The 72,089-nt window shown below is 44.7% G+C and overlaps 3 protein-coding genes and 1 pseudogene across 3 annotated transcripts; 2 read left to right on the forward strand and 2 right to left on the reverse strand.

The window, feature by feature from the left end:
- Positions 1-19,087: 19,087 nt before the first annotated feature.
- LOC127308204 (uncharacterized) lies at positions 19,088-20,757 on the forward strand. The gene has a single exon (XM_051338958.2). The coding sequence runs from the start codon at positions 19,170-19,172 to the stop codon at positions 20,322-20,324; it is 1,155 nt and encodes a 384-aa protein (XP_051194918.1). The 5' UTR covers positions 19,088-19,169; the 3' UTR covers positions 20,325-20,757.
- A 5,947-nt stretch (positions 20,758-26,704) lies between these two features.
- On the forward strand, positions 26,705-28,554 carry LOC127308206 (lycopene beta cyclase, chloroplastic). Its single transcript, XM_051338960.2, has one exon. The coding sequence runs from the start codon at positions 26,837-26,839 to the stop codon at positions 28,301-28,303; it is 1,467 nt and encodes a 488-aa protein (XP_051194920.1). The 5' UTR covers positions 26,705-26,836; the 3' UTR covers positions 28,304-28,554.
- Positions 28,555-28,623: 69 nt separating this feature from the next.
- LOC127308205 (protein STRUBBELIG-RECEPTOR FAMILY 8) lies at positions 28,624-34,482 on the reverse strand. The gene is made up of 16 exons (XM_051338959.2): positions 34,036-34,482; positions 33,796-33,928; positions 33,286-33,357; positions 33,140-33,205; positions 32,995-33,066; positions 32,761-32,832; positions 32,149-32,220; positions 31,991-32,056; positions 31,844-31,909; positions 31,435-31,760; positions 30,704-30,951; positions 30,159-30,430; positions 29,925-30,060; positions 29,676-29,815; positions 29,438-29,594; positions 28,624-29,109 (listed from the first exon to the last, which is right to left on the reverse strand). Exons 1-16 carry the CDS (start codon positions 34,121-34,123, stop codon positions 28,951-28,953), a joined length of 2,145 nt encoding a protein of 714 aa, XP_051194919.1. The 5' UTR covers positions 34,124-34,482; the 3' UTR covers positions 28,624-28,950.
- Positions 34,483-62,368: 27,886 nt separating this feature from the next.
- LOC127309694 (uncharacterized) lies at positions 62,369-63,312 on the reverse strand (annotated as a pseudogene).
- Between the last annotated feature and the right edge of the window lie 8,777 nt (positions 63,313-72,089).

Below are 72,089 nucleotides of genomic sequence, written 5' to 3' on the forward strand. Positions count from 1 at the left end.
AGTTTAAAAGTGAAACAAGAAATGCTTGATTTTGATGAGTTCATCCTTAACTTAAAAGGTGACACTATAAAGCATGTTTCAAATCTCATGATTCGTCTAACACAACTAAATGATACTCTTGAGAAAAAATGTCAAATAGAGAGAGAAGACTCTCTTGAAATACATGCTCTTAAAAATGATGTTGAGGAAAGTCAAGAATCCATAGCTTCTCTTGAAGACAGGCTAGAAACTCTTGAAGAACCTCAAGATAAAATTAACAAGCTCACTAAAGCTAGAGATCTTGCTAGGGCTAAGACTAAATTGCTTAAAAAGGAAAATGCCAAATTTGGTGTTGATCATGAGAAACTTGTGAAGGATCTAGCTGAACTAGACAAGGCCCACAAAGCCTTGAAGAGTGAATACTCTCTCCTCTCCAAGTCTAATGAGCAACTTCAAATTAGGCTTGCTTCATATTACATACCTAGTACCTCTTCCCCTTAATGTGATCATGCAAATATTATTGAGGAAAATGCTAGGTTGAAGGATGAACTTGCTAAGGCCTCCTCTCCCCAAAGTAAACTTTCTTTGGATGATATTTTGAGTAAGCAAAGGTCAAACAATGGGAAGGAGGGCCTTGGTTATAATGCCAAGGCAAAGAAGGCAAACAAACAAAAGGCCAAGCCCGCACTAGAAAAGAAGAAGGCTATCACTAATGGTGGAGCCCCTAAGGGCAAAACCATTAATGATGATGATGCGGGAATTGCTAACCCTCACTATGTTCTATTTAAAGATTATTATGGTGATGTTTATGCTAAATATGTTGGCCCATATGATGGTTATGTTGCTTGGTCTATTTGGGTCCCAAAGACCCTTGTTGCTAACAAAATAGGACCCATTGAGAAATGGGTACCTAAATCCAAGAATTGATCTCATGTAGGACTATGCCGCCGGAGGTTCAAAATGGGTACTTGATAGTGGATGTACAAGTCATATGACCGGCGGCAAGAACCTCGTCAAGGAGTTGAGGCCCAACATAAATAATATCACCGTCTCCTTTCGCGATAATTCTACATCCGAGGTATTGGGTTTTGGCAAGGTTGTGGTTGCACACAACGTTACTCTTGTGGATGTCATGCTCGTCAAAACCCTTGGTTACAATTTGCTTTCCGTTTCCGCCCTTGGCAAGATGGGTTTCGCCGTCTTTATTGATAATGATATTGTGGTCCTCTTGTGGAGCAAGACTCTAAAAGTCGCTTTCGTTGGGTATCGCAAACATAGCTTGTATGTGGTGGACTTCTCGGGGGCCACCACATCAAGTGCGATGTGCCTATTCGGAAAGGCAGATGTGGGTTGGTTGTGGCATCGCCGCTTGGCCCATGTCAACATGAGAACTTTGCAAAGTTTTCACAAGGGGAACCATATTGTGGGACTAATGGAAAATGTTTCTTTTGCCAAAGATCGTGTTTGTAGGGCTTGTGTTGAAGGCAAAATGCATGACTCTCCGCACCCAAGCAAAACTATCATCTCTTCCAAGAGGATCTTGGAGCTCCTTCATGTGGATCTCTTTGGTCCTACCACTCATGAAAGTCTTGCTGCGAAGAAATATTGCTTGGTAATTGTTGATGACTATTCAAGATACACTTGGGTATTCTTTCTCAAGAAGAAGCATGAGACTCAACAAATCTTCATTGACTTTGCTACCGAGGTGCAACGCTAACACAATCTCCTCATTATGACAATAAGAAGTGACAACGGCTCCGAGTTCAAGAACTACGCACTCAATGATTTTCTTAGTGATGAGGGGATAAGACATCAATATTCCGCTGCATACACCCCTCAACAAAATGGTGTTGCGGAGAGGAAGAACCGGACTCTCTTGGATATGGCAAGGTCTATGATGGCGGAATACAAATCCCACTATAATTTTTGGGCCGAAGATATCTCCACCGCTTGCCATTCTTCTAACCGGCTCTATCTCCGCAAGGGCTTGAACAAGACTCCATATGAAATACTCACTGGCAACAACCCTAATATATCATACTTCAAGGTGTTCGGTTGTAAGTGTTTCTATAAAATCAAAGGAGTTCGTTTATCTAAATTTGCTCCTAAAGCTTTGGAGGGTATATTTGTTGGTTACGGTGCCGAATCTCACACTTATAGAGTCTTTGATATATCTTCCAAGATTATCATCGAATCTTGTAGTGTGAAGTTCGAAGAAAATGATGGCTCCCAAGTGGGGCAAGTTGATGTATGTGCAGGTGATGAAATACCTCAAGATGCCATAGAAGAATGGGTGTGGGATTTTTCCGCCCCATTGAGGGACACGGTGTGGCGTCTCAGGAAGGACTATGCTCTACCACGATGGAGCCCTCATCTTCTCAACATCAACAAACCCCATCTCTTGAAGCAAATGATGCACCAACCCAAGAACAAGAACAACCCCCCTCTTGTGTGCAAGATCAAGGACAAGATCAACCAAAGGTTCATGATGGCTCCGATGAGGATCCATTCAATTCTTGTCATTCACCGAATAATGTCCAAGATCAAGCACATGAAGTTGAGCAATCTCAAGAAATTGAGGAAGCTCAAGTTGAAGGTCAAGACGGGGACCCAAATGATCAAGTTGATCAAGTGATGCCTCCAAGGCCAAGAAGAACCAAGGAGGAGATCGAGGCCCATCGTCTAGCAAGAAGAGAAAGGAACCTTGAAATTCGTGAACACACTCATGACAAGGTCCTTGGTGATTTAAGGGCAAGTGTTACCACAAGAAGGCAATTGGCTAACTTTAGCAATCATCATGCTTATATATCCTTAGTGGAACCCAAGAAAGTGTTTGAAGCCCTTGAAGATTCAGATTGGTTGGAAGCTATGCACGATGAACTCAACAACTTCAAGTGCAATAAAGTATGGACTTTAGTAGAGAAGCCAAAAGGGTGCCGCAATGTTATAGGCACTAAATGGATTTTCAAGAACAAGCAAGATGAGTTTGGAAATGTTGTGAGGAACAAGGCAAGATTGGTGGCTCAAGGTTTCTATCAAGTTGAAGGGATTGACTTTGGAGAAACTTATGCTCCCGTGGCTCGCCTTGAGTCCATCCGTATCCTTCTTGCTTATGCATCGCATCATAACTTTAAGTTACAACAAATGGATGTGAAAAGTGCAATTCTTAATGGTCCTTTGCATGAAGAGGTTTATGTTAAGCAACCCCCGGGTTTGAGGATCTCAACTTTCCTAACCATGTCTATAAGCTTGATAAAGCACTTTATGGTCTCAAACAAGCTCCTAGGGTTGGTACGAGCACCTTAAAGAATTGTTGATAGACCGTGGGTTTGATGTTGGGCTAATCGATCCCACTCTTTTTACTAAGAGGGTCAATGGGGAGCTTTTCGTTTGCCAATTATATGTTGATGATATTATCTTTGGCTCTACTAACAAAGCTTTCAATGATGAATTTTCAAAGCTTATGACCGATAGGTTTGAGATGTCTATGATGGGAGAGATGAAGTTCTTCCTTGGTTTTGAGATCAAGCAATTGAGAGAAGGAACCTTCATCAATCAAGCAAAATATCTCCAAGACATGCTCAAGAGGTTCAAGATGACCTAGATGAAGGGTGTAGCCACTCCAATGGTTACTAAATGTCATCTTGCACTTGATCCCAATGGTAAAGAGGTGGATCAAAAGGTATATCGCTCCATGATTGGATCCTTGCTTTACCTTTGTGCATCTAGACCGGACATAGTGTTGAGTGTTGGTGTGTGTGGAAGGTATCAAGCTTCTCCTAAGGAGAGTCACATGATGGCTTTCAAAAGAATCTTTCGATATTTAGTTGATACCCCAAGATATGGTATTTGGTACCCTAAAGGCTCAAGTTTTATTCTCAATGGATACACCGATGCGGATTGTGCGGGAGACAAGGATGATAGGAAATCTACCTCCGGGGCTTGCCAATTCCTTGGTAGGTCCTTGGTGTGTTGGTCTTCTAAGAAGCAAAATTGTATATCTCTCTCCACCGCCGAAGCCGAATATGTTGCCGCCGCAAGTGGATGCACTCAATTTTTATGGATGAGGCAAACTTTAAAGGAATACGATGTCATTTGTGACAAAGTGCCTCTATTATGTGACAATGAAAGTGCCATCAAGATTGCCTATAATCCGGTGCAACATTCAAGAACGAAGCATATTGAGATCCGGAATCATTTCATTAGGGATCAGGTTGCCCGTGGTGATATTGAGCTTATCTATGTTCCTACCAAAAATCAACTTGCTGATATATTCGCGAAGCCTCTTGATGAAGCAAGATTTTGCTATTAGAGGAACTAGCAGAGTGGCCCGCGCACATGCGCAGGCGAGGTCTTAATTTCTCTTTTTTTATTTATGTTTTCATATTTGAAGTTGTAAAATTTATTTTAATAAATTTATTAATTATGATGATAATATTTTAAAACTTAATATATTATCCTCTATATGATAGATATAGCCAATTCTAGAGACTCACAGAGAATAAAATGGAAAGTATTATTCTTGTGTTTCGGAATATTTGTAGGAAGTAAAATTACAGAAATTTTTAACGCATTGACTTGTGATTATGTTTATTATTATAATATATTTTCATGCATAATACAAAATGTGGTAGCCACCAAATAATAGTTGCATATGTAAATTTGAGCGAGCCCAAGTATAAATGAAGTAAATAATTGTATAATTTTTCACGCTGAAATATTTCCTGTGATATGATGTACGGAATTTACAATTAAGATACAAAATTGAATTATTTCTAGAAATGAATTTCATATTTCTTAGTTAGGTAGGAAAAGCCTCGGCCGACGGTTGTCTTTGGTTTCACACTACTATTTTTGCAATTTTTTTCGCATGTTTTGGCTGAAAACAGTGGCCCTTTTAGTAAATATATGTTAATAATTAATTGCTCCATTATATGCCAAATATAATCTGTGTAGCATAGACTAATCGATCAACTCAAATTTTTGAAAGTTGAAGACTACCTAAAACATCAGCGACATTCGATCAATGTTCTTAATTCTGACTAAATGTTCTAAAGGTTTAATAGACATGAAGTACCTGTTCAGCAATGCCTTTGATAACCTATAATCATTTACCAACAGATTCAGAGCAAGATATAGCCATCCCTTTTATCATTGGAATTGAAAAACGAAAGTTAAATTCAGTTATTCTGAGGCGTAGTTGACAACAAATATATGAGTACTTCAATCTACAAATATATATGTTTTTATCGATATTTCTATCTCATCTTGATTCTTCATGCTCTTGCAGCAAACAGGAAAATCATGTGCATGCGGATCTTGTCTTTTATCTAAACACCAACCTGTAACCAAACCATCATGATAGATATACCTTTTTTAAAAAATAATCGTATACGCAGCTAGTCCTCGTTGCAACACTCTAATTGTAGTTATGCCTAAAAATTTGAATTTCATCAGTGCAACGCTGCAATAGCTTGTAAAAAATCAGGTGTATGCAACAACTGGGAGCTGAACTGCGGACTCACCATCTAGCAACGACGCCCAGTGAGCCGCGAACATGACAGTAAAAAGAAGCATAGTCTAGTGATCTACTCATGCCTTCATATATGTAGCTGAGAATACCGGCCCACGGCGAGAAGTCACACCATAAGGCTGGTGCCAATGCATAGCCTCACTCTCACCCGCCACATCAGCTTTTTTCCTCACTCTCACCCCACTCTCATCCCACGGTGCCAGTGCACGGGCTATAGTGCCAGCTCTCACTTCTCTCTCCTCTACATCAGCTTTTCTCTCTCCTCGACATCAGCATTTCTTTTTCAGATTACAACATTAAAAATAATGCAAGGAAATTATTTTATTGAACTAAAATTGTTACCGATTACATCATTAAAAAAATTACATAAAAATTTGAAAAGATTACATAAAAATTTGAAAAAATTACATAATCTAGGCATTAGCCCACACATGCTCAATCAAATCATGCTGGAGCTGTGTATACATCGGTGAGTCCCTCATTTCGTTGTCCATCTGAATCCTGGCTGCTAGGCTTGGTGGTGCATGGTTGTGTATTGCAGGGCCAACATTGGAATCAGCTGTCTCATAGATGTTCTCCAAATTTGTACCACGCTCATCGTCGATGATCATGTTGTGCAGAATGACACATGCACGCATGATCAACCCAAGAGTACGCCTCGAGTAGGAGCGTCCCGGAACTGCTAGAATGTTGAACCTAGCCTTCAGCACTCCAAAGGCACACTCGACATCTTTGCGCCAAGCTGATTGAGCAGCAGTGAACACTCGCTGCTTTTCACTTTGTGGAAGAGTAACACCTTTCATGAACACCGGCCAGGAGGGGTAGATGTCGTCGGCAAGGTAGTAACCATAGTTGTACTCGTGTCCATTCACCGTGAAGTTCACTACGGGTGCTTCTCCCCTAAGCACATCAGTGAACAACGGCGACTGGTTGAGTACATTGAGGTCGTTGTTGGACCCGGCCACTCCAAAAAAGGCATGCCAGATCCAACGATCATACGACGCAAAGGCTTCTAAGATTATGGTAGGGTGTTTGATATCTCCCCTTGTGAATTGACCAGCATGAGCCACTGGGCAGTTCCTCCACTGCCAATGCATGCAATCGATGCTCCCTAACATGCCCGGAAAGCCACGCTCCTCGGCTTTCGCTAACAGACGCTGAGTATCCTCGACAGTTGGTCGACGGCAAAACGTCTCCCCGTAACAGGCAATGATGCCTTCACAGAATCTATCTATACAATCTGATGAAGTTTGTCTAGCTAACTTAAGCCACTCATCTATCGTATCTGCAGCGGCTCCATAAGCTAACAGACGCAAAGCCGCAGTACACTTTTGTAGGGGAGAAAACCAGCACGGTTGAGAGCATCAACTCTTTGGGTGAAATACGGAGAGTATTCACCCAATCTATCCACAATGCGCAGAAAAAGGGATCGCCTCATCCGATACCTTCGCCGAAAGAAGCTCGGAGGATAATTGCAGTCGTCGGCGAAGTAGTCCTCGAAGAGCCGATCGTGGGGTTTTTTGAACCAGCAACGGCTACCCCAACGGCTAGCTAACGTGGACGAATCATATCGCGCCACGTCAGCTAGCCGTTACGCCCTCTCGCCCCTCTCCCGCCCGCCTCTCGCCCCTCTCGCCCCCACTCTCGCCTCCTTCTCCATGCCAACGCTGCCGCCCCACTCACGCCCGCCTCTCGCCTCCCTCTCGCCCCCAACGCAGGCGGTAGCCGGGCAGGAGGGGGCGATACCGCCGGGCGCCCGCGCCGCCGCCTTCCTCTCTCGTCTCGCCCCTCTCCCGCCTCTCTCTCACCCCGCCTCGGGCGATACCGCCCCCACTCCCGCCCCCAATGGCACCAGCCTAACGCGGAATAGGATCGATCGAGTGGAGATGAGAAGTGATCCACGGCTGTCCATGAGGTCGCGATGACAAGATGCCGAAGTGCTCAATGCCGAGACACACACGTACACACCCATAACCTTGACACACACAAAATAGATATATTACTTTTACCTAGGGAAACTTGCTCAAGCTGGCCTCGCTCGTCTAGAGTTGCATCTAGTAGCACCAGACCAGTTACCTATATCTAGCTAGCTGGCTTTTCTTCAGGCGATCTTTGAAAGGTGTATGCATCAGGTCAAATTGATTAGCAATTAACTTCAGTCGGTGTGGAGCAAATTAATTAGCAATTGCAAGTTCAATCGGTGTGACTTTTACCGGGTGATTTTGACGTGTCTAACAAAGTAAAGTCGAACCTCCACAATATTGAGATCAATTTTCTCGTGACATTTGCAAAAGTAAAAAATAAAAAAATAATTGTGCAAACTGTGGATGGGGAGTCACATGTCTACAAAGACAACTTTTAGGACAACAGCTTCTGTGTTTACCCTTAGATTTTTTTTTCTTATATGTAGTTGATTAGGTAATGCAGGATTCTAGATAGTAGTACCTACGAACTTAGCCAAAGCAGATTAAAATTGGTCGGATCAAACTTACCGATCAGATCAAACTTACCAGTTTGGTTCCTCTAGGCGAGATGCCGCCTTTTCTTTTCTGAATTAGTGTATAATGTCTTGATCGGTCCCGGCTCCTAATTACCTCATGATCTGGTAGCTCCTAATGTGATCTTTTCCTGGTGACTTCGAGCCCATTGATACCACCTTTTATCCTCCCGCAAAAAGCCCTTAATTTCATATCAACCAAGTATAATTTTCAAAAATACTTCTTTTGACAGCAGATAATTTGTGATAGTACTTAATCTACATGATAATGAGTGGATAAAATACCATGTCTAATCCATGCCAAATGCAATTGTTGAGGAGTATACTGGTAATGCATAAACGAAATCGATCCAGTTCATGGCATATGTGTTAATACTTGATACCACAATCCCCCAAAGTAAACGCTTTCAAGAAAACTATTACATCATTACTGCTATTTAATAACGATCAAATGAAGGCCGAGTTTTGAAAAAAGTCTAACCTGGTTGATTCTAAAACCGACCATGTTGACATGGTGGTTGATGCCGTCGAACGACTCTATTTGCTGCATGCCGTGACGCTCTCGTACAAACAGACACCGTCGAACGACTGTATTTCCTGCCTGCCGTGCCGCTTTCGTACAAACATACCACAATCCCCCAAAGTAAATACTTTCAAGAAAACTGTTACATCATTGCTGCTATTTAATAACGATCAAATCAAGGCCAAGTGTTGAAAAAAGTCTGACCTGGTGGATCCTAAAACCGGCCATGTCGACATGGTGATTGATGCCATCGAACGATTGTATTTCCTGCCTGCCGTGCCGCTCTCGTACAAACAGACGCCGTCGAACGACTGTATTTTCTGCCTGCCGTGGCACTCTTATACAAACAGAGGACTGTACACAGCAATTGCGGCACAAACATACCACAATCCCCCAAAGTAAATACTTTCAAGAAAACTGTTACATCATTGCTGCTATTTAATAACGATCAAATCAAGGCCGAGTGTTGAAAAAAGTCTGACCTGGTTGATCCTAAAACCGGCCATGTTGACATGGTGGTTGATGCCGTCGAACGACTGTATTTCATGCCTGCCGTGCTGCTCTCGTACAAACAGATGACTGCACGTCGATACACAGCAACTGCGGCACCATCTGTATCAGTCTTATTCTAGCAGGCAATACGTACACCAAATCAGCAAGAAAGTTTAATGGCTGGTAGATCTGACAGGAAATACGTACAGCAAGCTGCCTTTGACAATCATCCAATCACATAAAGGCAATGGTACTGCGAGAAGTTTGCAAAAAAATTCCCGCTGTATGTCCAAGTCTGAACGCCATAGCAGAACACGATAAAACAAACCACAGAGGTGACGCTACACTCGGCCGCACATGGATGAGGGGATTGCTTCTCTAGTTTTTCTACTTCTGACTTAAGGACGGCATGATGCAGCTGGCCGGAACTGCGTGGCCGGCGGCGCAGTAAAATCTTCTTTCCCCGTGTACGTCTAATAGCCAAGAAGACCTAATTTGATGGCAAGCCCAAACGTTGAAACGTTATTGCATTATAATGGCAGTGGTGGATAATTTTTACTCCAATCTAATCTAATGGTCAATAACTTTTGGTGTACAAAATTAACGGTCCGATTTTTCTGATTATTGTGAGATTTTCTAGTATTTCTCTTTTTTCTGGTGTGCCCGTCATATACTTTTAATGTATAATAGATATAATAGATGAACTAAATATCATTGATTCAAGGAGTATAGCTTGACCATCTTGCAAACACACATTTGTCTCAAGACTTTATTTGGTATAGATGTGGGCATGGAAATAGGGGGAGTGCGGTTTAAATTATTGAGCTATCCCCCCCCCCCCCCCATAATGCCAACATTAAGAAATCATTCTCTTTATATCATATGTTGATATGTGAGCTTCAATGATGAGTAGTGGTTTGGACCCAAGATATATCTTCGCGGTGCCATGCCATAACACTCATATATGGTGGCCCAGGCCACTACACTCTTCTTTGTGAAGAGTTGGAGTTATTTGAATCTTAATGATTTTATTTGACATCTCCTTGTTCTTATGAGAAATCACTCTAGTTTGACCTTATTTGCTCGTATCTTGCAAACTTGAGTGATCATGTACCATTAACAGTTTGAGTTTTCTAAACCCAAGCCTACACTCATCTATAAGCCATTTCCATCTTGCTCATATGTCATGTTTTGGTAAAAACTTGGAGTTTGAGAAATTTCGGTCAGATGATCTAGGTTGCCCCATCTTATTGCTCAATATGCATCTTATATGTGACGTGATACTTCATTGCACCACATATGGGCTTATGCAAATAACCAACAAAAGATAGGCAGGATTTCCGGTGTTCTGGAATTCTCCAGAAAACCGGATAATCCGACTTGTTGGCGACCTGGAAAGTCCGGCCCGACCGGATTATCCGCCCTTACGTAGGGCCGGATTATCCGGCCTGGGTAGGTGATGTCTTCTATTCCTGTAGACAGTGTTGGGCCTCCAAGAGCAGAGGTTTGTAGAACAGCAGTAAGTTTCCCTTAAGTGAATCACCCAAGGTTTATCGAACTCAGGGAGGTAGTGGTCAGAGATATTCCTCTCAAGCAACCCTGCAATTAAGATGCAAGAAGTCTCTTGTGTCCCTAACACACCTAATACACTTGTCAGATGTATAGGTGCACTAGTTCGGCGAAGAGATAGTAAGATGCAAGTGATATGGATGAATATGAGTGATAATAGCAATCTGAAATAACTATGGCAGCAAGTAAACATGCAGTAGAACAGTAAATAAACGGTGATTCGATGCTTAGAAACAAGGCCTAGGGATCATACTTTCACTAGTGGACACTCTCAACAATAATCACATAAATAAATAAGTTCTCTTCCTTTGTACTACTTTCAAAGACTCTATTGTTGGATAACAAACACCATTCATTGTGTAGGGCTACGAAAGCACACCTCAAGCCGGAGTAAACAAGCTCCACAACGTCATAAAGGAATCACACACGATGCAAACACTGTCACTGTCACACCATGGAGAGTGAATCCGGAGTTCATATTAAAGTAACTCTAGAGTGCATAGTAATAGTTAACTTCATAATCTACAAGAGATCACAATCATAACCTACGCCAAGTACTACATGATGCACACACTGTCCACATTACATCATGAAGGAGGAATAGACTACTTTAATAACATCACTAGAGTAGCACATAGATTAATAGTGATACAAAGCTCATGATCACATAAAGATCACATGGGAGAGAGAGATGAACCACATAGCTACCGGTACAACCCTTAGCCTCGAGGGAGAACTACTCCCTCCTCATCATAGGAGACAGCAATGGCGATGAAGATGGCGATGGTGTCGATGGAGATGCCTTCCGGGGGCAATTCCCCGTCCCGGCGGCGTGCCGGAACAGAGACTTCTGTCCCCCGAACTTGGCTTCGCGATGGCGGCGGTTGCGTAACTTTTCTCGTCCCGTGGCTTATCTTTTTAGGGTTTTCGAGGCGGAGAGAATATATAGGCGGAAGGGCAGCCTCGGAGGAGCCAGGGGTGGCCCCCCATAGGCTGGCGCCCCCCCCCCCCTTGGCCGCGCCGCCATGTGGGGTGGGGCCCCCAGGGCTCCCCTCTGGTCCCTCTCTGGCTCTCTGGAAGCTTCCGTGAAATATAAGATCGTGGGCGTTGATTTCGTCCAATTCTGAGAATATTTCCTTTGTAGGATTTCTGAAACCAAAAACAACAGAAAACAGGAACTGGCACTTCGGCATCTTGTTAATAGGTTAGTTCCGGAAAATGCGTCAAAACGATATAAAGTATGAATAAAACAAGTAAGTATTGTCATAAAACTAGCATGGAACATAAGAAATTATAGATACGTTGGAGACGTATCAGTAGGTTGCGAAGGGATTTGAGAGGGGCCGCGGGGTGGACGGTTGCAACAACAACCAATCTCCCCCACGCGCCCTCTCTCTCCTTCAAGGCCGCCGGAGCTCCTCCTCCTCGCCGGAGCCACCCCGTCCGCTCCCTCTCGGAGTTTTTGGGTGGATTGGGTGTCCCTCCTCCCTAGCTCTCATCTCCTCCAAGCGGCTCCTCCAATGGATGAGGGTATGGCTCACAATCCCTAACCCTAGGTGTTGTGATTTATATGTGCTATTTTCTTGGTGGAGATGGTGTCTAGTTGTTCCAAATCATGTGTAGTATACTCCAGTTGCATGCTATGAGGCCGATCTGGTTCTAGACAAGTTTTTACTTGAGATTTCTGCAGATTCACAGGGCCGGAATATCCGCCCCCCGCGCCAGCCAGATTATCTGGCCAGGCCGGATTATCCGCCCCTCGGGGACCCCGGATTATCCGGCCTGGAGCTATGTTGCTGCTGCAGTTTTGATTCAATCTATCATGTCTAAACTTTTATCGCCTCATAGTATGATTCTAGAGTACATTACTGTATCAATGCATGACTTATGAGCATTATCTTCTCTTTGCTATCCGTCTTTGCCTCTCACGGGTAGTGGTACTCGGAGGCGCTCAAGCCATACCCGGTCGAGTGATGAATTTGCTCAGAATGCTCCTCGCAAGTCCGCCACTCTAAGGCGGAAGGTCAAGTCATCTAGGGAGAACTACAAGTCAATGGATAGTGTCTCTTATGCAGCTATCCATCAGAAGAACTGGTATGAAGACATTGAGAGGGATGATGAGATTGAGGACAAGCGCTTCTGGTGCATGGAGCAGGAGTTCATTTTCAAGGATATATATGAACCCGTGAGAAAAGTGAGACCTATTCAAGCAATCAATGTGGATCTTCTGGCTGTCAATAATCACTTTGAGGATGCCATCTGGGTCACCGAAAGGATGGGTTTACAAGATCTGATGAAGATACAATGTGACTATAGTCCCGACTTGATTAAGCAATTCTTTGCTACACTTGCCTTCAAGAAAGATACTGAGCGCACTATGAAGTGGATGACTGGCTCCACCCCATGTGAGGCAACCTTGCGCTGGTTTGCCTCTATTCTTGGTCTTTCTGCAGAAGGTGGTCACCGCCTCCATGGTCCTCAGAAGACGGATAAGATGGTGCTATTTGATCTCTATGACTCGTCTGGAGCTGTTGGTTCTACCAAGGGTCTCCTTCCGATCTATAGTCAGTTGCTCCGTTTCTTTCGAGCCACCATTGCTCCAAGTGGTGGAAACACTGATGCAATCCATGGAGCTCTTGTGGATCTTATGCACCTCGGCTTTCAGTGTGCTCGTGATGGTGATGAGGACTTAGACTTCACCCTTGATATCATGGACTTCATCTTTAATGAGATTCATGATGCCATGGTCTCCCGGACCACTATGCCCTATGCTCCATATATTCAACTTCTCATCAACAACACTTCTGCTCTTAATGAAGACTTGAGTCATTTCCCTAAGGAGAAGCACACTGTCAAGAAGGCTTACAAGAAGAAGCCCGTTCCCCCTGCTGCACCTGCTTCTGGCTCCTTTATGGGAGATGCCCGCTCTAGTGGCTTTGCCCCCGCTCGCCATGTTGATACTCATGTGATCCAGAAGCATGTGAAGAAGCTTAGTTGGTTTCAGCGCAATGTTCTGTGCATGAACATTGAGATTCACAAGGAAAACTTTGAGGCCAGCCGCCAGCGCTCAGAGATTCAGCATACTTAGGCGGTCATTCTTCACAAGCTCAGTGGTGAGAAAGGACCTCCGCCTCAGCCTCCAGTTCACCCAGCTTACAGTGGGTGGCACTCTTCCCAGGTTCCATGGACTGATCTTGAGCAGTGCATTCAGAAGGCCACCTTCGCTCGCGACTCTCCTCCTGCCGCAGATAGTGATGATGAGTACCAAACCGAAGAGGAATCCGAGTGATCTCCATGGGGCGAGTAGCATCGCGCGTTTCCCCTTTTTGGCGTCTCGATGCCAAAGGGGGAGAAGTGTTCTATTAGGTCTTCTCTACGGGGATTTGCATGGTTAGGGCACAAGCATATGCGTTTATCATTCCTTTATTGCTTGTGTCCTTATTTATGTCGTTTATTTGAACTATTTGGCTTGTTGGTTTGATCGTTCAAAACTATGTGTTATATGTGGTTGTGAGACATTATGTTAAGGATTTTGGATTTCTATATGTTGAGACCAAGGTTTATTATATGGTGTGTGATGTTATATATCCGGTATTATATATCTCCATATGGGTATGTGATGACCCACAAGTATAGGGGGTGTATCGTAGTACTTTCGATAAATAAGAGTGTCGAACCCAACGAGGAGCAGAAGGTGTTGACAAGCAGTTTCGATGGAGGATTCACTGTAAATGCTCACAGACAAGTTTTCAGGAGGTTTTGATATAGCAGATAAATAAAATACAAGTAAGTAAAATGCAAGAATAATAATTGCAGCAAGTGGCCCAATCCTTTTTAGCACAAAGGACAAGCCGGTTTGTTTACTTATGATGACTAAACGTTCTTGAGGACACACGGGAATTTAGTCTAGTGCTTTCGCTTCATATAGTTGATTAATCTTCATTGTTTTGATAAGTGTTGTGTGGGTGTACCTATGCTAATGCACCGCCCTTCCTAGGACTAATACATACTTGTGATTAAAACCCTTGCAAGCATCCGCAAATAGAAGAAAGTAATTAAGATAAATCTAACCACAACCTTAAACTCTGAGATCCTGCTATCCCTCATGCATCGATATACCAACGGGGGTTTAGGTTGCTGTCACTCCGGCAACCCCACAATTAGCAAACGAATACAAGATGCATTCCCCTAGGCCCATAAAGGTGAAGTATCATGTAGTCGACGTTCACATGACACCACTAGAAGAATAACACCACAACTTAAATATCAAACCATTAAATATTACTCAACATAGTTCACTACTAACATTTAGACTTCACCCATGTCCGAACTACTCACAAGACATCATATGGAACATGATCAGAGGTGATATGATGATGGATAACAATCTGAACATAAACCTTGATTCAACGGTTTCACTCAATAGCATCAATAACAAGGAGTAATTAACACCGGGAGAGTTTCCCCTATGAAATACTCAAGATTCAACCCTAGATGTTACAGCGGAGACGAGGTGCAGCGGTGGAGATGACGGTGTCGGTGGTGGAGATGATGATGATGATGATCCCAATGAAGTCCAGCTCGATGACGGTGACGATGGCGACGATTTCCCCCCTCCGGGAGGGAATTTCCCTGGCAGGTTTCTGCCTGCCGAAGAGCTCTTTTCTCTCTGGTGTTTTTCCACCTCGAGGAGGCGGCGCTGACTATCCTCGATGTCCCCCCGCACCTTAGGGTTTCTGCGAGATGAAGTACGCGAAAAGGCGATGGCCGAGGGGGTCGTGGGCCCCCTCCCCACGTGGCGGCGCGCCGGCCTTGGTGGCCGCACCGGCCTATGGGGAGGGCCCATGGCGGCCCTCCTCGGCCTCCCCTTTTGGCTGGCTCCGTCATTTGGAAAAATAGGATCTTCGGTATATTTTCCGTCAATTGTTGATCTTCAGAAATATTGTATCCTGACGGCGCTTTTTCCAGCAGAATCCTGACTTCGGTGAGTAATTCTCCAATAATCATGAAACATGCAAAATAGGTGAAATAACATAAGTATCATCTCTAAATATGAAATATATCAATGAATAACAGTAAATTATGATATAAAATAGTGATGCAAAATGGACGTATCAGTATGATCTCTATCACCTTGTCTCAACTTCATATATGTCTATGTCTCTTGTTTGAGCTCATGTTGGATACCTCGTGTGTTGAGGCACCTCGCACCTATATGTTGTGTATTTGTATTCAAATGCAAATTACTTGTATGTACACATGTAGGGGGAGTGCCTCTATATTTTGCCAACATGCTTGCTCTCTATAGTGTTTTTGTTGCAAATCCGTATATTGTCATCAAACACCAAAAATGGGGATATTGAAAGAACATCTCTCACATTATGTTTTGAAGTGTTTGATGTCAATACATGTGATACTCTAATGTTTGATGAAGTGTTGCAGATATTATATATATACATATATGTGAGTGTCTTGTGTGGAAAAACAAGACAAAAGGATGCAGAAAAAGTTTCACCAGGCCGGATAATCCGGGCCGGATATTTGCAAAATATCCGGGCCCCAAAAATCGGCTAAGGACTTTTGGCGATGTGGCTCAGTACTACCCTGGACATGGGCTGGTTTTTTTGCCAGACATTTGGCCGGAATTTCCCCAGGGCCGGACTTTTTTGGGGGGGCGGATTATCCGGCCCTAACTTAGGCCGGATTATCCGGCCCTCGAAAGTCACCAACGGCTGGATTTTGAGAGGGGGTATTTATACCCCCCTTCTTCTACCTTCCTCCTTGCTCAATCATTGCACAAAAATCTGCCAAGCTTCACCACCATTAGAGCCACCTCAAGAACACAAGAATTTCAAGATCTTCTCCTCCACCCAACCAAAGCTCTTGATCTTTGGAGATCCGAAGGAGAAGACCCCGATATACATTCTCACTGAAGCGATTCTCATTTCCCCCTCATATGCTTGAGGGCCCCCTTGCTAGTGTTCCTCTTTGGATCCCTAGTTGTTGTTGTTGATGTATTCTTGTTGATTTGTTGTGTTGTTACAGATTTGGGAGCCTCCAATTTGGTTGTGGATGTGTGCCCCAAGAACCTTGTAAAGGCCCGGTTTCCGCCTCGAGGAAATCCCTTAGTGGAAGTGGGCTAGGCCTTCGTGGCGTTGTTCACAGGAGACTTGAGTGAAGCCTTCGTGGCTGTTGGTCTGGCTTTCGCAGCGACCACACTCCTCCGAACATAGACGTACCTTCTTGCAAAGGAAGGGAACTACGGGAATCAACTCCGTGTCTCCGTGTGCTCCACTCTCGGTTACCTCTATCCTTTATCTCCTCTATATATTGCGTAGCCATATCTTGCTTAGTCGTTGACCTTGTCATATAGGTAAATTCACATAGTTGCATATCTAGAGAATTTACCTTTGTGTCAAGCCTAAATTGAAAAGGAACTAAAAATTAGTTAGCACCTATTCACCCCCTCTAGGTGCGACATACGATCCTTTCATATGGCCTTTACAGCCACATACGTTTCCTTATTATCCATATCAGCATCAATATCATTTGGCGCCATATCATTTTCATGCTTACTATGGTCCTGATGGGCACTTCTTGTCATCTAAACAAATATAACAAACATGGCGTAATTTTTATTGTCACTCTGATTTGTCCTACAAGATTATGCATCGCAATACAGCAAAAAGAAAAACAACTTACATCGCTTTTGCATAGATATTTTGACTGCTCTGAAACCTCCCCTTCTAATGATTTTGACGGCTCATGAACATCCTCTTCTTCATCATCATCAAAGTCTTCCAATCAGAATCCCCGTAGTAGGTAAGCTCACCGAGTTTGACTAAAACAACCAACGCAATTTGTAGAAAAATAGCGAATTACATGTATATTCATCTGGAAGAAGGCAAGTAAGAAAAAAGAAACCATACATCACTCGTTTTGTCCAAGGAGGGTTCATCATCTATATCACTGTTGTTGTTTTCATCATCGATGCCCATCTACACAATTTGCAACAATGAGGCAAAATTCATGGACAAGATATTCCCATACAGTACGAATAAAATATGAAACTGTGAGTGACTCACATTATCAGACTCAACTCCAGGATCCCAAAAAATGCTATTATCATCATCATCAGACGACACTTCATATTCTGAAGATGACATATCAAGATCCTCCAATCTAGAGTCATCAACGTCCATAGTAACTTTCTGATTGTCAATCCCAAAAGTCATCGAACCGTCCACCTGTCCAAATAAAACCAGCATCACCGATCTATTCAACGGAGCTGTAATAGAATCATGTGTTCATGCATCAACATAAAAACTCGGCTTGGAATTCATTGTGTAATGTAGATCAACAAATAATGTCCCAAAAATTGATAAAAAGTTGAACAACAAATTAAACCCTAAGCACACATGCGACAATACATCTTAGAAAGGACATGGAATAAGAAGGGAATAATAGTGTGGCACTGAGGCTTAACTTCTGTGCGTCGGTGGCAATCTGGGCAGCCATGGGAAGTTGGGATCGGCGGCGGTGCGCACGATCTCTCGCTCTGCCTTGCAGTGGAACGACTTGTACGGGGACCCTAGGCAGGTGGAGGATGGATGACTCAGACAATCGCCGCCGTATCCTTGCCATGCGGGGATGGCCAACGATCCACTGGGTCCGAGAAGGATAGGAGATCTCCGAGGTAACCGGCAGCGCCTGCGTATCAAGAATTCACGATCGACCGGGGCACATGGAAATGGCGATGGTGAGGGATCGACCATCTTGCAAGAAAACGGAGGGATCAAAACCCCGGGTATGAATGGTGGTTGTGGGAGGGTGGAGTCGAGCCAAAATTGGAAGCCGGATCCTTTTTGCGATAGGGCGGACAAGTATCCACTAGAGCAGATCTAGATCTGAAATGGCCACCGTCACCGGCGACTGCAATGAGTTGATCACGATCTTTGGGTACGTGAGAACCGACGACGTGCCAATAGTTAACGAGCATTGGCCTTAATAAGATAATATAGCATTTTTTCGCGGACAGAGATTTGGTGCACATGAGCACCAGTGATCCCTTTTCAGAAAAATAATTAAAAATTATATTTCTAAATTTTAGAAAAAAATGAAAATAAATCATGATATAGTCAGTATTGTATCCCACAGACGTATAAATTTTCAACTGGAAATAATATGTGTTTTGGGCTGCACAAAAATAACAAATATGTGGATCTGAGTATAGTGATTCAAATCTCTAAAAAAATTCAGACTTTGTCATTTTTGTGTAGCTCAGAAAACAAAACATTTATAATTGAGATTTTATACATTAGTGGAATACGTTATTATCTACTTTTAGAATTTTGTTACATATTTTTAAAAATATATAAATATAATTTTCGAATTTTTTAATATAATGAGAGTACTGGTGCCTATTATCCAAAAGAACTTTTCGTTTTTTCGCAAGTAATATACACTGAGCGTGTTGGTTTTCGTTGGTACTCTCTCCCGAAAGGCCCAGTCTTGCAATTCGAGAGCATCTCCCTCACCACCGCCGCTGCCGCCGCCGCCGCCGCCGCCGCGCAGCCATGCTCCGCCTCAGAAACTCCATTCTCTCCCATCTCCTATCGACTTCCGCCGCCTCCACCGTCTGGCCTCTCCACCAACACCTCTCCGCGGCTGCGGCCGCCGTTTCCCCAAGGCCTAGCTTCGCCGTCGAGAAGTACCTCATCGACACCTGCGGCCTCACCCGAGCGCAAGCCCTCAAGGCCGCCACGAAGATCCCCCACGTCAACTGCCCATCCAAGCCGGATGCTGTGCTCGCCTTCCTCGCCGGCCTCGGCCTCTCCAGCGCCGATGTCGCTGCCGTCGTCGCCAGGGACCCCAAGTTCCTCTGCGCTGGCGTGGAGAGAACCCTCGACCCCGTCGTCCTCGGGCTCAACGGCTTGGGTATATCGCGTTCTGAGGTTGCCCGCCTTGTCTCGCTCGCCCCCGAAAGATTCCGCTCTAGATGCATCGTCTCCAAGCTGCAGTACTACCTGCCTCTTTTCGGCTCCACCGAGAGGCTCCTCCGGGCTCTCAATCACAGCTCCAATCTCCTCTCAAGCAGCCTCGAGAAGGTGGTCAAGCCCAATGTTGCGTTCCTGCAGGAGTGTGGGCTAGGTGCTTGCGATATTGCCTCGCTGTGCGGCTGTGCGCGATGGATACTTGCCACCAAACCAGAGCACGTCCGGGCGATGGCGACGCGTGCTGAAGCTGTAGGTGTGCCCCGTGGCTCTGGATTGTTCAGGCAAGCGATGCAGGCTGTCGCATTCCTCAGCGAGAGCGAGATTGCCATCAAAGTGGAGCAGTTGAAGAACATGCTCAAGTGGTCGGATGCTGAGGTGGGCATTGCTGTTCGTAAGGCTCCAATGGTGCTAGTGAGGTCTAATGACGCTCTTCAGAGAAAATCAGAGTTCTTTATCTCTGAGGTGGGATTGGAACCAGCGTACATTGCTCATCGGCCGGCATTGCTCTCTTATAGCTTGGAGGGCCGGATCAAACCCCGGTACTATGTCCTAAAGTTTCTTAAGGTAAAAGGGTTGCTACATCAGGACCGAGACTACTATAATGCAGTCATGATTAGCGAGAAGTTCTTCATGGCGAGGTTTATATGCCCTCACAAGAAAGCTGCACCACACCTTGCTGAAGACTATGCAGCAGCCTGCAGAGGGGAAATGGCTACTAGATTCAGATTTACATGAGCCAAGAACGGGTATGAATACTGGTAACTGCATATGGCACAGCAAATTTTCACTCCGTGTAGCAGGCTGACAATTCCTGATTTGGTGTTCTTTGCGTAACTAATTGGTGGATGTCTGGCTTACTATGTACGCTTTTTACATATTGATTGGGGGTTGGTAATCCAGGATGAAATTGATGTTCATTACTTCATTCAGTAGAGAAAAAACCATCACACTGCTATCTTATCCATCTTCGTGTCATATTGACACACATATAGGAACATTGAGAATATCAGGGCATTCTGCAAATGCTTTCAACTATCAGTGATTAGTATATCTGCACACTGTATCTTTATGTTTTTTAATAGCCATTGGAGTTGCCAATGCAAACCTCAGTGTATCTTTCCATGAAAGAAGGTTCTCTCATTTTGGCAGATGATACCAAGTTTCAAAATTTTGTCTGGACAGAAATTTTGTACTTGTTTTTCGTGGGGATCAAGTTTGTATTAGTTGATGATCACAATGCATTGATCACTGGCGAGGGTGAAGTTTTGATCTTGTATGTTGGTTGCTTGCTCTACTCTTCTTGCAATAACTTTGTTTACAAGATATTAACTGCAAAGTGGATCATTGTTTACTAGTTGTTTCTATCATTTTTTGGCTTATTTTTCCCTTGTATTTTTGGATGGCCTACTGGCTGATACTTTATCTGGGGACATCTGATCTTAAAACTGAATAGTGCAGTAATTGTAGCAGTAGCATTTTTGCTGACAGACTACCCATGTAGGGCTACATAACAAATATTTCGAAGGCCCTAGTATTGGTACAGGAGAGAGTTGATATTTGTATGGTAGGGTGCTGGAAAGTAGAGGGCCTTTCATACAGTAAAGGAACTTATTAAGGTTACCTTAAAAAGGGTTATGGTATTACCGTATAATATCTTACATACCTTTTAGTTACTTTTAGTCCATAGTAGCACTGTCTGCCTATATATATGCCATCTTTATCCATTTGCATACTTTTTAAAGGATAGTAAGTCTTATGTACCATCCTAAAAAAAATGCTCTTTTATATCTGCTTTTTTAGATGTTCTTTTAATAATTTGCGTTGGTTACAATCTATTCTGAAGACATGTATGCTAGAATTTGTTACAACCTTAGCCAAGAGACAACCCAAGAGATGATGACTGAACCAAGCATGGTCTGAACTTTAAGGGAATGCAGTAATTTTCGCAGTTCTACCAAATATCATCTCTGCGTCATCTATTTTAGTTAAATCTGGACCTACACATGCAAGTACTAACTGTCAGATAATGCATAGTTATAGAATCTTACAGAATTACAAATATAGGAATAGAAGCATGTTGTGTTCTTCAAATTAAGAACCAAGCTAGCTTTGTGAGGAGAGGATGTTGCACATTTATGTGTTCCTGATATGAGGCTGTAGAAGTTGGAAATGAAAGAAAACAAGATCTCAGCTCTGTCCCAACAATAATGCATAGGAGGTGGAAAAGAGCTCTGATTTGATTATCAGTTTGTGTGTCTCTTCTCTAGTGCATGTGGAATTATAGGTTACTGAATGTGAATGGTGCCTTCTTTCTTCCACGAGAAGATCTGGTGGCGAAATCATGGTGGCTGGCACTTTGCTCTAGTAGACGTGATTCTGATGGAGGATCAACTTTTGGTCAGAGGCTGATTTCAATCTCTAACAGGAGTCAGACTTGACGATGCTAGTTGATGATGCCCTGAAGCGGCATCAATTACAGGTATTCATGACCTGAACCTGGCGGGATGAAGCTCCCATTTTTCCCATTTTGAATCTTGCAAGTTCTGTAGTTCTTCTAATATTGTACTAGAGATTGTAACAGTGTGGCACATGCGGCCCATCGCCTGCCATATTCACCAGCTTAACTCAGTCAACCTGAACAAATAACAAGTTGTATAAATTGGTACAGTCAGTGCAGATGGCGGATTCAGTCCATCTGGAGTCAGTCTCCTCTTGAAGATGCTAGTGAAGTTGATGATACCCTGAAGCTTCCTTCAGTAACTAATATTAATGACCTGTGGGAGTTTTTTTCAGAGAAGAAGCTCCTATTTTGGCTCATTCTGAATTTTGTAGGTTTTCTATTGGCGTAGAGATTGTATGTAATAAGGTGCTGTCGCTTGTCGGATTCATTAGCTCAGATGAACCTGTAGTAACAAGTTGAATGAACTAGAGCCTGATGCTTTTAATTGATTGGTACATTCAGATCCATGCTCCTCTTGCTAAGACATCTTGGATCTTCACTTGGATGTTAGCAATTGAGCGAGTCATGCATGTATGCAAACAATATCAGTTGGTTGAGCTATAAATTTTGTTCCGTGAATTTGAATCAAAGCTGAAAGTTCACCTTAAAACTCCAGAATCTTTCAGACTTCTTTGGTGAACTTTGTCCTTGCACCCAAGTCAAGTGTGAAGCTATCTCATCTAATAAGCTTTTGCGCATGGCCAGCACGGAGACGACGCTGCGAGGTGCCAGACTGCCAGACGATGCTGAGTTAGATAGATGAGCCATGGAAGGTAGTACCGTATATCCTTTGGTTGAGTACGCGTGGTCTTTGGTGAAGTTTAGTCTCTAAATTGGTTCTTGCAGATGTCGTTATGATTGTTCTTTTGGCTCTGAAATATGAATCACACTGTAGTTCTGATGGTGTTTTGCCTATCCGTGATGATCGTTTTTTCCTGACTCTGATGTATGCTTAGCTAAGTATATTTGTCACTCTTGTTTTAGTATTTTGATGAGCTGTATTAAACGCTTAACTTCTGAGAGTTGAGAGGAGTATTTAGTTCTGGCAGGCAATGCCAGAAATTTAAAAAACAATCATGTAGATGCACAGATGCGTCTTCATTAGCACTTCCATCAAATTGTTCTGTAGCGATAAAGTTAAGTAACCTAGGAGTCTAGGAATAACTTCAAAGGAATCAACTTTTATTTCAAGTGATGTGATAGGCTTAGCAATAAACAGATCATTAGGAACATTAGTATAGTCACATAACTTAGTAGTTCGTTCTCCCATGATTGCAAGAAAATAAATCTACACTCATTTTTATGGATTTTTATGTGTAAGAAAAAAAAGCAGAAACAATACTTGAAAGTAAAGAAGCAAGGGGGTGAGAAAAACGAGATAAAATCCAAATAAAACGAAAAAAAAGAAGAACAAGACAAAAGTAGATGCTTAAAACATCTAAGGGGCAAGAAAAACTCACAAAATTTTGCAATCTCCCAAAGCTTCGGCGATGGCACCAGAAAATAACCTTACGGTGGGAACATTGCCTGATGGAGAGTGCACAACTTGTGAATGAACTTATTTGGCTCTCTGATAACGGTGCTAGAAAATAGTTTTGATGACACCAAATTATGTATGTGCCAGCTCGTTGGGACTCCAAATGCTAAGTGATATAGCAAGCGTCTTTGGTATGATATACAAGTAAAATAAAATGTAAATAATAAAAAATGTAAATAAATAAAATAGGAAAGTAAATGCAAACTAGAGACGTAGAAACAAGTAAAGGAAAGTTATTTTGGGGTTTTTGTTATGATTAATAAGTAATAAATGTTTTTGGATTTTCTTATTTAATTAAGGCGAAAATTGTAAAAGCAAGTAAAAGTTGTTTCTTATGATTAAAAATGGACCGGTTCATAGTTTCACTTGAGTACTCATTCATAAATTACGGTGTACATAAAACAACTTACATAATGATATATACGTGATTTACGTAGAGTTTGATTAGCATTCATATGGGCATCCGACACATCTTACTTATACTGTTCTAGAAAGGAAAAAACTCCAAGTTAATGCAAACAAAAGTATAGCTTTATGAACTTTGACATGATGTTTAGATAACAAATATGCCACGAAGAACAAACCAGAATCATCCATTGATTTTACTATATGGTTGTGGCAAATGCATCTATTTTCTCCCTAGTGAGGTAACAAAAGAAAAAGTAAAAATGATAGTGGATCTCAGATTTCAGTCACTTCCAATAACAACTACCATGTTACTCCATCTAATGCATACGCTGTCGCAGACATGCCCTTGCATGATCAATACAAGTTATTAAGAACGGGATAGTAATATGCATCTAGTCATACATCAAACTTATAATAATGAATGCAATCTCACATATCATCTCATAAGATCAAGATCCACCACATAGAAATTACATAAATATATCCATGATCATGATGAGCAGCTCACATGGATCTAATACAATCATAGCACAAGAGAGAGATAGGTCAAGCTACTTTCACAAAACCATAGTTCGGGGGTTGACTACTCCCTTCTTATCTTGGAGGCACAGATGATGATGTTGGAGAGGTTGGAGATGCAACCTGGGATTGACTACGGCGGCGTTTCCCCTCCAACCTTCGCAGGTTCTGGCTCTGTTTCATGGTTTTCGTGTTTTCGCATCCTCCTCCTCCGAGAACGCCTCAGGGAAGGGGTGTCTTTTTATAGGAAGTTTTAGGTCAAGATGGAGATCCTAAGATGAGCGGACGATTGCGGACGCTCGAGGTCCAAGTTGGACCAGGTGGTGCGGTCCCACATGCTGTTCGCGCCATCTGGGCCATCTTGGCCTTACTGGCTCCCTTCCGCTGCTCCAAAAGCCAAGGGTCTTCTCCTTCGATATAAATGCTCCAGAAAAATTCTAGTCTATCGAACCCAAAACTTAAAAATACGCAAAACATGTGTTCCTGTCCTGCAGAGTTATAAACCAAATTAAGAGGATTATTGGAAAATCCCCAAAAATCAATGCAAAACATGTTTATAACAAATAATAACATGCAAATAAGTTGGAGTATGTGACAATGAACTACAAAGTTCATGTATGCATCTTGCACGCATCAGCTCTGCGAGGCTCCATTGGCTGTTACCATCATGGGGCATGCTTTCTCGTTCCAGATGAAGTTAGCTAGGCGAGATTGTCATGGACGCCGAGATGTGGGGAGTGGCGATGATGAATTGGTTTTGGTGATTTGTGAATGGGAGCAGCACCTTCGTAAGTTGGGGCGCCAGTACAGAAGACGTTCAAAGTTCTACCTTTCAGGATGAAAATCTAAGGTCTGCCCTCAATTGGTTGTGCCTGACAATAGCCTTGTTGAATGCATTATTTTAGGGAGAGGGGACTTTTCTCCATGGTGAGAACCTAAGATCTTTGATCAGCCGATAACGACGCTTGTGCACTATTCCCTTCTTGGAGGCATCGATTTTGGAGAAACTAGACTTATGGTGTTGCCTTGGTGGTGTTATTTATGCTGCTACAAGAAATAGATCACTATAGGAGGACTTTTTTTTATAGTAATTCGTCCACCTATTTTTTTGTCTGTGTGCTTATGTAATTGTAATGCGCTAGGGCAATGCATCGTTGCAGAGTCTGAGTGTAATTGGTATCTTCACGATATTAATATATGATATTTCACGAAAAAAAACATGCTGAATGTAGATGTGCTGCAACGAAGGGAATCAGATCATGTAGCCCAAAAATCTTAAGATCTTATGGCCACATCTCTAGTGGCAGCTTGGGAGATGTGGGAGATAAAGCTTAGTCTCATATTGATAGTTGGGATAGAGTTGGAGCAGCTTATAAGGACTGTTTTTTCAGCTCGTATAAGTGGGTGAGAACAGAAGAGTTCACGCGCACTCCTCCACCGTTGCCGCCGCCACTCGCATTGCTCGTATCACGTTTCGTGAATCGAGTTGGAGTTAGGAATCTGTTTCGTGGAAGACTAAATTGTGTCCATGTCTTTCGACGCGTGGCGGTTTCGGTCCGTCCGTTTGTCGGTCGCTTTCAACGGTCAAACTCACTCGAAAATTGTCTAATGATCTAACCATACATTGATACTCCCTCCGTTTCATGAAAGTTATCTTAGATTTGTCAAAATTTGCATGTATCTACACACTACCTAGTGTTTGTTTATACATCAAACTTTGATAAATTCACGACAAGTTTCATGGATCGGAGGAGCACTACATTTGTGGTTTATTCAATCCATTCTGAAATGTGGTGTAAACTTTTATTTGGGGATTTTCTTTTTTTTTATTTGGGGATTTTCTTTATTAGGGCCTAATTCCTTTTGATCATGTTGATCTGAAGTTGCCGTCCATGCTCCGGATCCCGACACGGAGTGGCCGTTCAGTTGAGTGCAGTGCCCACCAAATTAGCAGGCATCTTCTTCCCTCAGGCAGATATAGATCCTCATCTTTCCTTCTCGATCCGAATTTGGACGGTTTGGAGGAATGACAAGTATTGTTTGCTGCTAGTGGTGGTGGACGGCGGCTTGGCTGTGGAACCAATGTTTCCCCTCCACCTCTTCTTGTCCCTACGCGCTCGCACACCTTGCCAGGATCTACCCCGTGGAATCCGCCACGCCACGGACGGCAGGGCAGTGGTTGTTGCTTCCCCCACCACACTGGACTGAGCTCTCGTCCCCACTCCGATAAGTAACTAGCTTATCGCCTCAGGATTACACGGCCAATCCCCCACCTCCCCTCCCATGGCCACCACCGCCCTCCTCCTCCGCGCCCACCACCCCTGCAACCCCTCGCCGCCGCCGCCGCGCACGGCGATCGTCTGCCGGGCCATGGCATCCACCGCCGCCGCGGCCGCCCAGGCGCTGCGCTCCATGGCCCCGCCGCACCGCCCGGAGCTGCTCTCCCTCGACCTACCCCGCTACGACCCGGCGCGCTCCAGGCCGGTCGACCTCGCCATCGTCGGCGGCGGTCCCGCAGGGCTCGCCGTCGCGCAGCGCGTCGCCGAGGCGGGCCTCTCCGTGGTCTCCATCGACCCCTCCCCGGGCCTCGTCTGGCCCAACAACTACGGCGTCTGGGTGGACGAGTTCGAGGCCATGGGCCTCACCGACTGCCTCGACACCGTCTGGCCCGCCGCCTCCGTCTACATCGACGACACCACCTCCCCCAAATCCCTCCACCGCCCCTACGCCCGCGTCGCGCGCCGCAAGCTCAAGTCGACCATGATGGACCGCTGCGTCGCGCACGGCGTCGCCTTCCACCAGGCCAAGGTCGCCAAGGCCGTGCACAACGAGGCCTCCTCCCTCCTCATCTGCGACGACGGCGTCGCCATCCCGGCCACCGTCGTCCTCGACGCCACCGGCTTCGCCCGCTGCCTCGTGCAGTACGACCGGCCCTACAACCCGGGCTACCAGGTCGCCTACGGCGTCCTCGCCGAGGTCGACGCCCACCCGTTCGACATCGACAAGATGCTCTTCATGGACTGGCGCGACTCGCACCTCCCCGAGGGGTCCGCCATCAAGGACCGAAACACCCGCATCCCCACCTTCCTCTACGCCATGCCGTTCTCGCCCACCAGGATCTTCCTCGAGGAGACCTCCCTCGTCGCGCGCCCGGGCCTCGCCATGGACGACATCCAGGAGCGCATGGCCGCCCGCCTGAAACACCTCGGCATACGCATCCGGAGCGTCGAGGAGGACGAGCGCTGCGTGATCCCCATGGGCGGGCCGCTGCCCGTGCTGCCGCAGAGGGTGGTCGGCATCGGCGGCACGGCCGGGATGGTGCACCCCTCCACGGGGTACATGGTGGCGCGCACGCTCGCCACCGCCCCCATCGTGGCAGACGCTATCGTGCGCTACCTCGATTCCGGCACTGGCGGCGTCACCGGCGGCGACGCGCTGGCCGCCGAGGTGTGGAAGGAGCTCTGGCCCACGGACAGGCGGAGGCAGAGGGAGTTCTTCTGCTTCGGAATGGACGTCCTGCTCAAGCTCGACCTCCCCGGCACGCGACGCTTCTTCAACGCGTTCTTCGACCTCGAGCCGCACTACTGGCACGGCTTCCTGTCCTCCAGGCTCTTCCTGCCCGAGCTCCTCATGTTCGGCCTCTCCCTCTTCGCAAACGCTTCCAACACCTCCAAGCTCGAGATCATGGCCAAGGGAACGCTGCCTCTTGCCAAGATGGTAGGCAACTTGATACAGGACAAGGATAGGTGATCATCGCACGCCTGTCCCCCTATTAGAGGGTATGTATCTACCCCTACCTGCATTTCTAAGATCTTCAGGGGATCTCTGATTTTGGCTTAGCTTTTCTCCAACAAGTGTATTTATTATCATTGTTTGCAAAGAGAAAGGATTTAAAGAGCGGCAACAGCAGCTTAATTAGGGCCTACAACAGGGAGATGTAAACAACATTTGCTGCTGCCACATATTGGAACATGTATAGCTCATATTGAGGTAGTGTGACACTCCATGTATTATAATGTCATGAAAAATATTTCCAGAACCGTAGAGAGAGAACATGAAGTAGGATGGAGTGAACTGCCAAGTGAAAGGTAGTATATACTTGTTTCACATCAATGAAAGTTATCCTTTGGAGCATTATCATTTCTTTTCTCTACCAGTGACCAACATACTATACATGCCACGGTTTCAGCCACAGTTTAACTGTACCCCAAACAAAAGAAGAGAAGGATGAATATAATTGAACAATCTCAATACCCAAAATTATCTTCTCACCCATTCGTTTGATCCTCAAATTTCTCAACTCATGTTTCTAGTTCATATGCAATCCTTCTTGAGAATAAAATCAACCCTCCGCCGACCTTCTTTGCACTTGTGCCATAGAAGAAAGCATGCTTTGCTTAGAAGGAAATGTCTCTCGCATCTCCTTCACGTTCTGAAGCTCTATACGAAAACCCTAGTTCTTCACCTGATTGCCGCCTCACTATGCTAGCCCTCTGCATCAGGCGCACAAGCTGCTGGACAACCTCAGACATGGGAGGGCGGAACTCTGGCTCCGGCTGCACAAGGAAATGACATGAATAGTTCTTAGGGATTAGGATATGACCCTGACAGTTAATACATGAGGCAAACTAAGCCAAGAATCAGTTCTAAGAAATACATGAATTTGTTTTGTTGAGCGACACAACCCAACAACAGATCAGGTTATTTAGAACTTGCAATATTAATCAGATTGTGCACTGTTAGAACACAATAATCCTTACAAACTCTGCAAGACATTACTCAAGCTTTTTTTCTTCTTCTTTTATAATTTCTTGAAGAATACCATGGTGATGGGTCAGTAGCCACTACACATAGCTGAACATCTGTCTCAAAGAAAGAGGGTACCTGAACACAGAGTGCAATTATGTCTGCAAAGCGGGAGAGCGATTTGGCAGGGTACATTCCATTTAATGCTGGATCAACCATCTTAGAAAGTGCATCGATATCATGAAGCTGAGGCGTAGCCCATCTAACAAGAGACTGTTCTGACCTGTCTCTAGAACTGCAAAAAAACGCCCAAGGTCATTTCACTTTTTATAAGGTGCAAAAAACCGGAATCAGAATAGAATCAAGAGGGCTTTACCTGTCTAGTGGCTTCCTTCCAGTCAATAGCTCTAGCATCACAACCCCAAAACTGTACACATCACTCTTTACAGTATAAATTCCTGACATGGAGAACTCTGGGGCACTGTATCCAAATGAGCCGACAACTTCAGTAGAAACCTGGAATAACAAGCAAAGTAGTCAGTGCAGATTACATCTACAGATGCCAAACATGGCACAAAATTTGAACCAGGTCGATACTTGAGAAATGTATCTGTATGATACTTGCCTGCCTCTCGTTATTAGGTGTCAATGCAGCGAGCCCACAGTCAGATAAATGTGCATTATGCTCTTCATCAAGTAGGATGTTCGAGGACTTGAAGTTTTTATGAACAACCGAAGGCAAGCACACCTCATGCAGGTATCTATGACAATGTTTGAAAGAGATCAACATTATGTCTCGTCCACTATAACCTTCAGAAAGACTGAAAATGTGGTGAGAAGTGAGATTCAGAACTCTTACTCTAGTGCCCGAGCAGTGCCGAGTGCTATCCTCACACGGATGTTCCATGTAAGCCTTCTGCTCATCTCATCAGAGAAGTGCAGCATATCATGCACTGTTCCATTTGCAATGTACTCATAAACAAGAAGCCTTTGCCCATGCTCAACACAGTATCCTGTAAGTGGCACAATGTTTGGATGCCTAAGTCGTGACATACTTGATACAACCTCAAGGAAATCATCTTCTTCCTGCAAGGAGAGGGCGGCACTGTCTACCTTCTTAACTGCCAGAACCTGAAATGGTGGGACAGAATTCAGTGCAAGGCACATAATTAGAGAGTAAAAAAGGTTACGAACAATGATAACATAAAATAATCTCACATATTCGTGATTATCAAGTTCATATGCATAAAATAGTTTTGTACTCTGAATTGGATAAAATTAGAAATAGAGCTGATTCAGTCAGACGTGAATTTGAGGGTTACAAGTAATAACAAGGAGCGCATTGCTGAATTCCGTATAGGTTATATATCACATGCATGCTATATGACAGTAAGCATATTTTACCTTTCCATTGGAAAAATCAGCCTTGTAAACACGACCAAGTGAACCCTCGCCTAGAAGAGAATCTTGACAGAAGCTATTCGTTGCAACTTGCAGGGAAGCAACAGTGTAGGGCGTCGCAGTTATGGGGACCTTTGCCTTTCTCATAGAACCATTTTTACCATAAACCCTCTCGGGAGTCATTTTCTCAGCAGGCAGAGGTTTCATAGCTGTATTTTCAAGTCCCTGCTCTGGGATTTCCCTGTTAGACACTACAAAACCAAAACACAGATAGCAGTGAAAATCTGAATAATTCAGATAAAAATGCCAAATATTATGAAGGGACCGATTACAAGATCTCCACTACTAGTTTTATTGTCCTACCACAGAAAGCAGAGTGGAAACTGTACTTATATGAAGGTCAAAGATCCCATGTGAAAAGAAAGCAAATGCTAGTAATATACCTAATGTTGGAGCTTGGAGGTTGTATCATGAAACATAGTGTGCCATGTAAGTTGTGTTATGCAGGCAAAGACAGATATGCCAAGCTCTACCAATGGTCACACCCCAATTATCTAATGTTCTTTCCATCAGTGATATCTACATTGTGTGATTTCGGACCAATGAAACAGCACTCAAGTCTACAATTGCCTTATCAACTATGGGTAATATGTCAGCTGGTTGAAAAATAGCATAAGATTATACAAATACAATACATCAACAAGAAAAATTGCCAGCTTAAGAAAGTGTAGTACCTTCCTCTATGTTCACTGATAGTGGACCTACAAAATCTTTGTATTCGCTGCTACTGTCATCCTTCTTTTTCCGAGCATTGCGAATGCAGAATACCAGAAGAAGAAGTACAAGCAAGGCAGCAAGTACGGAGCCAACAATTATCCCCACGAGTGCACCTGTATGCAGACCTTGCTTCTTGTCACCTTGACCAGTGGAGCTCTCAGAGCCTTTGGGAGCATTTCCACTTCCCCCAGTGTTAGGACGATTGCGTGGTCTTCTCGGGGGTGGTGGCATAAAAGGTGGTGGTGGGGGAGCAGGTCCGTTGGTGAATGAGTTGCCTCCAAGTCTACAGTTTTAATTACAACAGGTCATTTGAATGTTTCAATAAGGATGTTCATAAAAAGGGCACTAAAAGATTTTGGGACATACGTCACATCTGGGATTGAACTGATTTCTTGTGGTATCCAACCAGTAAAATTGTTGTTTGCAATATTTCTGTTAAAAAAATAAGCCAGGTTAATATTTCAGCAAGCAAACAACAAAATCAGTTAAATGGTTGCCAGAAAAGTCGCTTACAGGGTAGTAAGGCCTAGACCACCGAGAACATTGACAGAGCCTGTTAATTGATTGTTTTGCATATAACTGCAAAATGTGTTAGAATGCAGCAACCAGGACCCGAAAAGTTTGAACACAAATGCCAAATTTTGCTTTGAAGGAAATCACTGAATACTTACAGACTAGAAAGATTTGACAAAGAGCCAATAGAATTGGGAAGATCCCCTGTCAATTGGTTGAAAGATATGTCTCTGCAATGCAGTATACATAGCATAAGATGGATTCATGAAACCAAGGGAAGAGTATTTACAGCAGTACCAACCAAAAGGTAACTATTTAAAAACATTTCAGATTTCAGATACCCACCAGTATGGGGGAATGCTTAGATTGCAATTCAAGAATAATACTCCCTCCGATTCATATTACTTGTCACTAGTATGGATGTACCTAGAACTAAAATATATCTAGATACATCTATATTAGTGGCAACTAATATGGATCGGAGGGAGTATCTTGAAGGGTTATTTAAGGTTATGAAACTTATTTTAGGGAAAATACTCGAAACTTTCACTATATGGTTGTAGTGGAATACCAAACGTATGAAAATAAAAACAGAATCCAATTCTAATCACTAAAGCAGTTAGTTTTTCCCTACTAACAAAATATGTCTTGCTTCCCCATATGAACTGTGAAGCAAGCAAAAATTTATGGTACTTAAGACCTTACAAGTTTACATTAGACAGTTCAAAAAAGTTTGAGCTATATGGTTTCCAGAAGAATAGGTGCCTTACAACTCTGAAAGTGAACTGAGGTTTCCAAATAAATCCCCAATTTGTTGAGCCAATGAGTTGTGGCTGACATTGCTGCATAGAAAGGTTAACCGCAATCACATATTGCTAGCAAAACTGAACGCTAATGCATTAATACTTGGGTATACATATAAGAAGAACAAAGCTGTGAGGAACATATGGAGTATACTAATTCATTCATATTCGTGCACACAAGACAAATCAAAGTGAACTTACAGGTACTCAATTGAACCCATGTTGGATATGGAGTACGGAAGATTGCCAGAGAAGTTGTTGGTTGCCAGATTCCTGCGTCAGCATTTAGAGTGAAACTGGGGACACAGATAAACACAGAACAGTCTGAACTAGGTAGGGTACATACATATATGTGAGATTTGGTGGCAGCTGGTAAGGAATCGAACCACGAATGTTGTTGTTGCTCAAATCCCTGCAAGTAACAACACGGAAAATCAATGTAGTGCGCCGAAGGAAAACCAGGAATAGTATAGCCAAGTTGCAAGCTCTTACAATGTTTTCAGTGAGTACAGATTGGAGAGTTCGTAGCCCAGAGAACCATTCAGCCCTGTCCCAGGAAGCTTACTGCAGACAAGAAGAATAACTTGGTAAGAAAGCGTGTAGTTTTATGCGATGAATTTTGCAGTCACATGAAGGAAATAGAGGAATTAGAATGAAGGGCAAAGCATGTTTCTATCACAGTTTGGTGCGACTATATTCAGCAACTGAGAAAACAGCCATTTTACGGCATGAGACAAAAAGACGTCAGGATTAGAAACAGCTGTCGCTTTCCACGGCATGGACCCAAAACTCAAGAGTTCTTATTTGTTCTTCTTATTATGCAGGCTCAGAAAATTGGAATTTCTAAATACACATTGATCAACTTCCACAAACATAGAACTTTAGTACTAGTAAAAATCAATCACCGGCCAAAAAAGAACTCGCCGTCAGCCATCTCCAACCAAAGACCTAACAACCACCGAAAAAACAAATCAATCGCAGAAGCCATGCAAGGATCTTTACATTCCGGTGACGCCGGAGCCGGTGCAGGTGACGCCCTGCCATGCGGCGCCGCAGGGGTCGCCGCCACTGGCGGACCAGCCGGCCAGCTGCGACGGGCTGTTCCAGGAGGTGTAGAGATTCCCCAGGGCGGCGGCTGCAAGAAACCGGAGCATTAATCACACCGACAGGAGAGATTACTAACAAAACAAAAAAAAACTACTACCAAGATTCCGGGATCGGCGGCCGGGCCGAGGCGCTTACCGTCGGAGGACTCGGTGGTGGCCGCCGCCGTGGCCGCGGCGAGGGCGACGAGGAGGCCGGCCAATGCGGCGGCGGGCAGCGCCGCCATCCTTGGCTGGCTCCCCCAACAGCAGCAAAGGTGCCGTTCTTGTTTCTTTCGTCGCGCCAGGCCCTGGCTGACAAGCTTTTCTTGGGTGCTTCCCCGCTAGGCTGGGACAGACACGGCCACGGGGATCACCATGGGCGCGGCCGCCAGCGGGGCGATGCTTTCTCTCTCTCTCTCCCACTACAGCTAATGTGCGCGGCGCAAACAGCTAGTAGTAGAAGAAGAGGAGAGAGAGACGCGATAGCCGGAGGGATGCCATGCCTTGCTTCCTTCCGGCAGCAGATTTGGATGCGGCGTGGCAGGGGCAGGCAGATGGGGTCGGCACAGTTAAGGCTGTATTCCCCCTTGCTCGCGTCTTAAATTTTGTTGGATTCCTCGCTCCAAACCGCACCGCGCTCCTTTGGATTTGACCGAAAAATGGAGGGGGAGCAGGTGAAGGTGAGGTGAGGCAGCAGCAGGTACGAAGCAGAGCTGATGCTTCGCGCTAATGGCGTGGGCGAAAGCGTTTTCTAGCACAGTCGTTTTGTGCTTTGTGTTTGACTGAGGAGGGACGTTGTTAACTCACTCCGAGATGATTCTTCACATAGTTCCGTTGCTTCCGGCCACACGGGCTTTGCTTCTGTACACCCCCTTCGTTCTTATTTTTTTGAAAAAAAAAAGCATCAATCCCTTTTTACTCCCTCCGTGAATAATTATCATGCATTCTTTCTAGGTTTGGTCAAATTCAAACATCACAAAGTTTGATCAATCATATAGATACAAACGTCAACATCCTAGTCCGGTACCTCCCCTTCAGCTGCACAATTTTTTGAGTTATATGTGATCTCTAATGAGCAGAATAAAACCATTGCCCAAATATGGAATGTATCTACTCTGGTGCTTACTTTTTGGAAGAAATTTCTCAGCCTCTTAATGCAGCAATGGTATGTGCTGTATAATAAACCTAGATTGGTTGGAAGATTGGATGACCCGCGCTGGATAGCGTGGCCTCCTGTATTTATAATAGAATAGAATCATGGAGAGGTTTACATGTACATGGTTAGGTTAGGGTAGAGTCCCTAACAACTACTATTAGACTACACTTACATATTGTCTAACACCCTCCCTCAATCTTAACGCTATCTAACAAGTTAAGATTGCGCCTACATGCGTCAAATAAAGGTAACGACAACGGCTTGGCGAAGATGTCAGCAAGCTGATCTTTGGAGGAGGTGAACTTGATATGTAGAAGCTTCTGAGACACCCGCTCTCTGACAAAATGGTAATCAACTTCTATGTGCTTCGTACAAATATGGAAGACTGGGTCTGAGGATAGGTATGTAGCTCCAATGTTTATCACACCATAGAACACGCGGATGCTTCTGTTTGATCCTCAACTCCCGAAGTAATGACTCAACCCAGATGATCTCAGTGGCATTGGCAAGAGCCTTATACTCTGACTATGTGCTGGATCGAGAGACAGTGGCTTGCTTACAAGCACTCCAAGCGATCAAGTTGGACCCATAGAAGATGGTGTGCCCCCCCGTTGATCCCTGATCTTCGGCACTCCCGACCCAGTCGGCGTCAGGAAACGCAGACAGAAGACTCGAGGAGTTAGGCCGAATGTGCAAGCCATGAGAGGCCGTCATACTAACATAGCGTAAGATCCTCTTTACCGCGGACCAATGAGGATGCTGAGGAATCTGAAGAAACTGGCAGACCTTGTTGACATCAAAAGACAAATCTGGCGAGTGAGAAGCAAGTTCTGAAGACCACCAACGATGCTGCGGTAAGTGGTAGCCTCCTCCGGGGACAAGAGGGGTACCATCGGTGCTGGTGAGCTTGTCTGTCACAGTCATGGGCATAGAGGCATGCTTGCATTTGAGCATGCCATCACGACGAAGAAGATCCAACGAGTAGGGATTGTCTCTAGTATTTCATACTCAAAAAAGTGTGATTCTTTAATTTGGCAATATGAAACTTCTGGGAATACTCTACTAGCTCTCTTTATGCTATTATTAACTTTGGTGGGGTTACTCCTATTCACATTCCTACTGTTTGGCAACTTATCATACCCCATAGAGTGCATGTGTTCTTTGGTTATTGTCTCATAATAAACTCATGACTAGAGACAATTTACTTGTGCCGCATCTTCAGGAAGATGAAAGTATTGATCATCTTTTCTTCCAATGCATTGTGGCTAGGAAAATTTGGCACATTGTCTCTGAATTTTTTAACATTCAATGATGGCAGGATTATTTGTCTATTGCCAGGTTATGGGTTGCAAATAAAAAGCACACAGTCCTCAATTCTGTCTGTGCTGCCACACTTTGGTGCATTAGGAAATTTTGTAACGGGATGATCCTTAATGGGTAACCTTGGCTTAATTTGCATCAGATTCTTTAGATGATTCTACTTTCTATCTGTAGGATAACGTTGCATAAAAAACAAAAAATTTCCTACCGCGAACACGCAATCCAAGCCAAGATGCAATCTAGAAGACGGTAGCAACGAGGGGATTATCGAGTCTCACCCTTGAAGAGATTCCAAAGCCTACAAGATGAGGCTCTTGTTGCTGCGGTAGACGTTCACTTGCCGCTTGCAAAAGCACGTAGAAGATCTTGATCACGGCGCCACGAACGGGCAGCACCTCCGTACTCGGTCACACGTTCGGTTGTTGATGAAGACGACGTCCACCTCCCCGTTCCAGCGGGCAGCGGAAGTAGTAGCTCCTCTTGAATCCGACAGCACGACGGCGTGGTGTCGGTGGTGGTGGAGAAATCCGGCGGAGCTTCGCTAAGCGTGCGGGAAGTGGAAGAGCGGGGCGGCTAGGGTTTGGGGAGAGGGGGGCGCCGGCCACTAAGGGGTGCGGCCACCTTGGTGGTTCTTGGGGTGGCCGGCCCCCTCAGTTTGTCCCTCATTATATAGGTGGAAGCCCCAAGTGTTGGACTACAAGTCTCCGAATAAGACCCGAACCCAAAACCTTCCATGTGATAGGGAAACCTACCCAAGGTGGGAATCCCACTTGGGGTGGGATTCCCCCCTTCCATGTGGGGGGGTGGCCGGCCCCCATAGGGGGAGTCCACTTGGGACTCCTCCCCCTCTAGGGTTGGCCGGCCATGGAGGTGGAGTCCCTTTGGGACTCCGCCTTCCATAGTGGTTTCTTCCGGATTTTTCTAGAACCTTCTAGAACCTTCCATAGAACCTTCCGGATCATTTTAAATCTCATAAAATGACTTCCTATATATGAATCTTATTCTCCGGACCATTCCGGAACTCCTCGTGATGTCCGGGATCTCATCCGGGACTCCGAACAAATATTCGAACTCCATTCCATATTCAAGTTCTACCATTTCATCATCCAACTTTAAGTGTGTCACCCTACGGTTCGCGAACTATGCGGACATGGTTGAGTACTCACTCCGACCAATAACCAATAGCGGGATCTGGAGATCCATAATGGCTCCCACATATTCAACGATGACTTTAGTGATCGAATGAACCATTCACATACGATACCAATTCCCTTTGTCACGCGATATTTTACTTGTCCGAGGTTTGATCATCGGTATCACTCTATACCTGTAACATCCCAACCTTGTTATCATAAATAAATGAGTGTTCATTTGCATCTCATGCATGTAGTTTGAGTTTGAACAAAATTTGCATCTCCATTTTTGAATTATGCAAATCCTTCTCTATTTCTTTCTCATTCAAATCTTGCAAGTTTTTCATAATAGACAACATGGTTTTGTTGTCATTCAACAAGTCCATGTGTGTTTATTACTTCTCTGGCAAAATTGAGTTCAAACCAAATTCAAAACAGATTTGAAATTGGATTTTGAAAATAGAAATAGAAAATCAGAAAAAGGAAAAGAAAATAAGAGAGAGACCCCTTCTCTCATCTCCCCTGGGCTCGGCCCCTTCTTCTCCCTCTCTTTTTTTCCCCCTGGCCGCACCCAACACGGCCCAAGTGGCCCAGGCCGCACCCCACTCCAGCCCAGCATTTCTCCCAGGGGGGTTTTTGGAAAAGTGTCATTGTCTTCCCGCCGACCGAAGCAGCTCCGCTTTTCCCCCTTCCCCGCGGCCCCGACGCCCCCAAATTTACCTAACCCTAACCCTACTGTCGGCCGGCCTCCGGCCAAATTCGCCGCCGGCGAGGCTCCCCGGCCGTCGCCGACCACTCCATCGAGCTCGTGGTGAGCTCCGCTCCCTCCTGGTGCCCTCAGCTCTCTCCCTAACCCTCTCTAGCGCCGCTGCCATGCAGCACCTGCCCCGGCCGCCGCCGCACCTCGCCGGAGGCGGTGCTCCGGTGACCAATCGAGGGCGGCGCCGCCACCCAACGGCTCAGCGCGTCGCCCCGCGTCGTTTGCCCCCTCTCGCGCGTCCTCCCGCCCACGGGAGCCTCCGATTGGAGGTCAACCCGAGCTCCATCTGCGGGCAATGGCCGCGCTGACGTCATGCTGACGTCAGCGTGACGTCATTATTCAATTTTCCCTATTTTTGTATTTTCTATATTATATTTTTGTATTTATTTAAATAGAAAATAATATGACATGTGGGGTCCCTTGCCAGGATTTTATTAATTTCATAAATATTTTAGAAAAGAATAAAATTATGACATGTGGGTCCAACTTTATTATTATTTATATAATTTTTCTGAAATTGATTTAAAATGAATTAAACTTGGGAAATTCATAAATAATTCATTTTAAATCAGAAAAATATAAAATTATATATCAAAATGATCAGAAAAACAAATCCTAGTTGTTTATCCATGTTTCATACATCTTTGAAACAGTTAAATATAAGCCTTAGTAGAAACCCTAATTTGACCCCTCTCATATGTCGGGGTTCGAAGCCGAACCCCTTATTTTCCGTCGATGCACCTAGGGTTACCCAAATCCCTTTAATATGACATGTCATCATATTGTATGTGCATTGCATTATACCATGTCTTGATTGTGCTCTTCCTTTCCGGTATTTGGTTCTTCTCGATAGGGACCGAACGCGAGCCTGAGATCAACGCCCCCGAAGAGCAGCATCAGAACAACGAGGGACAAGGCAAGCCCTAACCTGGTTCATATATGGTTTCGAAATGCTTTACTTTTGGTTCTTACATATTGCATCCGCTTCAAATATGTTTTATCTAGCTTGTAGATATCCTATGTGAGCATAATTCCATCCTTGTAGCCTGCATCATCGATCCACCGCTCCCAAAGAAACTAGGTCTGAGCTTGTTCGCATCGCTAGAGCCGTATATGTGTTATGCTTAGCCATGCATAGCTGTTGAAGTCTGATCCATCCGGTTGATGAATCAGAGCTACGAATGAACCTAGTTTGACAGGATGTCGTGGTAAGATCAGTGATGATGTTAATAAACATGCTAAAGGCTTGGATGGGCCGCCACATGGGGATGTGGTGATTTGACTCGTTCTCGCCGATACTAGGACCTGAGTTCTTGCCTCTGGAACCAAGACTGAGCGTACAACCACACGGGGCCCATGGGAACCCCTTGGCCCGAACTTACCTAGCTTACCCATGAGTCAATTAGTTTGCGAGTTCCATTTGCCATACGCATGGGGGAAAGGTGGAAAAGGTTTTCAAAGTGCATCATACAGGGCGTGGCCGGGGTGAAGGATGCTGGAGGCATTGAACTGGATCCCCTGCGCACAATGACCGGGACCGCCTCGGAGAATGGCTACCTACGATGACGGAGCTCCCCAGTTAGTTTGACTCATGGAATAGGCGGAGTAAGGGAAAGGTTTTGGTCGACCACCCTCTGCCGGCACACCAAGGAAGTGTGCTAACGTTCTGGCATTAAGAGTCGGTCGGCGCGTGTGGGTAAAGTTGTACACCCCTGCAGGGTAAATCTTTTCGAAAAGCCGTGTCCACAGTTAAGGACGACTTGGGAAAGGACGTGATGATCATAGACAACTTGAACCTAATCGTAAAACTTGCTGTCAATGTGTGATAAGGATCCCTTCTCAGGTTGTCGAGGGGGTGATCCTAGGTGATAGGTTCAGGTGATGATGAAGATTCGGTGGATTCAACATGATGATCTTGGAGCTAGAGTTGATATCGCTCTCTTATCCCTTTTGAAATGGTCTGAATAGACGAGCTTCTGCTCCCTCCTGTTTACAAAGGAAAACTGGCTTTCCGCAAAATAAGCTCCACATAAAGCCTCGCATACCCGCTTTGCTAACAGGTTGTACTAAGTCTTGCTGAGTCCCTGTACTCAGCTTTGCATGCTTTGTTTCAGAGGAAGTCCTTCCAACTGATGGCGGCTTCTACCTTGACGTCGACGAGTAGTTCGGAGTTTCTCAGGCGGCAGCCTGAGACTGATGGGCTGGGACGTCGCCTTATGTTATGGCCTCTTAGGCCCTTTGCAGTCTTGTTATCTAGATAACATAATTTGCTTTCCGTTGTTTGTTGAATTGTGGTCAGTGACCTCTGCGTGTAATAAATTTGGATCTTAACTCTGCTAAGGGTTGTAATATATTTGCTTTCAGTCATAGAGTCACTGTTGTGTTACCGATTCTCACCCTGTAGGCCCTAGAGATCTAGGTTAGGCTTATGCCAGATGTGATATCTGGGTTTGTCTAGCCCTGACCTCCGGGGTCGCGACAGGTTTTGGTATCAGAGCAGGACTGTCTATAGGAAACCCTTTCGACTGGTCGATGTTGAGTCTAGTAGTTGTGAAAACTATTTGAAAGCTAAAAGCATTTGCAAAAATATCTGAATAGGATTCTTTTTACTCCTTATCTGGTGTCACTCTAATGCTGAGTCATCTTACCTTGCTTTGATTGAAAAAGGTTTACCTCTACCCTGTTATTTCCAAACTTATAGGATCTACGGGTTTGGGTTGTTTTCTCTAAAAAGTACTCCGTACTTGGTTGCTTAGCTCAGTGTTCCTAAAGTTACCTCAGTTGATATGAATCTTGTTCCTTCCATTCAGTGAATGTTATCATTCCGTTGAATCCTTTCCAAGGAATCTATTTCTCATGGTCTTTGTCTTTCTCTTCAGGATGGCTGGTCGTGGTCGTGGTCGTAACCGACGTGGACAAAACAATGCTGAACAGGAACTGCCGCCACCTCCCACAATGGCGCAGGTTCTTAACAACATTGAGACAAACCGCCTGAGGAATGAACAACTCCTGGAGCGTGTAGCTCAAAACACAGAGCGTCGTCCCGACAACTGTGTCACACTTGGGGACTTCATCCGTGCACTGCCTCCTGTCTTCACCCACCCCAAGGAGCCTCTTGATGCTGATGATTGGCTTCGCACCATCGAACGCAAGTTCAACGCTCTTCATGTTCCACCAGGTGAACGCGTGAACTTCGCCACCTACCAGTTAGAAGGTGCAGCTGGTTCTTGGTGGGAAGGTTTTACGCTCTTCAAGCGCCAGGACATGATGTTACACAGGGAGGAGTTTGTCACAGCTTTTCCGTGCAGCCTATATCCCCAAAGCTGTCATGGACATCAAAAGGAGGGAATTCTGGACTTGATCGGGGAAGCTGGATGTGGAGACATATGGACGTGAGTTCACTCAGCTGTCTCGCTATGCACCCCGTGATGTGGTTGATGATGCTGATAAGCAAGATCTGTTTCGCAAGGGACTTAACCCCTAGCTTCGTTATGAGATGCTGCCTTTCACCTTCCAGTCATTCCAAGACCTGCATAACCGTGCTCTTCTGATGGAAAACGGGAGGAAGGATATGGAAAAATCCAAGAAGCGTGAAGAAGGTGATTCTCGTGCGTCTTCCTCTCACAACAAGAAGCGTCGAGTCTGGATCCCTTACAAAGGCTTGTACCTCGTGCTCCCTATGCACCAAGGTCTTGGCAATAACTCTAAGCCACCCTCTCGGTGGTTCAAGCTATCGTCTGCCATGGGTACCGTGCCTAGTGGTGCTTGCTACTCTTGTGGTCAGCCTGGCCACTACTCAAAGGAGTGCCCCCAGAAGTCTGGTCGTGGATATTCTCAGCCCAAGAAGGATGACAAATATTCCTCTGGCCGTGCCCGTCTGACCCATGTCTCTGCTGAAGAGGCTGAAGAGGATCCAAGCATCCTAATGGGTACGCTCTATATAAACTCAATCCTAGCTACAGTTCTGTTTGATTCCGGAGCATCGCATACATTCATATCTCAAGAGTTTGCAAGAAAGCATGATATACCCTTTGAGACAATGCCCTCCCCTCTAGAGATCACAACTCCTGGTTCTCGTTGGCAAACCATTTGGATTACCCGTGAGGTCATAATCAGTATAGGGCCAGTGTGGTTCCCCACCTCTCTCATTGCCCTCAAGTCAACTGACATTGATATCATCTTGGGCATGGATTGGCTAGTAAAGCATAAGGCAGTCATTGATTGCGCAGCTAGGTCTATTGTGCTGACCAATCTTTCTGGCAAAAGTGTTCTGTACTGGGCTCCATCCGCAATACCTCCATCGGCAAGGTTTACTCCTGAAGCCGAGTTATATGCCATTGAAGCCCTACCTAAACCAGAAATCTCCGATGTCTGGGTGGTCCGTGACTTTCCAGATGTCTTCCCTGAAGAGTTACCTGGCATGCCACCTGATCGAAGTGTGGACTTTGTCATTGAGTTAGTCCCCGGAACTGCTCCTGTTTCCCGGAGACCATATCGTATGCCTCCGGAAGAGTTGGTTGAACTTAAGAAGCAGTTAGAAGAATTAGAGGAGAAGAACTTCATACAACCCAGTACTTCTTCCTGGGGTTGCCCTGCCCTCTTTGTCAAGAAGAGAGATACAAACATTCCGCGGCTGGTTGTTGATTACCGTCCGCTCAACGCAGTGACAATCAAGAACAAATACCCTCTTCCTATAATCAATGATCTTTTTGATCAGTTGTCCGGTGCCACAGTTTTCTCCAAGATGGATTTGAGATCAGGGTACCATCAAATCAAAATCCGCAAGGAGGACATTCCAAAGACAGCGTTTACAACTCGTTATGGTCTTTACGAGTATACTGTCATGTCCTTTGGCCTCACAAATGCCCCTGCCACTTTTATGCGGCTCATGAACTCTGTTTTCATGGAGTATCTTGACAAGTTCGTCGTGGTCTACATCGACGATATTCTGATCTACTCCAAAACTGAAGATGAACATGAGGAACATCTCCGTCTGGTGCTAACCAAACTTCGTGAGCACCGTCTCTACGCCAAATTCTCAAAATGTGAGTTCTGGTTAAAAGAGCTCATATTCCTTGGTCATGTTATCTCTGAAAAAGGTGTTGCAGTCATTCCAGATAAAGTTCAAGCCGTTCTTGACTGGAAGACACCTAAGTCAGCTAAGGAGATTCGAAGTTTTCTCGGTCTGGCGGGTTATTACCGCCGATTCATTGAAAATTTCTCCAAGATTGCCAAGCCAATGACCGATCTTCTCAAGAAAGACAAGAAGTTCGAATGGTCAGAAAAGGCTGAAGAAAGTTTCCAGGTTTTGAAAACCAAGCTGACTACTGCTCCTGTGCTCGTCCTTCCGGACACAAGCAAAGACTTCGTTGTCTATTGCGATGCTTCTCTCCAAGGGCTCGGATGTGTGTTGATGCAAGATGGCCATGTGGTGGCCTATGCCTCCCGACAGTTGAAACCACATGAGCTCAATTATCCTACTCATGATCTCGAGCTTGCAGCTGTGATCCATGCTCTTAAGCAATGGCGACCTTATCTTTATGGTAATCGTTGCGAGTTGTACTCAGATCATCAAAGTCTGAAGTATCTTTTCACCCAGCCGGATCTGAATATCAGACAGAGAAGATGGCTAGAAGTCATCAAAGATTATGACTTGGGTCTCAACTATAAACCCGGCAAAGCCAATGTCGTTGCTGATGCGCTAAGTCGGAAGTCCTATTGCAACAATCTTATGGTTAAGCAAGCGCAACCTTCTCTCTATGAGGAACTTGCAAAACTCAACCTCGAGATTGTTCCTAGTGGATACCTTGCTAATCTTGAGGTGAAGCCCTCTCTTGAAGACCAGATCAATAAGGCTCAGAAGCAAGATTCTGGCATTACCGAGATCAAGAAGAACATTGCTAGCGGAGTTGCTAAATGTTTCTCCATTGATGATCAAGGTACCGTTTATTTCGGTAAGCGTCTAGTCGTGCCGGATAAATCGGATCTCAAAGAGCTAATCCTTAAAGAAGCTCATGAATCACCACTCTCCATCCATCCTGGTAGTACCAAGATGTATCGGGATCTTCGCCAAAGATTCTGGTGGTCCGGGATGAAGCAAGAGATCGCTAAGTTTGTTGCTGAATGCGACGTTTGTCGTCGCGTAAAAGCTGAACATCAAAGACCTGCTGGCACTCTGCAACCTCTATCAATTCCATAGTGGAAATGGGATGAAATTGGCATGGATTTCATTACCGGTCTCCCCAAGACCAAAAATGGAAAAGATGCTATATGGGTAGTGGTTGACCGTCTATCCAAGGTTGCTCATTTCCTTCCTATTCGGGAAGATATTCGTGCTAATCAACTGGCCGATCTATACACGTCCCGGATAGTCATTCTTCATGGTGTTCCCAAGAAGATCATCTCTGATCGTGGAAGCTTGTTTACTTCCAAATTTTGGGAAAGTTTTCAGAAAGCTATGGGAACTCGTCTTTCCTTCAGCACTGCCTATCATCCTCAAACCGGTGGTCAAACCGAAAGAGTGAATCAAATTCTTGAAGACATGCTCGTGGCTCGTGTTATATCCTTCGGTAAAGATTGGGAAAAGTGCCTTCCATTTGCCGAGTTCACCTATAACAACAGCCTTCCAATCTAGCCTGGGCATGGCACCTTTGAAGCTTTGTATGGCGAAGGTGTAGAACTCCTTTGAACTGGTCCGAAACTGGAGAAAGAAAGTTCTTTGGACCAGATATAATCAATGAAGCAGAAGATCAAGTTCGCATCATTCGCGAGCGTCTGAAAACTGCTCAGTCACGTCAAAAGAGCTACTATGATCGCCATCATCAAGAAGTGAAGTATGAAATTGGTGATCAAGCTTACCTTCGAGTCACTCCTCTCAAGGGTGTTCGTCGTTTTGGTATCAAAGGCAAACTAGCTCCTCGCTATGTTGGTCCTTTCCGCGTCCTTGCCGAGCGTGGTAATGTTTCTTACAAGTTGGAATTACCTTCCAACTTTCCTGAAGTTCATGATGTCTTCCATGTGTCCCAACTCAAGCGTTGCTTCAAAGATCCTATCCGTGGTGTTGATCACGAGACTCTTGACCTCCAAGAGGATCTGACTTATCGAGAACATCCAGTTCGTATCCTTGATGAAGCCGAGCGTAAAACTCGACGTCAGAGCATCAAGTTCCTGAAAGTTCAGTGGTCTAATCATTCTGAGGAAGAAGCAACCTGGGAACGAGAAGATCATTTACGATCTGAGTACCCTTCCTTCTTTTCTAAAAGCTAGGAATCTCGAGGACGAGATTCTTGTAAGGGGGGTAGAGTTGTAACATCCCAACCTTGTTATCATAAATAAATGAGTGTTCATTTGCATCTCATGCATGTAGTTTGAGTTTGAACAAAATTTGCATCTCCATTTTTGAATTATGCAAATCCTTCTCTATTTCTTTCTCATTCAAATCTTGCAAGTTTTTCATAATAGACAACATGGTTTTGTTGTCATTCAACAAGTCCATGTGTGTTTATTACTTCTCTGGCAAAATTGAGTTCAAACCAAATTCAAAACAGATTTGAAATTGGATTTTGAAAATAGAAATACAAAATCAGAAAAAGGAAAAGAAAAAAAGAGAGAAACCCCTTCTCTCATCTCCCCTGGGCTTGGCCCCCTTCTTCTCCCTCTCTTTTTTTCCCCCTGGCCGCACCCAACACGGCCCAAGTGGCCCAGGCCGCACCCCACTCCAGCCCAGCATTTCTCCCAGGGGGGTTTTTGGAAAAGTGTCATTGTCTTCCCGCCGACCGAAGCAGCTCGGTGGCTGCTCGCCGGCCACCCGATGGCCTGGCCGGCCAGGATACTCTCCGCCGCCCCCCGGCGGCTATAAGAGGCGCGCCGCCGCCGCCCCAAGCCCTAGCCCCGCTTTTCCCCCTTCCCCGCGGCCCCGACGCCCCCAAATTTACCTAACCCTAACCCTACTGTCGGCCGGCCTCCGGCCAAATTCGCCGCCGGCGAGGCTCCCCGGCCGTCGCCGACCACTCCATCGAGCTCGTGGTGAGCTCCGCTCCCTCCTGGTGCCCTCAGCTCTCTCCCTAACCCTCTCTAGCGCCGCTGCCATGCAGCACCTGCCCCGGCCGCCGCCGCACCTCGCCGGAGGCGGTGCTCCGGCGACCAATCGAGGGCGGCGCCGCCACCCAACGGCTCAGCGCGTCACCCCGTGTCGTTTGCCCCCTCTCGCGCGTCCTCCCGCCCACGGGAGCCTCCGATTGGAGGTCAACCCGAGCTCCATCTGCGGGCAATGGCCGCGCTGATGTCATGCTGACGTCAGCGTGACATCATTATTCAATTTTCCCTATTTTTGTATTTTCTATATTATATTTCTGCATTTATTTAAATAGAAAATAATATGACATGTGGGGTCCCTTGCCAGGATTTTATTAATTTCATAAATACTTTAGAAAAGAATAAAATTATGACATGTGGGTCCAACTTTATTATTATTTATATAATTTTTCTGAAATTGATTTAAAATGAATTAAACTTGGGAAATTCATAAATAATTCATTTTAAATCAGAAAAATATAAAATTATATATCAAAATGATCAGAAAAACAAATCCTAGTTGTTTATCCATGTTTCATACATCTTTGAAACAATTAAATATAAGCCTTAGTAGAAACCCTAATTTGACCCCTCTCATATGTCGGGGTTCGAAGCCGAACCCCTTATTTTCCGTCGATGCACCTAGGGTTACCCAAATCCCTTTAATATGACATGTCATCATATTGTATGTGCATTGCATTATACCATGTCTTGATTGTGCTCTTCCTTTCCGGTATTTGGTTCTTCTCGATAGGGACCGAACGCGAGCCTGAGATCAACGCCCCCGAAGAGCAGCATCAGAACAACGAGGGACAAGGCAAGCCCTAACCTGGTTCATATATGGTTTCAAAATGCTTTACTTCTGGTTCTTACATATTGCATCCGCTTCAAATATGTTTTATCGGCAGTTGTAGATATCCTATGTGAGCATAATTCCATCCTTGTAGCCCAAAATTACTGATCCACCGCTCCCAGCAAAACTAGGTCTGAGCTTGTTCGCATCGCTAGAGCCGTATATGTGTTATGCTTAGCCATGCTTAGCTGTTGAAGTCTGATCCATCCGGTTGATGAATCAGAGCTACGAATGAACTTAGTTTGACAGGATGTCGTGGTAAGATCAGTGATGATGTTAATAAACATGCTAAAGGCTTGGATGGGCCGCCACATGGGGATGTGGTGATTTGACTCGTTCTCGCCGATACTAGGACCTGAGTTCTTGCCTCTGGAACCAAGACTGAGCGTACAACCACACGGGGCCCATGGGAACCCCTTGGCCCGAACTTACCTAGCTTACCCATGAGTCAATTCGTTTGCGAGTTCCATTTGCCATACGCATGGGGGAAAGGTGGAAAAGGTTTTCAAAGTGCATCATACAGGGCGTGGCCGGGGTGAAGGATGCTGGAGGCATTGAACTGGATCCCCTGCGCACAATGACCGGGACCACCTCGGAGAATGGCTACCTACGATGACGGAGCTCCCCAGTTAGTTTGACTCATGGAATAGGCGAAGTAAGGGAAAGGTTTTGGTCGACCACCCTCTGCCGGCACACCAAGGAAGTGTGCTAACGTTCTGGCATTAAGAGTCGGTCGGTGCGTGTGGGTAAAGTTGTACACCCCTGCAGGGTAAATCTTTTCGAAAAGCCGTGTCCACGGTTAAGGACGACTTGGGAAAGGACGTGATGATCATAGACAACTTGAACCTAATCGTAAAACTTGCTGTCAATGTGTGATAAGGATCCCTTCTCAGGTTGTCGAGGGGTGATCCTAGGTGATAGGTTCAGGTGATGATGAAGATTCGGTGGATTCAACATGATGATCTTGGAGCTAGAGTTGATATCGCTCTCTTATCCCTTTTGAAATGGTCTGAATAGACGAGCTTCTGCTCCCTCCTGTTTACAAAGGAAAACTGGCTTTCCGCAAAATAAGCTCCACATAAAGCCTCGCATACCCGCTTTGCTAACAGGTTGTACTAAGTCTTGCTGAGTCCCTGTACTCAGCTTTGCATGCTTTGTTTCAGAGGAAGTCCTTCCAACTGATGGCGGCTTCTACCTTGACGTCGACGAGTAGTTCGGAGTTTCTCAGGCGGCAGCCTGAGACTGATGGGCTGGGACGTCGCCTTATGTTATGGCCTCTTAGGCCCTTTGCAGTCTTGTTATCTAGATAACATAATTTGCTTTCCGTTGTTTGTTGAATTGTGGTCAGTGACCTCTGCGTGTAATAAATTTGGATCTTAACTCTGCTAAGGGTTGTAATATATTTGCTTTCAGTCGTAGAGTCACTGTTGTGTTACCGATTCTCACCCTGTAGGCCCTAGAGATCTAGGTTAGGCTTATGCCAGATGTGATATCTGGGTTTGTCTAGCCCTGACCTCCGAGGTCGCGACAATACCTTGTTCAACCTCGTCTCCTGACAAGTACTCTTTACTCGTACCGTGGTATGTGGTCTCTTATGAACTTATTCATATGCTTGCAAGACATTAGACGACATTCCACCGAGAGGGCCCAGAGTATATCTATCCGTCATCGGGATGGACAAATCCCACTGTTGATCCATATGCCTCAACTCATACTTTCCGGATACTTAATCCCACCTTTATAACCACCCATTTACGCAGTGGCGTTTGGTGTAATCAAAGTACCTTTCCGGTATAAGTGATTTACAGGATCTCATGGTCATAAGGATTCGGTAACTATGTATCGAAAGCTTATAGCAAATAACTTAATGACGTGATCTTATGCTACGCTTAATTGGGTGTGTCCATTACATCATTCATACAATGATATAACCTTGTTATTAATAACATCCAATGTTTATGATTATGAAACTAATCATCCATTAATCAACAAGCTAGTTAAGAGGCATACTAGGGACTCTTTGTTGTTTACATATCACACATGTATTAATGTTTCGGTTAATACAATTATAGCATGACATATAAACATTTATCATAAACATAAAGATATATAATAACCACTTTTATTATTGCCTCTTGGGCATATCTCCTTCACTATCATAAGGTGGAAGATCATCTTCAAGGACCCGATGCTCCATCTTGTTCATGGCTTCTGCGAGCATGCATCGAAGGAGCTGTCAGCAACTTACATAATTCAGAGTGGCTGAATGAAGGGCTGCCTCGCCAGGATTCTTGCCCATCCTCCTCGACAATGAAGAAGAAGGTGTCGATTGGAACATGGTCTACTCCCACCTCAACACTGGAGGCGTCGACCTGCATTTCCCCTGAGCTTGCTCAAGCTTGAAGCCCCAGGTGTTGATTGCTGGAGACGGTTCCAAGAATTTTGTCGCCTGCTGTAGAAAACTCAGCCTCTAGAGTTTAATTTCCAGTACTTTCGTCTAGTTTGTTGTTTTGTTTCAGATACTTATGCATCAGAGCTACAGAGCTCCCACTCACTTTCTTGTTTCGTCTATATCATTCCCAATCAATAATATGTCATCTACATATAATATCAGGAATGCTACAGAGCTCCCACTCACTTTCTTGTAAATACAAGCCTCTCCATGACACTGTACAAACCAGAAGTCTTTGATCACCTTATCAAAGCGTCGGTTCCAACTTCTTGATGCTTGCTTAAGTACATAGATTGAACGCTGAAGTTTGCATACTTTGTCAGCATTTTTAGGATCGACAAAACCTTTGGGTTGTACCATATACAACTCTTCCTCAATGTCTCCATTAAGGAACGCCGTTTTGACATCCATCTGCCAAATCTCATAATCGAAAAATGCAGCTATTGCTAACAAAATCCTCACAGATTTTAGCTTCGCTACAGGTGAGAAAGTCTCATCGTAGTCAACTCCTTGAATTTGTCGGAAACCCTTTGCGACAAGTCGAGCTTTATAGACAGTAATATTACCATCAGCATCTGTTTTTCTTTTGAAGATCCATTTATTCTCGACAGCCTTTCGGCTATCAGGTAAGTCTACCAAAGTCCATACTTTGTTATCATACATGGATCCCATTTCGGATTTCATGGCTTCTTGCCATTTGTTGGAATCTGGGCTCATCATCGCTTCTTCATACGTCGCAGGGTCCTCATCATTGTTATCCACAATCATGACATTTAGACAAGGATCATACCAATCAGGAGTGGCACGTTCCCTTGTCGATCTGCGAGGTTCAGTAGTTTCCTCGTTCGAAGTTTCATGATCATTATCATTAGCTTCCTCTGTTGCCGGTGTAGGCGTGCATGTACAACTTCGATCGCGCTACTCGATCAACGAGTATAGATTCATCAATCTCATCGAGTTCTACTTTTCTTCCAGTCACTTCTTTAGTGAGAAATTCTTTCTCAAGAAAGGTTCCGTTCTTAGCAACAAAGATTTTGCCTTCGGATTTGTGATAGAAAGTGTACCCTATAGTTTCCTTAGGGTATCCTATGAAGACGCATTTCTCCGCTTTGGGTTCTAGCTTGTCCGGTTGTAACTTCTTTACATAGGCTTCGCAACCCCAAACTTTAAGGAACGACATCTTAGGTTTCTTATTAAACCATAATTCATACGGTGTCGTTTCTACGGATTTTGATGGTGCTCTATTTAAAGTGAATGCGGCTGTCTCTAATGCATAACTCCAAAAAGATAACGGCAAATCAGTAAGAGACATCATAGAACGAACCATATCTAAGAGAGTTCGATTACGACGTTCGGACACACCGTTTCGTTGTGGTGTTCCCGGCGGTGTCAATTGTGAAAGTATTCCGCATTTCTTTAAATGCATGCCAAACTCATAACTCAGATATTCACCTCCACGATCAGATCGTAGAAATTTAATCTTCTTGTTACGTTGATTTTCTACTTCACTTTGGAATTCCTTAAACTTCTCGAAAGTTTCGGATTTATGTTTCATGAAATAGATATACCCATATCTACTCAGATCATCTGTGAAGGTTAGAACATAACGATAACCACCGCGCGATGCTACGCTCATTGGTCCGCACACATCGGTATGTATGATTTCCAATAAGTCGCAGCTCGCTCCATCATACTGAAAAATGGAGTCTTAGTCATTTTTCCCATTAGACATGCTTCGCATCTATCAAGTGACTCAAAGTCAAGTGATTCAAGTAATCCATCAGTATGGAGTCTCTTCATGCGTTTCACTCCAATATGACCAAGACGACAGTGCCACATATAAGTAGAATTATCATTCAATTTAATTCGCTTAGCATCAATGTTATGTATATGCGTATCACTACTATCGAGATCTAACAGAAATAATCCATTCTTTTCAGGTGCTCGACCATAAAGATATTATTCATAAAAATAGAACAACCATTATTCTCAGACTTGAATGAATAACCATCTTGCATTAAACAAGATCCAGATATAATGTTCATGCTCAACGCGGGTACAAAATAACAATTATTTAGGCTTAAAACTAATCCCGAAGGTAGACGTAGAGGAAGTGTGCCGACAGCGATCACATCGACTTTGGATCCGTTTCCAACGCGCATCGTCACTTCATCTTTCAGTAGTCTTCGTTTATTCTTTAGCTCCTGTTTCGAGTTACAAATATGAGCAACCGAACCAGTATCAAATACCCAGGTACTAGAACGAGAACCAGTGAGATAAACATCTATAACATGTATATCAGATATACCTTCTTTCTTTTTCTTGACAAGACCGCTCTTCAGATCAGCCAGATACTTGGAGCAATTACGCTTCCAGTGTCCCTTCTCCTTGCAGTAATAGCACTCAGCATCAGGCTTAGGGCCGTTCTTAGGTTTCACAGGAGGCGTGGCAGCTTTCTTGCCACCCTTCTTGAATTTTCCCTTAGACTTGCCCTGTTTCTTGAAACTAGTGGTCTTGTTGACCATCAACACTTGGTGCTCTTTCTTGATCTCAATCTCAGCAGCTTTTAGCATGCCAAAGAGTTCAGGTAACTCCTTGTTCATGTTCTGCATATTGTAGTTCATCACAAAGTTCTTGTAACTTGGTGGCAGTGATTGAAGGACACGATTAATCCCCAGTCTGTTAGGAATCACTATTCCCAAGTCACTGAGTTTCTTCGCATGCCCGGTCATGGCGAGCATGTGCTCACTAACGGAGCTGCCTTCTTCCATCATACAGCTGAAGAAATGTTTCGATGCTTCATAGCATTCCACGGCCGCATGAGTCTCAAAAATAGCTTTCAGCTCTTTCATCAACTCATGAGGATCGTGGTGCTCAAAACGTTTTTGAAGATCGGATTCCAGATCGCATTGTGATGGCACACCGAACTTGAGAGTACCGAGTTTTACGAGTATCGTAAACAGCTTTTAATTAAACGGTTTCAGTTTCTGCAGGAGGGTCACCTAGCGGTGCATCAAGCACATATTGTAGATTTCCGCCAGAGAGGAAGATCCTCACATGACGGAACCAGTCGGTGAAGTTGCTACCGTTGCTCTTAAGTTTTTCTTTCTCTAGTAACTGGTTAAAATTGATTGGGGACGTCATCTCTACAACATATATTTGCAAAAATTTAGACTAAGTTTATGACAAATTGAGTTCAAATTTTAATTCAACATAATTAAAAATCTAGGTGAACTCCCACTCAAAACAATATCCCTCGCATTGTCTTAGTGATCACACGAACCAAATCCACCGCACCTAAGTCCGATCATCACGAGACAAGGTGTGATTTCAATGGCGAACACTCAATGTGTTCATCATATCAACCATATGATTCATGCTCTACCTTTCGGTATCACGTGTTCCGAGACCATGTCTGTACATGCTAGGCTCGTCAAGGCCACCTTAGTATCCGCATGTGCAAAAACTGTCTTGCACCCGTTGTATGCACTTGTTGATTCTATCACACCCGATCATCACGAGATGCTTCGAAACGACAAGTCTTGGCAACGGTGCTACTAAGGATGAACACTTTATTATCTTGAGATTTTAGTGAGGGATCATCTTATAATGCTACCGTCGCGATCTAAGCAAAATAAGATGCATAAAAGGATTAACATCACATGCAGTTCATATGTGATATGATATGGCCCTTTTGTCTTTGCGCCTTTGATCTTCATCTCCAAAGCACGGACATGATCTCCATCATCTTCGGGCATGATCTCCATCATCGTCGGCGTAGCGTCAAGGTCAATGGCGCCGTCTTCATGATTGTCCTCCATGTAGCAACTATTACAACTACTTCGAAATACTACTCAACATGAAATTTAAAGACAACCATAAGGCTCCTGCCGGTTGCCACAATACAATAATGATCATCTCATACATATTCATCATCACATTATGGCCATATCACATCACCAAACCCTGCAAAAACAAGTTAGACGTCTCTAATTTGGTTTGCATATTTTACGTGGTTTAGGGTTTTCGATAGAGATCTAATCTACCTACGAACATGAACCACAACGTTGATACTAATGTTGTCAATAGAAGAGTAAATTAAATCTTCACTATAGTAGGAGAGATAGACACCCGCAAAGCCTCTTATGCAATACAAGTTGCATGTCGAACGAGGAACAAGTCTCATGAACGCGGTCATGTAAAGTTAGTCCGAGCCGCTTCATCCCACTATGCCACAAAGATGCAAAGTACTCAAACTAAAGATAACAAGAGCATCAACGCCCACAAAACCATTGTGTTCTACTCGTGCAACCATCTATGCATAGACACGGCTCTGATACCACTGTAGGATAACGTTGCATAGAAAACAAAAAATTTCCTACCGCGAACACGCAATCCAAGCCAAGATGCAATCTAGAAGACGGTAGCAACGAGGGGATTATCGAGTCTCACCCTTGAAGAGATTCCAAAGCCTACAAGATGAGGCTCTTGTTGCTGCGGTACACGTTCACTTGCCGCTTTCGGTTGTTGATGAAGACGACGTCCACCTCCCCGTTCCAGCGGGCAGCGGAAGTAGTAGCTCCTCTTGAATCCGACAGCACGACGGCGTGGTGTCGGTGGTGGTGGAGAAATCCGGCGGAGCTTCGCTAAGCGTGCGGGAAGTGGAGGAGCGGGGCGGCTAGGGTTTGGGGAGAGGGGGGCGCCGGCCACTAAGGGGTGCGGCCACCTTGGTGGTTCTTGGGGTGGCCGGCCCCCTCAGTTTGTCCCTCATTATATAGGTGGAAGCCCCAAGTGTTGGACTACAAGTCTCCGAATAAGACCCGAACCCAAAACCTTCCATGTGATAGGGAAACCTACCCAAGGTGGGATTCCCACTTGGGGTGGGATTCCCCCTTCCATGTGGGGGGGTGGCCGGCCCCCATAGGGGGAGTCCACTTGGGACTCCTCCCCCTCTAGGGTTGGCCGGCCATGGAGGTGGAGTCCCTTTGGGACTCCGCCTTCCATAGTGGTTTCTTCCGGATTTTTCTAGAACCTTCTAGAACCTTCCATAGAACCTTCCGGATCATTTTAAATCTCATAAAATGACTTCCTATATATGAATCTTATTCTCCTGACCATTCCGGAACTCCTCGTGATGTCCGGGATCTCATCCGGGACTTCGAACAAAAACTTCGAACTCCATTCCATATTCAAGTTCTACCATTTCAACATCAAACCTTAAGTGTGTCACCCTACGGTTCGTGAACTATGTAGACATGGTTGAGACTTCTCTCTGACCAATAACCAATAGCGGGATCCGGAGATCCATAATGGCTCCCACATATTCAACGATGACTTAGTGATCGAATGAACCATTCACATACGATACCAATTCCCTTTATCACGCGATATTTTACTTGTCCGAGGTTTGATCATCGGTATCACTCTATACCTTGTTCAACCTCGTCTCCTGACAAGTACTCTTTACTCGTACCGTGGTATGTGGTCTCTTATGAACTTATTCATATGCTTGCAAGACATTAGATGACATTCCACCGAGAGGGCCCAGAGTATATCTATCCGTCATCGGGATGGACAAATCCCACTGTTGATCCATATGCCTCAACTCATACTTTCCGGATACTTAATCCCACCTTTATAACCACCCATTTACGCAGTGGCGTTTGGTGTAATCAAAGTACCTTTCCGGCATAAGGATTAGGTAACTATGTATCGAAAGCTTATAGCAAATAACTTAATGACGTGATCTTATGGTACGCTTAATTGGGTGTGTCCATTACATCATTCATACAATGATATAACCTTGTTATTAATAACATCCAATGTTTATGATTATGAAACTAATCATCCATTAATCAACAAGCTAGTTAAGAGGCATACTAGGGACTCTTTGTTGTTTACATATCACACATGTATTAATGTTTCGGTTAATACAATTATAGCATGACATATAAACATTTATCATAAACATAAAGATATATAATAACCACTTTTATTATTGCCTCTTGGGCATATCTCCTTCACTATCATAAGGTGGAAGATCATCTTCAAGGACCCGATGCTCCCTCTTGTTCATGGCTTCTGCGAGCATGCATCGAAGGAGCTGTCAGCAACTTACATAATTCAGAGTGGCTGAATGAAGGGCTGCCTCGCCAGGATTCTTGCCCATCCTCCTCGACAATGAAGAAGAAGGTGTCGATTGGAACATGGTCTACTCCCACCTCAACACTGGAGGCGTCGACCTGCATTTCCCCTGAGCTTGCTCAAGCTTGAAGCCCCAGGTGTTGATTGCTGGAGACGGTTCCAAGAATTTCGTCGCCTGCTGTAGAAAACTCAGCCTCTAGAGTTTAATTTCCAGTACTTTCGTCTAGTTTGTTGTTTTGTTTCAGATACTTATGCAGCGACTATTGTCCAAACTCTAGTTTGTAATAAGTTGAACCTCATGCCAATGTTGGTTTAGTTGAATTAATCAATGGAACCGGGGAGGTTCTCCCTGTTGATCTAAAAAAAAGTCAACATCTATAACACCAATTAGAAATATATTCTTAATTCAAATAATATTTATTCTATATTATAGACGATGATATTTTATCTTACGTGCTTAGTCGAAGTTCAGAAACTTTAACTTCGACTAAGCCTAGAATGCATGGGTAATTTCTGACAGAGCGAGTAGAAAGGAAAAAAAGTCTACATAATCTCAAAATGTAAAGTGTACTAATGTGATCCATTAATCACCTTGTCAGAAAAATGTTGATCACCTCTAGACTTCTAGTTTGAATATTTGATTCGCGGTTACTCTTTTTTTTGAATCCTTTGATAATTGGTGGCTCACGTCTATGTGATTTATGTGATACAATGTCAGTAGCATAACGAAGTACTTGTCAAAACAACACAAAATTTATGTCATACGTATAACGTTTGTCTACTGAGCATTTATTGGTCATAGACTCATGGACATGTCGTACCGAAGCAAACGCTTTGCTTTTAGGAACGGAGGGGTAACTTTCATTCAGTTGGATATTGTCAAGCTGGCAAATGTGAACTAAGATGGACCCGGATAGCTAATGGGTAGACCGGATCCAACCAACGTGCATCTGTCATACTACTAGTGTGGCCAATTAGCTTATGGTTCGGCCGAGATTGGTGCACACGTTGAAAACAGATGTCTCCTGCTAAATTCCAAATGTTATCTGGTAGATCATGTCGGTGGCATCGAGCTGCAATGCGTTTGAGTAAATAATTGAGTTGCTGTTAGACTGCCTACAGCTCACCAGTACAAGCTTAATCTTTTGTTCTTTTACTGAGGGTACTGTACTTTTTTCCATTCTATAGGTGTGATGCACTTAGCAATGCGGTCAAAGAACATGAGTTCTAATAGATTAATAGTGCCCGCGTGTGACGAGTTGAAAAATTTAAGTATACTACTGTGTGTCACTGAATATGTGGATTGATTTAGAGGTTGTAGTACTAGTAGAGTCTTGCAGTACAGAATTTTTCTATGTCTATAAGACTTCTCTTGTCTGAATTAAAATTCTTGACCATATTTGCGGTACCTTCTCTCTATAGCAAAGAAAAAGAGAAGGAAAAAATAATACTCCGTATAAAAATCAAGTACTCCGAGTAAAAGAAGTCAATGAAACAGTAGCGCATAGTGAAGCGTTTCAAGGCGTCGGTGAACATGACAGAACCGAGTGGAAAACAGTCCGTCAATGGTTGAAATAATTGGCATCCTGTAATGTCAGCCAATTTTATCAATTGTCGGCAAAGGAAAAATAAACAACACGACAAGATTGTGTTCAGCTGTTTGGTATAGAACGATAGGAAAACCTTTTTCCCAGGAACAGGACAGGGTTAGGCAACGTAGAGATAGCGAAGTGCTTAGCAACTGCTACGGCGCCATATTTCTCTAGCAGGGATAGCACGTAATGAAGCTTTGCAAACCAGAGATCATGGCCGGAATCTAGTAAAACAAGTTTATTATGGTTTGAATCATGTGTTGGATCTGTGACAATGATGGCATTTCAACGACATTTTTGTGGAGGGATATTCCAAAACGCCTCAAGCCCTCAACCTCTCGACTTTAGAAGTCTGCTGTAGGAGATGCCTAAAAAAGACCCAGATTTTTCAAGCATTATACCAAAGACGCCTCAAAAGGTTGTTGGATTCTTCGATGTATTTTTTGTTGTTGTGAAGCAACAACTCTCTTTTGTAGAATCGTCAGCATTTCTGGAGAATGCCTTAATCAGTTCTGCATAGCAATGGATCAAAACCATTAATATCTCATACATTACGCGTCCTTGCCTAAAAACACAAGTAACTATACAAAGTTGCCTGATAGATAGATATATCATACAGTAAAATTCATGTAAACTGGCGAGTGTGAAATTCATTTTGGACGACACTCGAAGCGGAACCTTATCCCCTCCCGCGTCGCTCCCGCGAGCGACCGGGGGGAAACCCTAGCCGCCGGGGCGCCCGCACCCTCCGCCTCCACCCCTCTCCTCGCCGCCGCGCTGGCCGACGGCGAAGCCCGGTCGGCGGCGTCGGCGGCGGCGGGCTTCCTCTCCCCGCTCGGCAGGACGGCGCGGGCTGGCGCGGTCGAGCGGCGGCGTCGGGCCGGCGAGGGCGCGACGGCGTGGTGGCGAGCACGGGCGGCGGCGTTGTCGTGGCCGGGCGGCTGCGTGGAGGGCTTCGCGGCGGAGGGCCTGGGGTGGTGGCGGCGGTTGCTGCCCTGCCCCAAAGGCTGCAGCGGAGGTTGTCGGTGGGGAACCGGAGGTTCTCCTCGTGGCGGCGGCGGCGGGCGTTGGGGCTGAGCGGGGATGTCCGGCGGGCGCGGCGGCGGCGTCGACGCGCGTGCGCTGCACGGCCGGATGCTTGGAGGTCAGGTGAGCCTCCGGTATTCTTCTGGTTGCCGGCGGCGGGTGGCCAGACCGCCCTCTCCAGCTCCGGCGCGTCGTTGACGCGATGCAGTCATCCCTGAGGGCGGCGGCAATGTTCAATTCTTTGAGCACTTTGGCGGGGCGGTTGCAGGTTTGCCGAGGTGCTGCTGTCCGGACGAAAGTCCTACTCCTGTCGGAGTCGACGCCGGCGACACCCACGGGTGCCGCAACCTTCTTGAAGGCGGTGTTTCGGGGACTTCTAGTTCTTCCTTGGTCAGGCTTTGCATTTCTCCGGGGGGAAACCCTTGATCTCTTTGATCCGGCGATGGCGGCGCTTCACGTCGCTTACCTCGGTGGAGGCATCGTCTTCGGAGCTGCCACTATGTGCTCGTTGGTTGGCGTTGCTGGGAGACAAGTGGTTGTTTGGCTTGGCCAGAGCGTGGATGCGGCTTTGGTTGACCTTCTCTCAGGGATGTTCGTGTCTTCGGTGCAGTCTCGGTGATTGTTGTCCTTCGATGGCGTATGAGGTTCTCGTTGCCTCGTGTTGTGCCCAGGCTTGCTCATTCGGTGATGGCGGAGGCAAGAGGAAGTGCGGAGTTCGTCTCGGTGGAACTTTGCCCTTCGGTGATGTCGGTGGCTTTCGGTGTCGCGATGTAACCTCGGCAGCGGGATGCCCTTCGACGGCTGTTGCGACCTTCCTAGTTCGAGGCCAAGAGGATGTGCAGCGACTGTCTTGGTGGAACTCTGCCCTTCGGTGGTGTTTGCGGCTCTCGGTGTCGCGTCACGACCTCGGTAGTGGGATGCCTTTCGACAATAGCTGCGACGCTCCTAGTTCTTTCAAGGTGTAGAGTAATCGTTGGGCAAGCGAGTTTCGTTTCTTTGCGTTGCCTCGACTTCAAGATCCTTTCGGCTTATCCTTCAACACTCCTCCCTGCTCTTCTCGGTCTGTTCCTTTGTTGCTGGATGCTTAGTTGCTAGGCTTGGCGGTGTCATTTCTGTTTTCTCTTTTCTCCTTCAAACTTGTAATTTGACTCTGTACTTGAGACTTGGCTGAATATATGTTCAGGCTGGCTTATGCCCGCCGTAGTTACAGTCAAAAAAAAAAAAATTCATGTAAACTAACGAAACCTCGGTAGAAACCATGTCTAGAAGTTTTAGTAAAATCTTAGAAAAGGTAATAGTATGAAAGCTAACGTTCTACAGACATGTAAAATTTGAAGTTCAAAATCATATTTATATGGGGGTAAGTCAAAACACAATATTCATGTATAGTGATTTTGTACTATTTATCACTATTCATAATTTTTAAAAACCTTGAAATAGTTTCACTGGCACTCCATGATATTGTCTCAAATATCTTGTCTATTTGACAAAGAAGACCCAACAATCCTCCCACCTCATCCGTAGGCCATAGTTGAGTTTATACAAAAAAAAAATCCCTTGTTAGTTCATCTACGATGAAATGTCTTTAGAGAGGTGTATACAAAGATAGGTAAGCTTTTTTCTTGTAGAGGCACCTAATAAAAACTTGTCTTGTATAAATGAACATTGGTGTTTAAGAGAGAACAATTTACTTTTCTAAGAACTTCGTCCTTATGTACGGTAATACTTAATATAAAATTTCGGGTGTCATTTAAAAAAAATGACGCCTACAGGGAGAAGAAGCCCTTGGCAGTTTTTATAGAAGAATTAGTGAGTAGAACCTGGGTTGCGAGTGCGGAGATTCAAACTCAGGCTGGCAGGCATGCATCAACCCATACCCACCATCCCGGCTATGCCTTGGTTCTCTCGGGTGTCAATTTTGGAAACCAGAATTTTGTATATCCCAAATTTCCCGTCCCAAAATTTTGGGATATCGCAAACGGCCAGAGTGACCTGTTGGGCATGACGAAGGAGGCTACGTTGATGCTTGGCTTGGCTACCTGAAAGGATATGGAGTGAAGGAGATAGTAATCCTTGCCAGGTTTCAGAGGTTAGTTCCAAAGGTCGTACGCACGTAATATCGTTGTTGGTGACCATGATGTGGCTTCTCCCGTTGAGAAACCTACAATGGACATCGCTTTTGGGGATAGTGCTGGAAAATCAAGGGGAGTTGACAAATCTGATACACATCAGGTGAAGCTAGACAAGGCAGAGAGGAAGTGTCGTGGCATCTGTTAAGGGAAAATATGACAGCCGGGGAACTAAAGGGTGAGTAATCTGCTGGATAGAAAGACCGCGGGTCCGCGGCATGTGCAAGCGTTGAGGTGCTGCCCATGATCTACTCTGCTTGTCCCAAGCCCTAACTGCACACTTACACCATAATTCTGCACATTCAACCTCCGTCGCCGAGCTCTCTCATGCCCTTTCTGCTCCTGCGTAGTCGCAGTCCGAGTCCAGACTGGACGGAGAAGCCAGCTTGTTTGCGACTGCGGCGTCCATGATAGCGCCATTATTGTTCTGAACAGTTTGTGTTTGGACCATATATATTGCATGATGCATTCAGACGTGGCTGTTCTGCCCCGATGCAATGTTGTCTGTACAATGCATCCGTCTAACCGCTCGGATCCAACCCAAAATAAATTATTGGCAGGTGATCACCCCCACCTACCTAACCGACCTATGATTCAATGGTTGGATATATACTTGGATGGACCAGGAGCAGGTTTGTTCCTTGGTTCTATTTCTGAACCCCTATGTCCAGCACAATGTGGAAAACCACCCAGGTCAGTTGATCCGAGTCTGTATATATGATGCGTGCAACTGGGGATCGGTGGATGCAGAATGATGATTCGCTTGCTTGTGAGGGCACGCATGATCCAGCAGTGATGAAACCGTGGCACCTTGTTCGTGTGTGCCATCATGGGAGTGTTCTGAACCGTGGGGGGATTGGTGGTGCTGCTGATCATGGACTGTTCGATGTCCTCGCCAGTGTCTTCAGAAATGCATGGCGATCTCTGCCCTTGTAGGATCTGGCACCACAAGATCCTAGTAGGCAAGAAAGTGTACCGCATCACTGACTACGACAAGAAAACTGTTTTTTTATTAAATGACAAGAAAACAGTTGGCATGAAAGGCGAAACACAGAAATCACATGTTTGTGCCTAGGTTATTGTAGACTTGTAGTGTAGCCCGCTTACCTGGGCTTGCTGAGCCTTTCAGGCAAACATACACCAGCCTTCTAGTTACTATCTCGGATGGGCCAGCCCATTAAATCATTCGATCGTGAAACAAATACTAGTACTCTCTCTGATCTAAAAAAATATCGGACAACACATTTTGCAAAAAAAAAAAAAACCCCTACACTTGTTCAGCATCAACCCGCACCGCACTCTAGCGAATGCACTGATAAGAGCATCTCTAGTGGTTCCTCTAAATGAGGTCCTCTATATCTCCATATAGATGCCATCTATAAAGATTCCGTTTTAGATGATCTCAGTTTTTCAGTGGTTCCTCTATATCTAGGACATCTAAATTCTCTCTCATATAGTTTAGTAATATTTCAAACGGCTATATTTCCAACGGCTATATTTTCAACGGCTATATTTCCAGGTCCATATATACCACCCCTCCCACCTCTCATCCAATACTCCTCGCTTTGCCTTCTCTCATCTCTCTTTTGAATTCCTCTTTCCAACACAGAAAAATGATGAATGGAGAATTTTCCTCGTTGGATATGCTCATGAATTCGTCGTCGTCTTCATCTGATGTCATGAAAGCTTGTGTCATAATGCACAATATGATAGTTGAAGAGGAGCGGCACACTGGTCGCCAAAATTACACTTATGAGGCAATGGGAGAAAGAGTCACAGTATCTCGTACTCACGCAGAAGAGCTGAGTGCTTTCATTCAGATGCATCAACAGATTAGAAACCAACATGATCATTTTCAGCTTCAAGATGATATAGTTGAGCACCTTTGGCAAAAGTTTGGACACGAGTGATGTAATAATAATGTAGTACGAAACTATCATACATAAACTAGTAGTTGGCACAATAATGTAGTAGGAAGCTATCATACATAAACTAGTAGTTGGCATAGCTAAGGTTAACCAGATGTGTGGTGGCGGCGAGCGATGATCTCATCCTGCTTGCCTTTGTAGAATTGCTGTTGTGCAACACTCATACCAGTAGTGTCCTTGAGCATGATTTTCTCTTCCAATTCAAACTGTTTTCGTGCATCCTCCCTCTCTTGCCTTGCATCCTCCCTCTCTTTCAATTGAATCTGCTTTTTTTGCAACTCAAATGCTAGTGCATAGCGAGCACTCTTTGCAGCCTCTTTGATATCATCTTTCTCTAACTTCTGTGCCCATACGGTTTCCAATGACAGCTTGATAGCACTACCATCGGAAGCTTTATCTCTTTGTTCTTTCGTATACTTGGTACCACGAGGTCTTTTCTCTTTTTCTGAAGCATCTGTGCATACCACAAAATCTTCATCATTGGAGGTTGAACCTGGACTTGCATCGAAGGTTTTCTTTTGTTTTTTCTGAGGAACTGTACGTCCCCCACTTTGGGTACTTCTCAAACTCTACATAGCAATGCCTTAGTTTGAATGGCTTCTTTTCAGGATCCAAAGACATGTACATGAGTTCAGCATGTTTGCTACAAAAACAAATGTAGTAAACAGAAATTAGAACTTGCATACAATTGCATACAACACATAGATAAAAGTAAAAGCGAATTAGAACTTGTTGCTAACAGAAATGTAGCGTTACCTTCTGGTTGAGAGTCCTTCCGCTTTCATTCAGGTTTAATATCTGCTGAAGACATCCACAAAACTTGCTTGTGGCCGCTGAAATAACAGTGAAACGACAATTGACTGCATTATAATTATGCTCGGGCCATGACGGGTCCTTATGCAAGTTGTAGTAATCTAAAATCCTATTCCAATAACAACTTGAGTTTTGATCTATCCCGGTCACCGCATCCAAACTAGTGTTTCCCCATGCCGCTATCAACACCTTGTCTTCATCGCTAGACCAATTTTTCCCTTTCGTCGACGGTGCTTTTGTCTTATTTTGTTTTGATTTTGCAAATGCAGATGCAGAAACAACAGAAACATCCGGAGTTGACATCTTCTCTTGTTCACTGATTGGGCTAGAATATTGTGTGCCACTACAATTCACTTCACCTGATCCCCCATTCAACATGTCTAAAAACCCAATGTCATCCATCTGTGAGTTGTCCATTTATCTAGCAAACAACATGTCAAATTTCATTCAACAATTTAGTCTACAAACAACATCAATTCAATCATATTTCAATACAGGCAATTCAATCATCTGTGTTTATCTAAAAAAATAGTACAGAAACTGCACAAACTACTGAAACTAGCAGAAACTAGCAGTACAGAAACTAGCAGAGAAGCATACGCCCCGTCCGCGTCGTCGTCCAAGGACGCGCGAGTGGAGGATTTTCACCGCGTTCGCAGCGCCACCGCCCCCGCGCAGCGCCGCCGCCGCCCAGCGCCGCCGCCCCCGCCCAGCGCCGCCGCCCTCCCTCACGCGCGAATGGAGGATTTCGACCGCCGCCGCCCAGCGCCACCGCTCAATCCCACTATATCCACGGGAAAAAAATTCATACCTGGGTGGCCGGCGAGTGGAACGACGGCAACCTCGCGGGAGACGCTCCCACCTCTTTTTCTGGTCTCCAGGTGCGCGCGGGAAGGAGAGCGCGGGGGAGCGATTTGGCTTCGATGGTCGTGGCTTCGTCCTCTATATCTGGAGGATGGAGCGAGGATATGAGAGCTCGTCTAAATTTAGATGACGGGATAGAGAGGCCACTGGGAGCGTTTTTTTGGCCTCACAACCATCTAAATGTGTTTGGATGGCCCGTCCTTTAGAGGAACCACTAGGGATGCTCTAAAGGATGGAATCTTGATCGAGACAAGGAAATTGGGTCGCGCGTGTGGAGGACTGTCCGTTAACCTGGGCTGGTTCCTCCTATCACAGGCGGAATCACATGGAGCATAGCAGAGCGGGCGCATGCAGGCGCACAGGACGGATGAATACTCTGCGCACTCGACACAGCCGGTCAGAAACTGATGATGCGCGAATGGTTTTTTCCTGATTTCGGAAGGACTTAATTATAAAAACTAAACACTTTTTTAGGATAGGAGGGAGTAACACTTTCTTCTGGTTACAGCTAAAATCGAGCCATATCCTAGTGGTATAAGCTCCTCTCCTCTATGTTGGAGACCAGAGATCAAATCGATGTCTCCGACTGTGCATCCATTTTTTTTCAAACTTGAACAAATTTCAAAACGGAACAAAATTTGAATCTGAACAAATTTCGAAACATAACAAAAAGAGATTTTGGAAAAAGTACAAATCCAAAAAAAATTATATTTGAAAATTTTCTTACTTTGAAATTTGCTCGAATTTAAAATTTGCTTACTTTGAAATTTGCATGAATTTAAAATTTTGAAAGTTGAAACTTTTTTCAAAAAAGTTCAAAGTTTTCAAAAAAAGGATAAGTGAAAAAACACAAAAGCGAAAAACCGACAGAAAACCAAAGGAACCAGTGAAGAACCATAAGAAAAAACAAAAAAAAAATGGAAAAAAACCCAACCAAAAAGTTCTAGAAACTTCCTAAAATTGGAAAAAAAAAACCAGGAAACATCGAATGAGGCGCGACCGAGCTAGGTCTCGCTAGCGTGCGGAGCCTATCCGCTCCCGCACTGCAACGATGAATAGGTTTTGTCGTTTTCTTGTGCCAGTGCCGGTGCTGATGTAGAATATTTACATTCGAGTAAAATGCATGCCAGGTACCCGAACTTATCGGGCGGGGTCACATTGGTCATCGTACACACAGAGAATACCAAATTACGGTCATCAAAGACGCATTATGCGCTCATAGACAGTCACTGTTCCAGATCGGATGTTGTATTTGTCAACGTGGCAGTAGTCCGACCTCTTTTGTCAGGTCCAATAGGTTCCAGCTATGCAATAATATCGGTTTCGCTATGTCTCAGTCAACTGAGATTTTCTTAAGTCTAAGTCACTTACAAAAATATGCCTTGAGTTGCACGTTTCTGTTAAAAAAACGCAATTGCACTTTTCTGATAGAAATGTGCAACTGAACCGAGTTACACTTTTCTTTAAACTGTAGTTGCACTTTTTTGAGTTGACTGAGACTTAAGAAAAGCTCAGTCAACTGAGACGTAGGCACAGGCGATTTGCACAAAAATAACCCAAAAGTTAAAGAAAAGCACAGACTGACCCTCCGACGAAACTATTTCACCAATCTAACCCTTTTGTGTGGCGCCCATGGCGCCCCTTCTGCCGGCGCCACCCTCCCGGCCGACGTGGCGCCCTCGACGCTGAGCTGGTGCGCCCATCCGACGTGACAGCATGTGTGGCGCCACTCCCAACGGCGCCACACATGCCAACTTATATCATGTCGTCTGGGACTTAGCCGTTTTGCGAGGCTCTATGTGTGGCGCCGATGCCACGGGCGCCACACTAGCCTGTGTGGTGCCGATGCCACCGCGCCACACATTGAGCCTCGCAAAACGGCTAAGGACTTATCGTCCGGAGCCCTTGGATGTTTTCGACCCAGAAGTTTATATAAGTTGGCATGTGTGGCCCCTGGATGCTTAACTAACTCGATACGCGTGTTCTCATGGAACCACTCGAGGTAGTTGTTGAAAGCGGCGAAGTCGTGAGGCACAATCTGCTCAGGGCCAGCATTCCGTGTCGCTTCCAAACAGTGTAGGAACGCTGCGACGTGGCCGCTATGATGAATTGCCCAATTTGTGATCTTCCTCTGCCGCTGCCTATCAAGCCTGCAAGAATCAGGAAGTTAGATTGTACCTCTTCTATCAAGAATCTTCCATCGCATGATTCCAGAAGTTTACCTATGAAGCGCCTTGTCCGTGTCTTGCCACTGAGGTGGGCACTCCTGATACAGCCCAAACTGTCTCATCACTCTTTGCGTCTGGTGGTGTTCAACAAGCCACATGCATATGAGTGGGCAGCGCATACGCCAGAATCGCGCCTCCTCCGTGCACTTGTGGTTGAGGTCAGCCATCCCGGAGCCAATATGGTAGTAGCTACCATATGGCTCCCATTCCACCTGCAGCATACAAATATTTCAGAATTTAGAACATGCCAGTAGAATCAATGAAAACTAGGATTGCAAAAGAGTGATCGGTTACCTGCTCAGCGGTAAGAGTGTCCAACTCCGCAGTGTACTTCAGCCAACACCAATGGGCCAGCTTCCCCCCACTGTCAGGAAAGAGAGTCCTCGAAATCATGTACCATAAGTACACGCGGGCGTACGTCCTCCGAGTGTCCTCGTCGGCCTCTTCCGGGCATTCTCCAAAGTTAATTCTGATCCAAGAGAAAGACGCGCCGGCGGGAGCTCTCTTATTTGGTTGTTCTGGCAGCGGAGGAGCCCTGCCAATAAGCACCTCCATCTGCTGGCGCCACCCATCAGAAGCTGTGTTCATACACAGTGGCTCGCCCTGAATAGGTAGTCCAAGGATCATGGAAACATCCTGTAGAGTAGGGGCCATCTCGCCGGCCCTCAAGTGGAAGGTGTGAGTCTCCGGCCTCCACCGGTCGACAAGGGCGGTGAGTGCCGAGGGGTTCATGTGTGGCCCCCCACGGCTTACAAGGGATATGAACAGCATAAGACCGGTAGGCTGGATGAACTCCGTGTACCTCTCGTCATACGGTATATCCACTGTGCTATGGTAACGAATCTTCAAAGGGTGAAGATCCGTTGACCTCTCCGTCATATGAACAGCCCGGTGATCCCTTTCGTACTCTTCATCCAGGAGCCACACCATACTACATGTTTACACAAATACAACATATTATGAGCCATTCATAACAAATATGAGCAACACATACATGAGAATATATCCAAATAAGCCATCACACATACATTCATATCTAGGCATTCCTAACAAATATGAGTTATTCCATCAAGAATACTAGGCACATGTAACACATTTGAATGCATTTGCTAGGCAAATATTAGACATTTCAAGACATACATACATAGAATTTGAACACATACATGTAAAATTTCATATCTAGGGTTCCAACAAATCTAGGGTTCATATCCAAATCCACCAACATATCCAAATCTAGGGTTCATATCCAAATCCACTAACATATCTAGGGTTCCTACACATACACATTCAACACTTACATACCCATTTCAACACATCAAATAACATATCTTTGGATACAATGCATACAATCTAGCAAAATTTAACATCTATGGTTCAAACACATGCATACAATCTATGGTTCCAACAAATATATGGCTCAAATCTATGGTTCAAACACATGCATACAAATCTATGGTTCAAACACAACCAACATTTCCAATCTAGGCAAAACGGCTAAATCGAATTAAACCAGAGCAAATCTTGGATGAATCGAAGGGGAACGAAGGGGAATACCTTGAGGATTGTATGGGGATGGATTTGGCCGGCCAGATCTGTCCAATCCGTGGAGGATTTGGTGGGGGGTGGCGGAGAGGCGGCCGGCGGCGGCGGTTGGAGGAGAGAAAGAAAGGAGAGAAAGAAGAGAAAGAGAGGGTCGGGCTGGGCGCGGGCGCGAGCGCCACACTTAAGTGGATGTGTGGCGCCCGTGGCATCGGCGCCACACAGGCTAGTGTGGCGCCCGTGGCATCGGCGCCCGTGGCGTCGGCGCCACACATAGAGCCTCGCAAAACGGCTAAGTCCCAGACGTTCCGGAGCCCCTGGATGTTTTCGACCGAAAACATGATATAAGTTGGCATGTGTGGCGCCGTTGGGAGTGGCGCCACACATGCTGCCACGTCGGATGGGCGCACCAGCTCAGCGTCGAGGGGGCCACGTCGGCTGGGAGGGTGGCGCCGGCAAGAGGGGCGCCACATGAGCATGTGTGGCGCCCATGGGAGGGGCGCCACACAAAAGGGTTAGATTGGTGAAATAGTTTCGCCGGAGGGTCAGTCTGTGCTTTTCTTTAACTTTTGGGTTATTTTTGTGCAAATCGCCCGTAGGCACACCCCAATAATATTTGCAAAAGGCCCCCTAAAATTCCCCATCCCTTCTCCCCGTCCTGTCACCTAAATCCTCATTGAGGATTCATGCCCGTTCCCGGTCATCGCCACCCTGGCTTCCATCACCGTACTCTGGCGCCCAGCGCCCGACAGCACGGTGCGCAGCGCGTTGGGATTGTGCACAACGGCTTGCTCTGCTCGTTTGCGAGCTATCATGGATGGCAGCCATTTCCTCCGTGACGGAGATGGGGAGAGGCGACGGCGGACGTGCTCCGGTGGCCGGCGTCGTCAAAGGATTCCACGGGGAGGCGCCCCCCGTCGAGGCGGAAGGCATCGGCGCCGGGGAGGGAATGAGGCGGCCGACCGGAGCTCCACCACGCGCTTCCCCGTGGGACAGAGGCCCCGCCTACGAAGGGCGCCGACGCCTGAGATCCGCCATCGAAGCCGCCCTGCTTTCGCGCGGTGGATGGGAATGTGCGGAGTATACGAAGGGGGCTCAACGCAGGTGGCGCCTCCCCAAGCTCGGTCGTGTGAGGATGCGGCGGATCCCCGTGGTGGCCGCCCCGCCCCGGCGGAGACGAAGGGGGCTCGGCCCATCTATGATCTATCCCGTGGCTCCCCAGGCACCGGTACCGCCTCCCCAAACTCAGCCGTGTGAGGATGCGACAGATCCCAGTGGTGGCCACCCCGCGCAGGCGGCGTGCCCCGGCGGAGACGATGCGGCGGCGATTGGGGAGAAGACACGCTCCAGTTTACTTGTTCAGGATATTTTTATTTTTCTTTTAACGGTCAACGCTGACTGGGGAGATTTGACACCTAGGCCCACAAGTCATAGACATGTCCTGTATGTACGAAGGGTTTCTAGTAAATTTGGGGTCCTATTTGTAAAACAAATCTGACTGTGAGTCTTGACAAGTGGGTCCCAGGTGTACCATGTCACCGACCAAATACCACTTGCTCCTGGACCCAGTGACCGTCTACGAGCTTATAACGCGTCTTTAGTGACCGTAATTTGGTATTATATGTGTACGATGACCAATATGACCCCGCCGACAAGTTCAGATACTTGCCATGCATTTTACTCTTTACATTCTGATGGTGTCCAACTAGTTTTCCAAAAGTGTGAGCATCTCCATTTTTTCCTTCCTTTTGGGCAGTGGCGAAGCTTAGGGGGACTATGTGGGGCAACTAGGCTGTTAAGCTAGAATAAGAGAGATTTAGCCCAAATCTGGGGAGCAACTGGGCCACTTTCTATTGTTCATGGGCAAATATTAAATGGGCCGCCCCTACCTTCGTTTCAAGGAATAAGATGCCCTCGTTTTTTATGCTTTTTATTTAACCAAGAATTACTTTAAATATATAAATATTATATTTATGAAATGAGAAAGTGTTTTTCAATACGAATCCAACGATACTAATTACATATAATATAATTAAGATTTTGTTGCTCAATTTTTATGGTCAAAGTTCATCTTGGAATACGTGTGCGCCTTATTCCTTGAAACGGAGGTTGTATTGTTATGCGTGTCATTCCGTTGCCTGCAGTCCATTTTCTTTCATCACGGCATAAACGATAGCTTAAAAAATTTCAAGGGGAAAGCTTAATGTTTGGTTGCAGGCATCAACTGCATTTGTGTGTTTAGTTTCCTGCGTTAGTCATGTTGATTAACTCTTATTAACATGCTAGACTAAACTCCTACACCGCCTCACTTGCGGCTTATAATCACAAGCCTTGAAACAAAGAAAACTTATAGCATGGAGTTGTGGATAACAACGAGATGAAATTACTAGTCAATGAAAATTTGAAACGATCGACCGAGTGCCATGAACTTAAGGAAACTAATCTAAAAACATGGTCCAACCAAGAATAAAAAAATTGAAGAAATAGAGTTGCCGAAGCTCGAAACCAATTGGTGGAATGTTATCACATCGTTGATGTGCTTCTTTTTCATGTGGACCTAATGAACCGACAAAAAAAAGACCAAAAGAGAGATACACACATAGACACTACACAAGAGACACTGCATAGAGAGCACATACATAATCATATAACAGATGCTCGATTAATTATTAATGCCCCATTTTTCCATGATGGTTGAGATTAAAAACTTACAACATAAAAGTGGCAGAGAACATTGAGACGAAGCTAGTGGTTAGAGGAAATTTGAAAATAATACACCATGTGCGGTGAATTAAAAAACATCTAAAATAAATCCAAACTTGAACACAAAATTTAGAAGTTACAAGTAACAAAACTCGGAATTTATTGTCAAAAAATTAACTCATATCGTTGATTTGTATCATTTTCATGTAGACCCTATGATGAAACAATTGGTTGACAAAATAGATGATCAAGAGGAAGGTGAGATAGGTGAGAGGTTGAAAAAAACACATACACATAAGGACATGATAAAATATAGTATAATAGAAGTATACATATCTATTCATGCATCTATGACCGTTGAAACGGAAACGATTTGTGCGAAATAGTGAGATAATGCAACCTCAAAGGACTTTTCAAAAGGACGATACTGTGATTAAACTAAGTAATCTAGGAACAATATTTTAAACCCTTTATATGTTGATGATGGAAAAAAGGCGTAAGATGGATAATGGACAAAACTGTACAATATGGCTTGTGACTGAACCATGCGACCCCTTGAAATATTAGAGACAACATGATAGAAATAAAGATGGTACTCCCTCTAGTGATGTAAAAATGGTTGTCCCTAAACTAGAACTATATATTAATGATACTAGAACCGTCAAACATATATTTAATTGGTAATAAAAATAAAATAGTATATAATACAATATTTCAATGTGTAAATAAATTAGGCTGCAAAATATTAAACATATGGATATAAATAAATAGCATTCGTATTATGCCTAGTGAGGAGAAAGTGGTAACAAAATTTAAATACTATATATTATGCATGGTTGTCTTCTTCATTTTCCACCACCACTTTGACATTTTTCACGCTCTTTAACTTTGGAACCCTTTTTCCTACAAACATATTTAGCATCTCCAAAAAAAAAATTAGATCAACTTTGATTTTCTAGTTGAGGATTTTTTTCATCAGCCACATATCAAAATTTGAAGTACTCCGATGCGACAGTCGTTTAAATTTGGACTAAATCCAGATTTATATTCAAAATTAGGATCTGGATAAAAACTAGAATGATCTTACAATATGTTTGCTTCATCTTCATTATTTGACTTCGAGTTTTACTTTAAATTTTATAATACATTAAACACCTGATTACTCCAAAAATTGGGAAAAAGTATAACAGAAGGATAATAAAAAAAATCTGTAATAGTCGCTTGTGATAGAAACATTGGCCACTGTGTGACTTAAAATAGGAGAAAGATGGTGATGTGATGAGAAATCATATATTCAAATTAACCAAAATTTTCAAGTTTGTGTTTGTTTCGAATCCAAGTTTAGATTTGTATGTGATGGCAACAAAACTACACCTATTTTCCACCTTAGTTGGGAGTTTTTATGTGATAATGGCAACAAAACTATAAAATGTATGTGATAATGTCAACAAAACTACACCTATTTTCCACCTAGATTTGTATGTGATAATGGAAACAA

This window comes from Lolium perenne, chromosome 6 (assembly GCF_019359855.2).
Source record: "Lolium perenne isolate Kyuss_39 chromosome 6, Kyuss_2.0, whole genome shotgun sequence".
Taxonomy (NCBI): domain Eukaryota; kingdom Viridiplantae; phylum Streptophyta; class Magnoliopsida; order Poales; family Poaceae; genus Lolium; species Lolium perenne.

Bases quoted from the DNA above. Each gene is read 5' to 3' on its own strand.
- LOC127308204 (XM_051338958.2), top strand. From the start codon at position 19,170: ATGCTCCGCCTCAGAAACTCCATTCTCTCCCATCTCCTATCGACTTCC.
- LOC127308206 (XM_051338960.2), top strand. From the start codon at position 26,837: ATGGCCACCACCGCCCTCCTCCTCCGCGCCCACCACCCCTGCAACCCC.
- LOC127308205 (XM_051338959.2), bottom strand. From the start codon at position 34,123: ATGGCGGCGCTGCCCGCCGCCGCATTGGCCGGCCTCCTCGTCGCCCTC. The intron at 33,358-33,795 runs GTAAAGATCCTT...TCTTGTCTGCAG, and splicing joins GGCTCCGGCGTCACCGGAAT to TAAGCTTCCTGGGACAGGGC. The intron at 29,595-29,675 runs GTAAAGCCCTCT...GTTTTTTTGCAG, and splicing joins GGAAGGAAGCCACTAGACAG to TTCTAGAGACAGGTCAGAAC.